Genomic DNA, 72,089 nt, shown 5'->3' on the forward strand with positions numbered 1-72,089 from the left:
GCAGCCCAACACATAACCATCTCACCACTAGGGACATATGTGCACACACACACACACACACACACACACACACTATTAAGAAAATGGCTCATACAATTCTAAGAGGAGATTAAATCTAGTCTAGTTTTGATCCATTGGTCAGATACTTAGATGGAGGTTCCTGCTGATTCACAGAAGCTGAAGAACCAGGAAGAAGGATGAGTGAGGACAAAGCAGGAAGACTGTTGGCTGGTCGACACAAAGAAGCTGAAGTTAGGAAGGTCAGGCTTGTGCCTGTAGAGTCCAGTGAGTCCTAGCATGGCAGGTAGGGGCAGGCTGCTGATGGCTCCCAGGGCTGGCAGTCAGTAAGTTGGGTCTTTAGCTCAGATCCAAAGAACAGGAGGTTGATAAGTCACATGCAGGAGTCAGATCCGAAAAGAATACAGGTAGCTTCCCCACATCATCAGCCTGTAGGGCTAACAGGCCACTCCCTTGAGGAAATATCCTCCAAATTGCATCAGTGCTGTGACCTGAGTAATGGAGCGTGAATCCCACCCTCATATCCCCACTGCTCACAGCTGATCCCATCAGAGACTTGATTACATGTCGGTAGGTCAAATCATGGAGGATTACCACCGAACCACTGAGAATCCGGGCCTAACCAAGCTGACACAAAACATAACTATTACTAGATCTACATGCAGCCGAGACTTTGATGAGACTGATGTTCAATTGTGTAACGTATGTTCAATTCAATGTACATAAAATAAAGTTATCATTGAAATATTTTGTCATTTTTAACAATTAATATAAAACTTGTCATGGTTTCACAGTGGTTATGTATCAGGTTACTAACTTCATGGTCAGCAGTTGAAAATCAATAGCAGCTGCAAAGGAGAAATAAATGGCTTTCTACTCCCTTAAAGAATTTTGGAATATAACACAACAGTTAAACTAGAAAAATCGTTTGAAGTCAACATAAATGGTTATACATTAGTCCATTAAAGGAATGCGTTGTCACTTAAATATTTCCACAAATTTACAAATGTAGAGAAAAAATAGCTTTTTAGGCTTTTGAGATTCTTTCACAAGTCAATATTACATGTTTAGAAATTACAAATGAGATAAAATAATAAAAGGGCTTCTCAAAAACAGAAGAAGAGAAAAATCTTAATTTTTCAGTTTCTTTTTATATTCTAGTATGGAAAGTTCAATTTTATGTTAAATTCTCTTCTCATATCCCCAGAAATCAGATCATGCCTTTGTTGATGCAATTTTTGAGCAAACTTTATGAATACAATGACATCATGATCTACACCACTAAGCACAGTGACCCAATTGCTATTATTCATACATGCTGATGGTTACTTTGTTATCTGGAATATTTCCCTGAAGACATTTCAAACCATTGTAAGTCTTATGTTTTTAAATCCAGCATGTCATTCTTTCTTTCTTTGCCACAAATCCAGCATTATCACTGGCAAAACATTGCATCAGTCACAATACAACCTAACAGACAGAAGCCATAATTTATAGAAAGAGTGAAACAGTGATAAAAAAGAACTCAAGTTTAGAATATATCAAAATCAAAAGAGTATAGGAGACAACAAAGATCAGTCATGTATATATACCTGAGAAAGTAGCATTTCAGTGGCAATTGCAAATGAATGGCATTTCAGTAGAATAGACAATAAAAGTAAATCTGCCTATTTTCAAACTCTAATTTGAGTATTTTCCTATCACTATTCTAAAACTTTGACACAAAAGTTCCTCACGTGTTCCTTTTATAATTCTGGTATTTTCTCAAGCTAAATTCCTCAGGTATCTATTTTGCTTTTGTGTCTTTATAAAGTTTTTATTTCTGTTTTATTTGATTTTCTTATTTATAAAGTTGAGGAAATAAAATCTTATTCATAATTTTCTAACTTTCATCAAATATATTAAAAAGTAATGTTTACATATTCTAAACAAACAAATCGTAAGAAATGCTTTAATTGTAAGCAAAATTATATGGTGAATTCAAGAAACAGTAATATAGTCTAAACAGTAATATAGTCTAAATTAGCCTGTGATGGGCAGCGCTGTAGAATATGGTAGCAGAAAAACAAGCATTTCAGATCATTTATCCCTGTACGCTGGATTTTTAATGTAACACTCTTTTACTTGTATTTCAAAGAAAAGGCTAACGTGAGTGTTTAAGATAAAATCAGGTATTTAATGTTGAAAAGGTTATTAAATTATTGAATTCTGAAAGATGAATTTGAAAGGACCAAGAAGGATGTCAAAAAATAGTAAAAGGCTGTGGATGATGGTGATTAGACAACAATATGTAAAAATGATGGATATTTATACAATACATAGTCTTAGGTTGTTTCATTTATGTGTGTATGTGAAGAATGAGGGATAAAATGAACGAATTAAAAATGAGATGTATTCTGTGGTGGTTACATAATCTCCTGTCAAATTGAGGGTATCATGGGTGAAGGGGTGGAGTTTAGTCTGTCAATAAGGTCACAGCTTGATGATCTCATTTGGAGGCGCTATGGAGATACATAGCTCATTGGAGGTGGGACAAAAGTTCATTCCCTGTGAGACATTACTGACAATGAGCCTGGTAGAGCTACACTGATACAGTCAGAGTCTTGGTGCTGGAGGAGCCACATAGAGACCCCTGCCAGAGCTGAGGTGCTTCTACTACCACTGGATCTACAATACTTTCCACTCACTGACCCGTGATCTTCCTGCATTTGGCATCATTGCATGTGTTTCATGAGTCTGAAGAGGAATTTATAGATTTATGTCAGACATATGGGCTAATATCAGATTTATGGACTTGATCTGAACTAGGCTGGGATGTTTTCAAAATAGTCAATTGTTCTTGTATATAAAGCTCTTTATTTCACCATTAAACACAGATATTATTTATTATGTCACATTAATTCTTAGAAAGACAATACATTTAATAATCTTTAAACCTTAATTTTAGATAGTTAAATATCTGAGTTGTGTGTAAAATGAGAGTAGAATAATATTTCCTTAATGCGATCTGAAGTCACAATCAGTTTACAAGGGGGGAGCTCCCAAAAAACAAAATTTTTGGAAGCTATGTATTTAAATTTTTTGAATCATTTTATTAGGGGCTCACACAACTCTTATCAAAATCCATACATATATCAATTGTGTAAAGCACATTTATATATTCATTGCCCTCATCATTCTCAATATATTTGCTCTCCACTTAAACCCCTGGCATCAGGTCCTCATTTTCCCCCTCCCTCCCTGATCACCCCTCCCTCATGAACCCTTGATAATTTATAAATTATTATTTTGTCATATCCTGCCCTGTCTGATGTCTCCTTCACCCACTTTTCTGCTGTTCATCCCTCAGGGAGGAGGTCACATGTACATCAATGTCCTTCTGCTACCTTAAAACTAAACCTATAAATATAGACACATAGATCTATTTCCCCATCCTCATATATAAATAAATTTGTATATATACATGTCTTTATCTAGAACTGTATAAATGTCCTTTGCCTCCCAGCTCTTTCCTCTATTTCCCTTGACTTTCCATTTTTCCCACTCTCATGCTCAGTCCCCACCAGGGTTTCAGCAATTCCTCTTTGTTACATTACCCTTGATCATTTCCTACCAGGCCTCCCATACCCTCCTCACGACTGATTTGGATCACTTGTTGTTCCCTTGTCCCTAGGTTTTTTAATGCTACTTCTTTTTCCCTCCGTCCCCCTCTCTCATGTCCTCTGGAACTGTCGGTCCCATTGCTTTCTTCCCCAAATTGTTCATCCAGCTTATTTTATTTAGACAGACCTGCGGAGATAATAACATGCACAAAAACAAGACAGAGCAAAACCAAGCAACAATACACAACAAAACAACAACAGCAAACCAATGACAAACAAACAAAACACAAGAAAGAAAAGCTTGTGGTTAGTTCAAGGATCATTTGTTGGCTTTTAGGAGTGTTTTCCAGTCCAGTCTGTTGGGGCACCACGTTCTGGCCCCAAAGTCCACCTTCAGCATTCCTTGGGGACCTCACCCTTCCATTCCCTTGCTGCTCTATTGCATCCCCTTAGTGTTTTGCTCAGTGTGGCGGGATCAGATAGGGTGCATTTCCCACACTGTGTCTCCGGTGTTGTCCTCTGTAGAGCTGTGGGTCAGTAAGGGGCATCATGTCTCAGTGGGGTTGGCCATGTGGTCCTCTCTGTGGACTGGCTGCTCTAATTGTCCTCAAGCCCTGGTGGACTTGAAATAAATTCTTGAAATAAATTCTTCTGCAGGTAGGGGCAGGTGTCCACTTAGTAGTTGGGACTGGGGCCGGCCCCCCAGACTTCTCCACTGGTTCCCTACTCCAAGCCGGCATGTTGCATTCACATCTCAGAGCACTGGGTGGAAGTCTGGGTTGAAGTCTAGTCCCTCTTTCCCTGTGGATTTATAAACAATACCCTCCCTTGGGTGGGTTTGTGCCCTGTTCCCCGCTACACATTTCTCTTTTTTATTAGTTTTTCCTTTCCCCACCTCCTCTTTAGCTGGGTACCATGTGTATCCCTGTATTTGATCTGGTCCCTGCCATATTACCTGGTCCTCACCCCAGGAATGCTTTTATTCACATGAGTATCTATGAATTTGTTTCTCTAGTTAACCCTGACTAACACAATCTTGTAATGGGTATTTTCTGACTCACGGGGTCATAAAATTGGACATGTACAGCAGTTTCTATCATTAATGGAAGTCGTACATATGAGATTCAGGCTATGAAGGATCTGAAGTTAGAAATAAGTTGCATGAGAAAATGGCCCAAAGACCCATGATCCTCACTTTTGTCATGCTATCTTCCTATTCCCAATGTGCACATGGCTTCATAGACAGCTCAATAAGATGGGTTACAGAGGAGGCTAAAACTCAGGCTTTTACAGATAACTTGACATAATATCCAGGTGCAACTCAAAAGTGGAGAGCACCCAGACTCCAGTGCCTTAGGGGGGTCTTCCTTAGAGACCGGAGTGAAAAGAAATGTTCAGAATAGGAAGAGATGTTGTGGTGTTCATAGGCATTCATTTTTCTTTGTTAGGAGAAATGGCCAGATGTGTGATTGTATACTATTTCATAGGTCATGGCCAACAGTTTATCCGAATTGTCAATGATGGTACATGATTGGAAAATTGATGACAAGGAGATGTGATAAAGAGCTGTATGGTTAAACCTCTTTTAATGGATCAAAAAGGTGAAGAAGTTTGTGTTTTATGTGAATGTTTACTAAAGAGTTTCCTCTGCAGAGATCGATTTATAACAGTCAAGTTGATAGAATGAAACTTTGGTGGAATGAAGACATACTCTTTACCCAACTGCTTCTGACATTAACTAAAGATATTAAATAAACATCATCTTTGTGACATGAGTGGAGGTTATACATGTGTTCAGAAGCACGTACATGCACTCAACAAGGATGACATGGCTACAGCCACTACTGAAAGCCCAATCAGAGACCAATACCGATTGTACAATATGGGAGCATATTTTACAGAGATCACCCAGCCATCTGATGGCAGACTGATTATATATAACTATTTCCACCATGAACAAGGCAGCGATCCCCTCTTACCTGAATGGACACATAGTCTTGATGTGGATTTTTCATCCCTAAATGCAATGATTCTGCCAATAATTCCACTTGTGGATTTACATTATGTCTTGTCTGCCAGCATGATATCCCAAACAGCATCACCTTAGATAAAGGGACTCATTTCAAAGCAAATGAAGTGTGGCAATGGGCCCAGACTCATGAAAAACACCTTGTCTTACGTATTCCTCAACATCATGAAGCAGTCGGCTTGACAGTGCCAGCTAGGTGGCTATGTTTTCTAGGAGGCTGTTTATTCTCTAAACCAGTGTTCATCATATGGGGCTCTTTGTCCAATAGCTAAGAATCACAGGTAAGGAAACAGAGGTGTAAATGGAAAGGGTACCATTCACTATTATTCCTAGTGACAGACATGTTCTTCTGGGTTTCTTTCCTTGTCATTCTGAGTTTATGTTCTGATGCTCTGGTGGTCTTTCCTAAGGAGGAATACTTTCATTTGGAGACAAAACCCTGATTTTATTGAACTGGAAGTTAAAAATGCCTCCTGATCACATTGGTAGTTTTATTCTTATAGATAAATAGAGAAATGGTGTTATTGAATTGAATGGTATGATTAATCCTGATTACCAAGGGGGAATTTCACAGATATTACATACTAGAAGTCTATAATGGAGAAAATATTTGGAACTCAGCCAATTCCTTAGGTCTACTCTTAGCACTACCATGTGCTGTGATGAAAATCAGTGGAAAATTACAGCTGCTCAAATGTGCCATGCCAACTAATGGCTAAGACATAACCAAGTAAGATGCTTGATTAGGGAAAGGAGATTATGGAATGGTATTTGGCAAAAGAAAATTGTAAATACCAGCTATAACCCTTTGATCAGTTGCAGAAACAAAACCGTTATTGTTATCAGTATTTATTCTTTATAAGTATGCATCAAATATTGGGTTTTTTCATTGCCTTACAGAATATTATAGACCTATTACTTAGTGCAATTTCAGTTGTATAGAAGTTAGTCATGTGTTAAGTGAAAGTATAATATATAATTATTTTTGTTTAGAGATTATGCATGGTTTAAAGATATGTATATAAGTTGATATGGGGTGAATGATAATAACTGAGATTTTGTTTCGTGGGTAAGTTCGTTGGGCCAGAATCTCAATGGTTTTGCAGATAAGACTTAGTAATCTCCTATGGTCATAATAACTCTATAATGGGATCTGCTTTGAGCAATCTGTCAATTGTAATAAAAAAAAAGGTGAGGATGCAGTACTCTTATTTAGATCACATCCCTGATCCAATTAAGTGAAGTGAAATGAGTTAGGAGAAGCTTCTAGTTTAATATCTGACTCTGGAAGTTAGAACTTACCCATCTTGAAAAACAGAGGAGAAATTTTCTTGATATAGATCTTTCTTTTATGTGATATATATATATATATATATGCATGCATACATACATATGTGTATGCCTATATACACAGACACACATTTGTAGGCATGTATGTGTGTACAGATAGATAAATATTTTACTTCTTTTGCTTCTCTAGAAAACCCAAAATAAGACAATGTCCTTTTCCAGGGATTGGCCCCTTCTGATGACATCTCCCCAGTACATGGGGTGTTGTCTTGCCATCATTTCTAAAGAGTTTACTTCTTCAGTTATAGACTTGATCTTTTATATGGTAGCAACCTATGGAATATTAAATATTATTATCTATAATCATAAATTGAATTAATCAATTTTGCTCTGCTATTCCTTATTCATTACTCAGCTTTAATGAGGTGGTTGAAATGGGTTGCCTTGAGTAAGGTGCATATTAACCATCATGGTGACATCTTCATTCATTGACTATATGGTTTGACTTTTAGACTACTGCATCCATTGGGTGTTGACATATTTCAAAATGAAATAAAATCTTTCCCAATTTTTTTCATTTTTGTTATATGTCATGATCTTATTATTTGTTCTGGTAGTGCATTGTTTTTGTTTTCTTTATTTTGAGATGCGATCCCTACAGAAATCTGTAGTTTTAACCCTCATCAGCAAGTGGTTCAAGGATCTTTGCCTTCAATACAAAAGGTTATGCCATCTGCATATTTAAAGTAGTGCATTAGAGTTCCTCTTATACTGATTCAGTACTCTTTTGCATGAAATACAGTTTCTTAGCATGCATATTTAGGGAGTTTAGTGGAATGATAAAACCATGATATATACATTTTTTTGTTTATAATCACATAGTAATCCCAAACAATGGCCTCTTGGTCTAGACAGTTTTCTCATGAATGCAATTAATTGTTCTGGAATTGAAATTATTTGCAATGTTATTAATAATTTGTTATGAATAGACTTATTCTAAATATTTCTGGTGTTGTTATTTGAAATAACCTCTTCAACTATTTTATTTCTTCCACTCACTTTAGCTTCTCTACATTGAAAAAAAATTTTCAGAATCTCTTTTGACATCCAATTTTTTCTTTTTCAAGTACTTTGTACAGCAATCTTTCACTTTTGTGTTAGGTCTGGTAGACCAGAGAAACCTGGACTTACATGTGTACAAGAGCTTTATATACCAGAGCAATTGTATATTGAGAAAACATCCCAGTCCAGATCAAGTCCATAAGTCCAACATTAGCCCATATGTTTAATACCAATCTATAAATTCCTCTTCAGACTCATGAAACACTTGCAAAGATGCCGAATGCAGGAAGATCACAGGTCAGTAGGTGGAAAGTCTGCATCTCAGGGCTGGCAGTGGTCTTTACATATCTCCTTTTGCTGCAGGGCTCTAGCAGAGCTCCATGTGTCTTGTTAGCAAGCATGCCTCAACAGAGAGAGAGTGTGTGTCCTGCCTCCAGGGAGCAATTTATTTCCATAATGCCTCCAAACAAGGTCATCAAACTATGACCTGATTGACAGGCTAGACTCCACCTCTTCACTCTTAAGTTTCAAATTGTGAACAGATTATATAACTACCATGGCTTTCTCCTAATATGATATATTTGATATCATTTCACAACTCATCTAGTCCTTGGTCATTAGTATTAGTAGCTGAATTTTCTAGAGGTAAAAAACAGTGATACTCTTATTTGTATAAGAAAGTACATTATATCAAGAAATAATTTAATATAAAGAAAGGGGTCCAGAGATGTCCAACTTAAGGTGCTAGCTGGAGAATGAAGCAGGATGGCAAAACAAGAAGCTGGGAGACCACAGGCTGATGGGAGAAACAGTTCATGGATTCAAGGACAGTAGGGACATTGTGGAATGCTACGGCTTCCGGAGTCAGCAGTCTGCATTGCCACTAACCCCAACAAGAGATGCAGAAACCAGACAAGCAGGAAGGTGAGGCCAGTTCTACTCAGTGTCTTTGTTACAAACAAATAATCCATACTTCAAAGGAGCTATCATCAGGCTGTGTCCTGATGAAGTTAGACTATACCTACCTTCAAATAGGTACATCAAAGTGACATAAAATAGAACTATCTCAGTATTCCATGCCTCACATCTTTTCTTGAGATGGTCTCTAACTTCAGGTGGAATACATTTAAAGTTGTACTTTCTCCTTTTGTTGACTAGTTTAACTTTCTTCATCTACAACTCAAAATTGTACATAAGCAATTGTTCTTCTGTTCTCTAATTGGTTGCTTCTTTTTCTGACTGATGATATAGGGCTGCTGCATATCTGTTTCATAGATAGAGTTAATAATGTTCCTGTATATTGATTGCAGCCTTTGAAGTTTATGTATAATCATTTATATTGTATTTGTCATGAATAAATTCCTTGTCTTGCAAAATTCTAACACATGATCTCCAATATTCTTTCTGTCACACACACACACACACACACACACACACACACACACACACACACACACCCCCCGAGCTAATTCCCAATGCTCTTCTTTGTTTTCAATGTTCAAAATCATCACCAATAACCAATGAATCCTGATTGCTAGTAAAATCTGTAACTAATTTTTGTATCAGTCAGTCATTGTGTAACCTCTAAAATTTAAATTTGTCCTACTGTAGTGGTTTACATGTTGCTTGAAAGTGGAAGATTTCTTCTATTATTTCTACTACCAGAATGTTCACACATTGTGGGCATATTTCAACAGACATTCCAGAATTAGACAGACTAGGAAGAAAAACAGGGAAATATACTTGTGGGCATATCATTTAAAGCTTACAACAAGGTTAGACATTGACGAAGGACATGTTTTCTTTCTCTATGTTGGAACAGAGGAAAGGGCCTTGTCTCCATTCCTTTGTTTCATCTTTTGTTCTCCGGTCCCTTTGTGAGCTTTATCCATTATTCCCATTTGTGCTTCCGTGACTCATCTGATTTTGTTATATCTAAAACATGATTGAGTTAAAACACAATCCACACCATAAAACTTCATTTATAGGAGGGGGCTCGGGGAGGGAGGGGGAAAATGAGGAGCTGATGCCAGGGGCTTAGGTGGAGAGTAAATGTTTTCAGAATGATGAGGGCAATGAATGTACAAATGTGCTTTGCACAATTGATGTATGTATGTATTTTGATGAGTTGCATGAGGTCCTATTACAATGATTTTTTAAAAATACTTCATTTATATAAGAGAATCCTATAACGAAAATGTTTAATGTTTCAGTGTCGGAACTAGGATTTACAACACACTATATAGGGGACTCAATTGAATTGACAACATCCCACCCTTTGGCCTTCCCCACAGCATATCTTCCCTACAGGCAGGCAAAAACGCATTCACCCTATCACAGCATTCCAAAAGTTTTGCCCCATTCCTGCATGGATTATAAATCCAAAACCACATCTTCTTAATCTAATCACCTTTATCAAGTATGATCTGGGTGTGCTACATTCTTTTCTCCTTTTTTGGGTGGTGTGGGTGTTCCATCTGGGGTACATTTTCTCTTCAAATGTTAGCCAGTGAAATCCAAAATATTAGTTACCTGTTTTTGATATACAGCGGTGGAAGAAACACAGAGATTTCCATGTTTTCTCTAAATAGGAGAAATTTGAAAAGAAATTAGGAGTCAAGGGAATCAAGCAGGTTCCAAATCCAGTAGAATAAATTTCAATGGCAGAAGAAATAAACTCAATCCTGTTCTCTAGAGCCATCTGAACACTGCTGCCACCCACCCTCCAGACTCTGGTTATTACCCATGATCTCTGGATTCTGAGTGGAGGCTTCAGCTCCACTCAGGGGTCTTGTCCTTTGGTTTTGTGTGGCATCATTATTTCAATGATAATTTGCCCAAACTAAGTCACCATTTAACCTCATTCCTCAGTCTTGGGTAAATCCATAATACTGGCACTTGGACATGGAGATCAGCCTCTTCAACATTGGATATTGATCCCATTCTCTTGATGTTGGACATGGAAACTCCACTCCTTCAAGCTTGAGCATCATTCCCATCCTTGTGACCTACATGATGTGCTGATATCGGAAATGCTCCCAGATTGGGGTTCCTTTCTTGAAGCACAACCAAATTTACAGTCAAGAAGTTCTATTGGCCTGTTCCTAAATGTATAATTCCAAGAAGCAAATGGTTTTCCTTCAGTTCTTCTTGTCTCTGTTTTATCCAGTTTAAATGATGGATATTTGTTGGATTGTCCAGAGAGACTAATCTAGTGATACTCATCTATACATAAGAGATCCATAGTAATTGTTGGAAATTTTGGTGGAAACATGGCAGGCCACCAACAGCTCTAAAGATCAGCTACAGAGTCCTAGTAAGTCAGAAGGTTAAGGGGCAGAAAGAGCAGCAGTTCCCAAAGTCCCTCGCTCTCATTGCAAAAGGTCAAACTCCCAAGAAGTTGTCATCAAGCTATCCCTTGATTGACAGGCTTGACTCCACCCCTAACGAGGAGTGCCTAGCTGAAATAAAAATCATCCAAATATCACCGTATTATTTGGTAGTTGAGTATATCTATCAGTCACAGGTTTAATCTCTTTATTTTAGATTGTGTTGTCACTCCATTGGTGTAGGCTCTAGGAAAAATCTCCTTAGTTTGAGCAGCAGTGTTTTCTATATGCTCAGGGTTTTTGTGTTTTATTTTTAAAAATAAGTATCTTTCTTTTGTATTTTACTATAGGCAGCAAGGAGAAATCAAAAGACACTTTTAAAGTCTTGTTTGGAAATTGCCTCAAATATTCAAGATCATCTATATACCATTCAAAAATATTTGGAAATAATTTTGACAAGTTTTATTTGTTATTGTGCACAAAGCATCACTTTCCCTCTTGTTTAGTCACAGGTTTTTTGTTGACTTTTAAATCCTCACCAGAAGCACATTTAAGGTTCACATTATGGTAATCTTCTCTTCATGGCAATAGCTCTACCTGTGTCTCCCAATTCTTCCTGGGGTCTCCTCAGAATCACCCATAATTCTATAAAGCATCTCTTCAAGGCAACTAGTGCATTACCATGAAGCATATAAAAATTCTTCCTTAATCAAAATGTATTTTATCAGGAGCTAGAGGTCTGGGAATCAGGGCAGCAGCTATGAAGAAAGACTGGCTTTATTTGACCTGTGAGAAGGTTCTTATCTTTTCATAGCTTGTTCCTTGGTTCCTCAGTGATCATCACATATCCTTCTCTTATATCTTCAAAGTGATTAGCTTAATACTTGTTATATAATAATGTTTTTCATTAATGTGGTAGGATCAAAAACCACACTCATTGCCTTTGTGTCTTTGTTGCCCATAATACACCCGGAGGCTTCTAAGACTGTAGCTGCTCACAGAGTAGAAAGACCAGTCTTTCTCCTGTGACGCTGCTCATGGTCTGGACAATAGGGATCTTGCCTAACGCGTAACCACTTTACCACCAAGGGCTCCTTCAACATAACAGAAGACAACTCAATATCCAAATTAATTGAAGCCATTAGTTCATATGTGCTTTAAGGCCAATTTATACGCTACATATTTTGAGATAATATAATTCATTCCACAAGTCTGAAACAGGGACTGCTTACATAATTGAAAACAATTATTTAAATATAGAGCTATTGCTTATATAGTACTCATTGTGTTGTTGGTTGTGCTGTCAGGTAAGCATTGAACTCTTAACCACTGATAACGAAGTTGGCAGTTCAAACTCACTAGCTCCTCCAAGGAAGGAAGATGAGGTGTCTATTTTTATAGTGATTTATAGCCTCTGAATTCTACTAGATGACTCACAATGAGTCAGAATTGACTGGATGGATGTGGGCTTTGGGTTTTATTTAAATATTCCAGGTGCTGCACTAAATGCTCCATTCTCTTTCAAACAGTCCACTAAGTCCACTAAATTATCACTTAATCATCACTGCAATCCATGCATTTTTATTATTATCATTCCCATTTTCATATAAGAAAAAGGAGCTGTAGATAATTTTTTTGGTCAGATTCACAAAATATAGTAGGAAGGGAAACTAGGAAGTATAGCTGAACATTTAGTCATTACCCCCTATGACTCAGAGACAACCAAGGAAGAAAAATGATAAGCATACTATTAGAAAAGCTGAGATGTACATTCAGGATGGGTGAGTCTAGAGAGACAGTAACTGGAGTAATAGTTTCCGGGGGGTATGGCTTAGGAGGCTGGGTGAAATGGGAAACTAATAATATTGAACACAGAAAGCAGAAAGTGTTCTTTTAAAATGCTGACATATGTGTTTTATGAGATATCTCAAGTTATAACTACAAATATCCTTGTCCAGAAATCCATATTGCTTCATTTTAATATAGCCATTTGTGCTTAGTATCTTTTCTTTTGACTTTTATCTGTATCTTAATATTTCATTAAAGTATTTCTTATAGGTTAAAAAAATCGATGAATAGGAAAAGTGTTGATTAGATGTGCCTATGATATCATGGGCTGGTGAAAATCATACAAATTAACTAGTGTCCAGTATGTAGAATTCAAACAAAAAGATGCACTATACTCAGAGGGTACTACAGTGAAGTGGGAAATGTAATGTTCTAAGAAACAATCGTGTAAAATGGTAACAGCAAATTGATACTTTGATTGGATGTATATGTTTCCACTTTACTTTTTTTCTGTTCAATCCCTGAGAAGCTACTATGAATCAAAGCATAAACACACTAAACAAACTGTGTTAATATATGAAGGAAAGATTAATGTTCAGTTAAGCTATAGCCTGAGAGATACTGAATTAGGATATACCTCTGAAGTTGCTAAACTTGGTAAAAATGCCATTTACTTATTAAAATTTCTATAGTTATGTAGTGAAAATTGGATAACTAATGTGGAATGTGAGCCTTTTGATCAAAGATCTTATGAGTGAATATTTCAAACAGGTTTGTACATTTCAAAGAAGTTGTATAATATTTGCTTTGCAGATCAAGAATACATTCGAATTAGGGCAAGTTTCTAATAATTGAAACAGTTGATGGATAATGAACGTGTTCCATAAAGGGGTGTTTTGATTCACAAAAGAAAAAGTCTATTTAAAAGAATAGAGTATTTTTATGCAGGAGTATTTTTAGGGAAATGTGATGCAAGAGAAGCTCTTGCCTTCTTTTCCCAAATACCTGACTTACATTATTTTTAGCCCTTTCAAAAGTTTATCTCTTAATTTCAATATTTGTCCAAATGCCCTATAGATATTATAATTAAATTATAAAATGCAGAACATATAAAAATTTTAAACCACTTTAAAATTTAATTGAAAAAATAGTTAATTGAGGTCATTTTAATAGGAAGTGACTACAGGAGGGCTTTTAAAATTATAAACATGGAGAATCAGAGACACTATTTACAAATGTACTTACACAATTGTTTTATAGGCTCGTCAACTTACAGAATAAAAATGCAACCTGACTTCGCCAAGTGAGCTTCTTTGTTTTTATTTCCTTTTTTATCTCGATGGACAATCTTATTTTAAAGGCAGATTTCAAAGTATTTCTATTTCCAGAGCCATATTTCATGAAGTGTTGCCTTCGCCATTTAAGACGGTGTTCCTTTAGTCTGAAGATTTCACACTGGTGTACACCATGAGCCAAATCCTTCAAAAGTTCTTAAAATTAGTCAGATTTGGGATTTGAATCATCCTCTGTAACAGACTATAAGCAGAAGAATCAGTAGAGTTGGGGATAAGGTCTTCAAACCTTGCAGCACTAGACTGAATTTTACAACAGATGAAAAAGTGGAAATATTTTTGAACCTGAGTCTTTTAACAGCAGAGATGGAACAACAAGAGAAGAGTAGCGTAAATGACCACCAGGAGATTAGTTATAAACACCAAGACTTGCGTGGGTGAACTTGCTGAAAACGTTTCTGGAGTCGTGTTCATTACTGGAGTGTAGGATTTTACAGGCAGGAATGGCGTCAGAAGCAGCAGCGCGATCCCAAGTTTCATCACCATTGCGATGGTCATGGCTGCTCAGTGTGTTGGCAGAGCAGAGTGTCTGCTCACAGCTTGAGTCAGGAGGCTGGGTCAATGCTAGTGCTGGCCAGCCTAGTGCATGCAATGAAGGAGGGGCCACCATATCACAATAGTCATGGTAACGGTTACCAGGTTACCCTGTGACCCAACAAGTCTCTTTAAGAAAAACATCTAAGGTTTATCTTTCAGGAAAATAAGGACTTCCGGACATGGGATATTTGCCGTTATAATTAGAGATACCTCATAAAACACATATGTCAACATTTTAAAAGAACATTTTCTGCTTTCTTGTGTTCAATATTATTAGTTTACCATTTCACCTAACCTCCTAAGCCATACCCCCAGGAAACTATTAATTCAGTTAGTGTTACTCTAGATTCAGCCATCCTGGATGTATATCTCAGATATTTTAATAGTTTTTAAAATCATTTTTCTTTTGAGTTTTGCTTATCATTGATCTTTCTTTGTTGAGTCTGCAATCAAAAGGGCTAATGACCCAAAAGTATCAATTTTTCTGCTATACTGCCTTGAACGCTTTCCTCCTCAACTTTGTGATCCTGGTCAAAGCCATTTTATCTCTATTTAACTCAACTTCTGCATATGAATAATGGGAAAGGTAATGGAAACATACATCCTTGTGGTGCTTAAGTTAAAATTTCATAGAATGCTTGAATATAGAAGAGTGGAGCACTTACTGCAGGAATTAGATATAGAAAAACCAAACCCAGTGCCATCATGTCAGCTCTGACATGCCGTGAGCCATCCAGCAGATTTCAGAGGCTATGAAACTTTGTACAAATAGCCTCTTATTCCTTCCTTGCAGAAGTGGGTGGGTTTGAACTGCCAGCTTAATTATCTATCAGTGGTTAGCAGTTTAATTCTAACCAGAAAGCTCCACCTGAAGCACAGTAAGTAATATATTAATATTGGGCTTATGTTTACATTATTGTTTTATCTTATGGAAATGGTTACTTTCTATATTCTTGCAGAAAGAATTATATTATCTCAAACTATGTACAGTATAATGAGGTTTTCAAGCATCGATTCATTGGAATTGGAGTTGTCTTTTGAGCTTGATTTTGATGTTTGTCAAATTAATAAAAAATATTGGTATAGAATATATATCAGGCTAATCAGTTTTTTATGTAATAGAAGGATATTAAGCAGCGAAGCCAGGTAGATACATGTGGAAAAATAATTCAATGTCATATGAAGATCACCAAAGAGCCAAGGAACAAGCTGGGGAAAAAAATATGGACCTTCTGATAGGCCAACTAACAAGAAAGTCTTTCTCTATATCTCTCTGAATTCAGATCTTTTGATTCCTGATAGGATGAATTTTGCTTAAAGAAGGAATATTAGTTGCTTAATGGTAAAGCACTAGTTCCTTAATGAAACTGTTGTTAGAATGTACTTCATCGGTGATTCTGATGAAACTTGGGGAAGAATTTGAATGCACAGTGAGAGCTATCACCATGAAAATAATATTACTATACATATGAACCATAAATGTACTGCTGGTGAGGCTTTAAGGGACATGATGCACATATGAGTAGGCACTGGAGGTAAAATTATGTTTTTTATACAGTAGCAAATAAAACTTGTCAGAATGATATTTTGGAATTATAACTTATAAGAGTTACCTTGAATATCTGAGGCAATTTCTAAACAAGATTTTAAAAGTGTCTTGTGGTTGGTTTCTCATTGCTACCTGCAGTAAAACACAGAAGAAAAGATATTCATTAAAACAACAACAACAACTGAGCAGATAGAAAAATCTGTTATATAAATTAAGGAGAAGAGATTTCCTAGAGTTTTCACCAGTGGAGTGGCAACACAATCTAAATTAAAGAGATGACGCCTATGGCTGATGGATATACCGTATATACTTGTGTATAAGTCGAGTTATTCAGCACAAAAGTGTTGAAAACCTGGGGTTCGGCTTATACACAGGTCAGTGATACTCCAGTGAGGTGTAACATCTCGCGGGTGATTACCATTCCTCCACTTTTCATTCAAATCCCGGCTGACACTGCACAGCTTTGTATGTTTGTTTACTCAAATCTAACCAATCAGAGCCGTCCTATGATGTGGACGGCTTCAATTCGCAGAAGCACCCATAGTGATTCACTAACGCTGGCAGCTGAACTGGTAAGAATTTGTCTGTGGCTGCACTCCATCTCTCCCCTCTGGTCTCTGTGTTAATTAACATCCTGCATTTCCCGCCCTAGGCAATAATTAGGTACCTCGGCTTATACTCGGGTCGGCTTATATTAGAGTATATACGGTACTCAACTTCAGAATAATACTGTGGTGTTTGATTTTTAAGTCAACTAGACACTCCTGGCTAGGAGTGGAGTCAAGGCTGTCATTCAAGTGATAGCTTGATGACAACTCCTTGGGAGTTTGACCTTTTGTCATGAGAGGAAGGGACTCTGGGCACTGTGCTCTTTCTGCTCCTTAACTTTCCTACTTACTAGAACTCTGCTGCTGCCCTTTAGAGCTGTTGGTGCCCTGCCATGTATCCAAGAGGCTCAAGTTTGTACACAAGAGACTCTGTACTCACTGTCTTGTGATCTTTCTGCTTCCTGGGTCAAACTTACAAATCATGGACGGTGGCTACTTGAGCTTGAAGAGGGACTTATGGATTAGTATCAAACATATGGACCTGAGTTGGACTAATCAGAAATGTCTTCTTGACATATAGTTATTTATTTATATAAATCTCTTTCTTATACATAGATGTGTGTTCCTAGATCTGTTTCTCTAGAAAATCCAACCTAACACAAATGCCTATCGGCTTCAACTGGAAAAAAAAAATCCTGAGTCAAGTTGAAGTGAAAGAAAGCCATTTGCCTCTTAGAATTGTACATGTAGGAAGCATGCCAATAGAACTTCTTGTTTGCAAATTTGGTTGTCCTATATGTTAAGTATTAAGGTAGCAGATGGACATTGGGCCTCTACTCAATTACTCCCTGAATGCAAGAACATTTTGTTCTAATAACCTGGCATTCTATGATGCTCACCTTCCTGACATGATCACTGAAGATCAAATGGTTGCATGAGCAAGAGTGGTGAAGAAAGTTGAAATTGTCTGGATATGAAAAGATATAGCATCTCGGGTCCTAAAGGCTTGAAGATAAACAAGCAGCCATCTATCTGGGAATCAACAAAGCCCAGAAGTAAGAAGCACACCAGCCTGTGTGATCACGTGGTGTCCACAGGATCAGATAGCAGGCATCAGAAAACCCCAAACAAAGTCCATCTGTAGACAATTGTACATACCCTCACAGAAGGGTCACAAGGAAGAGGAGAGTCAGCCAGGATGCAGTATAGCACCGACAAAAATACAACATTCCTTTATTTTTTAATGCTTCCTCACGATCACTATCATGTCGACTTCTACCTTAAAAACCCCTCTGGCATTCTGGGAAGATGGCGGACCAGGGGGGCTTCATACTCTGAGAGCTCTTATGAACAAAGCAGGTTGGGGCCTCGGCAATACAGGACCCGATATGTGGGACATCTCGGGTCACTAGGCTGCCGTCATCACGGCCACGACTAGATATAGCCCCACTCCATCCCCAGACTGGGATCCTGAGCCCTGAGTCGCTACCTGCCCTGTCGAGACACGTGCAGCAGTGGCGGGGTCCCTAACAGCAGCTGCCCACTCGTGGGACCCCACAAGGGGAGAAGCTTCCCTTTCCCGCGTTTCCCGTCTCCCCACCTCATGGCAGCGATCTGCCCTTGGGCCCGTGTCCCTCCCGCCATTTATCCAAGGCCCGGGTAACTGACCTGCAGGCCAGAGGGGGCTGCCTGGGTGACCCCCACGGGGACCATCCACTCCCATTGCTGCCTGTGACCTCTCCACCAGCACCCAATTTGCCTGGGCGTCCACCCTGTCAGCTTAGCGCCCACTCCACTCCCAGCCCAGGAACCTGCGCTGAGCACTTCCCGCCAGCGCCAGCTGCACCAGAACCGCAGCCTGCTTCTATCCCTGACACTGCGTTTCTGCCAGAGCCACTTCAGGCTGCCTGCGTGACCGCCGAGCCCTGTGCCCATGGCCCGGGGCGCTAAACCTGCCTGCTGCGAGCGCCCTTCTAACATGGACAGTGCCGGGCGCAACAGTGGGCGCCCCTGCCTCCTGAGAGCCCGAGCCACAGGGCTTTGCACTCCTGCCGAGCGGCGTTGCCCTCCGTGGTGCTCTGATGAGATTCCAGAGGCCGCCGCTCAAAGCTCTGAGCCTGGCACGACACATTCATTCCAGGGTAGAGGAAAAGCGCCATCGCCCGCTGTTTCCTGCCGGAGCTGCCCCTTTCCAATCTGGCTCGGACCACGTCACTGCAGAGCCTGTGATGCTCACAGGGCCTACAGCTTAAGTGATAAATGTCCAGCATGCTAGGGAGCCTAGGATATGGCTTTGTGGTCCCCGCCAGAGTCGTCTATGTGCACCAGCCGGCTCTCACCACCACAGGGTCCTAGGGGACCCCAGCGCCAGCCTCTAAGCCTGCCCGAGCTCTTCCCAGCCGGCATAGGAGGCAGGCGCTATGGCCAGTGCCTCTCAGCACCACTTGCGGAGCTAGCATTTTTCAGCCGGTGTAGGAGGTCAGACTCTGGGAGGACACTCCTGCTTGTGCAGCCTCTGCCCGCAGACCCAACTCTACATGCCTGCAGGGACCTGGGAGGGCTTGCTGGTCTAAAGATCAGCCGCCCCCCCCCCCAATAGTCCAGCGATGGAGCCCAGATCAGCACCACATCGATAGAAGTGAGGCCTCCCCTCCCTGACCTACGCCTTCTATTAGGCATCACTCTAGAGTTTGGAGGGAAAAGAAGTGGGGAAATTTTAAATATCTTTTGTCTCGCACAGAATTTTCTCTTTTCTTTCTTTTACTTTCTGTGTTGACTTTTCTCTCTTCTTTCTTCCTCCTTTTTCATTATTGCTAGTACTTCTCTTCTGCCCCTTTGCTATAGGTTTTCCTTCTATTTCTTTTTTCTTGTCATTGACTTCCACTATTATCACTTCGTTTCTCTCCTTTTTTATAGCCTCTCCTTCCTCTCTGTCATTTTTCCTCCCAAAATTTTGTTAAATATTATTTAAAAATTTTTTAACCTTTTAAATTCTTCTTTTTATTACTAAACCAAAAAAAAGGGCTGCTAAGTGTATTCTGTCAGACCAGGTCAAAGCAGCCTGGGGGCACTCACTGAAGCCCAGCCCCCACTCTGTTCGCTGAAACATCTCACCACTGAGAGTCACTAAGCCTTCAGGAAACTCTGCCTACACAGCAGTCTGATCCATCCTAAAAGTAGGTCATAGGCAGTCGCCTGAAAGAATCCTTAATAGTAACATAGATAAGGTCCTCCTGGCCTTCCAGAAGCATTAGGCCTATGAAAAGATTGAGGGACAATTAACAGACCACATCACTCCCAACAACAACAACAACAAAAAAAAACAGAGACAAAACATAGTAGCAAAGCTAAGAAACAGATACAGATCTGTCATAGAAGGAAATCTTCAGAAGTCTGCTCCCAGTAATACAAGAGCTGAGGGAAGCAATCCAGAATAAGGATGCAATGATAGAGGAGATGAAGTCCACACTACAGGGGATGAAGTCCACAATACAGGCGATAAAGTCCACCCACCAAAGGGAACTTCAGAGGAGGTAGCAGAAGCCACACACAAGGTGACAGAGTTTACGGTTAGGCTTTAGTAGTCAGAGAACTGTATCGGTGATTTGAGGACACTCAAACAGACCTAAGCAAACAAGAAAGACAGTCAGATAGGAAAATTAAAGAAACAGAAGACAGCCTGAGATCAATGCCAGATGCTATGAAGAGGAATAATATTTGAATAATCAGTCTACCAGAGCATAACACAACACATAAGTCGACAGCCAAGGTAGCAAAGGAATTTCTGGAAGAAAACTTTCCCACCTTAACAAGGGAAAACCAGGCACTCATACAGGAAGCAGAAAAGACACCAGCTAGACTAGATCTCAAGTAGAACATGCGATATATAATAGTAAAAATACTCAACTTAGGGGAAATAGAGAAAATATCATGAGCAGCAAGAGAAAGGAAGACAGTCACATACAAAGGAGCACAGGTAAGAATATGCAAAGACCTACCAGCAGATACCATGAAGAGAAGGAGAGAATGGACCAACATCTTCCAAAAGCTGAAAGAATAAAACACCTCCCCCAGAAGCCTGTACCCTGCCAAGTTATCCATTAAGATAGATGGTGAGATAAGGGTGTTCCAGGACAAGGAAAGACTCAAAGAATATGCTGCAAGACACCCGACCATGCGGAAGATACATGCTGACTCACTATGGCCAGAGGATCAACCTCCACAAAGTACAAACAGTAGACCACCATATAGCCCATCTCCATCTAGAAGCCAACATGCCAGTAACAAGTACCAGGTCAACAGGGTCTCGGATGGAAAACAGAACAAGATAGAAACTCTCCACTCAAACACAGCACACTGATATGAAGTGAGATAGGTAAAGATCCAAAAGACAAAACAGGGTATGACAACTATGAATCCACTGATAGTGATAACTCTGAATACCAATGTACTCAATTCTTACATTAAAAGAAAAAGGCTGGAGGACTGGTCGAGAAAACAATCCATCAATTTGTTGCCTGCAAGAGACACATCTTAAGCAAAAACACACAGACAAGAATATGCTAAGAATAAAGGGTTAGCAGAAAGTTTACCAATCGAATTATAACTCCAGAAAGGCAGGGTGGCTACATTAATCTCTGACAAAATGGACCTCAAGATCCAAACTATAAAATAGACAAAGAGGGACACTACATAATGCTCAAAGGTTCAGTAAACCAAGAAGCACTTAGCATATTGAATATTTACGCTCCTAAATTGGTGCAGCGAATTTTGTCAAACAAGCTATGAAAAAGATGAAAAAAGAAATCACGGACTCAACAATCATAGAAGACGACTTTAACACTCTGCTATCAGAGAAAAACAGATCACTGGGAAAGAAGCTCAGCAAAGTAGCCAGAGCTAAACAATGTAATTAGGCAACAGGGCCTGATAGACATCTATAGAGCTTTCCATCCAAACGCAAAGGATTTCACATTCTTTTCAAATCCACATGGATCTTTTTCAAGAATAGACCACATGCTGGGACACAAGTCCAGCGTGAGTAAATTCAAACATCTTTCTCAGATCCCCATGCCATAAAACTAGAGATTAATAAGAGGATGTTCAGAAAAGCATTAGTAACCAATTGGTGAATGAACAACGGTCTCCTGCAACATGAAGGGGCACAGGCCCAGATCAGAGAGGATATTAGGAAGTTTCTAGAAACTAACAAGAATGAGAATACAACGTATCAAAATGTATGGGACATTGAGAAGGCAGTTATCAGAGGTAGATTGAAATCATTAAATGCATATATGAAAAAAGAAGAGAGGCGTATGACAGATACTTTAACACAAAACCTCGAACAACCAGAACAACATCAGAACAACCCCTCCAATAGCAAGAGAAAAGAAATAATAAAAATTAGGGTGGAGTTAAACCAGTGGGAAGACAAGAGAACAATGCAAAAGATAAATGAAGCTAAAAGCTGGTTCTACGAAAGAATTGACAAAATTGACAGTCCTGTGGCAAAGCTTACCAAGGATAGAAAAGAGCAAATGTCAATAGCCAGGATGAGGGAAGAATCAGGGTCAATAAGAACAGACCCCAATGAGATTAAAAGGATAATCACAAAGTACTATGAAGGTCTGTATTCTAATGATTTCATGAACATGGAAGACATGGATAAATATTTGGAAAAACCGTCTCTCCTTAGATTATCTCAGACAGAGATTAAGAACTCAACTAACCCATAGTGAAAGAAGAAATAGAGAGGGTCATCAAAAACCTACCAACAAAAAAAGCCCCAGAGTTAGATTGTTTCACAACAGAATTCTACCAAGCATTCAGGGAAGAGTTGACACCGATCCTCCACAAAGTATTCCATAATATAGATAGAAGAGGATGGAAAACTCCCAAGCTCATTTTCCAAAGCCGGCATTACTTTGATACCCAAACAGGGCAAAGACCCCACAGGTATAGAGAATTATAGACCAATGTCTTTAATGAACATAGTTGCAAAAATCCTTAACAAAATATTGGCCAATAGAATACAAAAGTATATAAAACATATCATCCACCATGACCAGGTAGGATTCATCCCAGGTATGTAGGGATGGTTTAACATCCGAAAATCCATCAATATTATATATCACATCGAGAAGAAAAAGGATAAAAAACACATGAGAATATCCATAGATGCACAAAAAGCATTTGACAAGATCCACACTCATTACTAATCAAGACACTCATGAAGACAGGATTGGAAGGTAAGTTCCTCAAGCTGATACAAGCTATTTATGAAAGAAGAACGGCCAACATCATAGTCAATTTGAGAAAGCACCAGAGCAATCCCACTGAAAAAGGGTACAAGACAAGGATTCCCCCTGTCCCCACTTGTATTCAATCTCATTTTTGAGGTTCTGGCTAACAACATAAGACAGCGGAAGGACATCAAAGGGACCCGAATGGGCGAAGAGAAAGTAAAACTATGGCTATGTGCAGACAACATGATCCTGTACACTGAAATTCACAAAAGCTCCATGGCAGGAGTACCTTGAGAAAATGAAAATTGATCATCTGGTGAGCGAAAGGAACTGACCTACCAGAAGAAAGCTGAAGCAAAGGAAGGAGGAAGAACGGAACGGAGCACACCTGGGCCCACCAAGCTCAGAGGATGATAGCCCGACTCAAAGGGTCTAATGTACAGAGAGGACCATATAGCCGGCCCTACGGCGAGATGCAACATCCTGCACTGACCCATGGCCCTACATGGGACAGCACAAGAGATATAGTGGGGGATGTGCAACTGAGCTGACCCCACCACACTGAGGCAAAACACTGGGGGCATGCAATGGAGTAGCAGGGGAAGCACAACAAGGAGGTCCCGAGGGTGTATAAAGGATGGACTTTGGGGCCAGGACGTAGCACCCCATCAGATTCGTCCGGAAAACACTACTAAAGGTCTACAAACAGACCTTGAACTACTAACAGGCTTTTCTTGTTTGTTTGTTTTTTGCTGTCTTTTTTTGTTTGTTTTTTCCTCTTCTTTTAAATTTTGTATGTCAGTGGCTTTTTTGTTTGCTAGCTTGTTGGTGTTGCTGCCGTAGACACCATGTTCTTAGGTGCCACTTTAGTGCTGTCAAAGCCATCCACATTTTTATGCACATATTGCTATATCTGCAGGTCCACCTAGATAAGATAGGCTGGACAAACAATGTGAGAAGAAAATAACGGGACCAATAGTCCCGGAGGGACATGAGAGTGTGGGACGTAGGGGAAGGGAGGAGGTGTTGGCCAATGCAGGGACAAGGGAACAGCTAGTGGTCCAAAACCAGTGAAGGGAGGGGATAGGAGAACTGATAGGGAGTGACTAAGGGCAAGGTAACTGAGAGGAATTACTGAAACCAGAATGAAGGCTGAACATGGTAGTGGGACAGGAGGAAAGTGTAAGGAAATAGAGGAAAGGAGTAGGAGGCAAAGGGCATATATAGAAGCCTAGATACAGACATGTACATATGTAAATATAAGTATGATTATGGGGGAAATAGAACTATGTGCATATATTTATAGGTTTAGTAGTAGTGTAGCAGGTGGACATTGGGCCTCCTCATGCCCATTCCCTCAATAAAAGAGCACCTTGCTCAGCTAAATGGTCATTTCATGATACCCACCTTCCTGACTTAATCATTGAAGACAGACATGTGTATAAGCAAACGTGGTGAAGAGAGCTGATGGTGCCCGGCTATCAAAAGATACATGTAGCAATAATGAAACAAAACAAAAAGACAGCAAAAAACCCAAAAAAAACTCACCACCTTCCTCTAGTTCTTAAACGCTTCCTCCCGCCCCCCCAACTATCATGATGCAAATTCTACCTTGCAAACCTGGTTAGAAAAGAGGATGCACAGCAGTACAGATGGGATCTGGAAACACAGGGAATCTAAGACAGATGAACCCCTCAGGACCAACGGTGAGAATGGTGATACTGGGAGGGAAGGGGTTGTACAAAGCGGGAACCAATAACAGGGTTCTACATATAACTTCATCTCTGGGGGATGGGCAACAGGAAAATGGGTAAAGGGAGACCCCGGGCAGTGTAAGATAAGCTAAAATAATAATTTATAAATTATTGAGGGTTCATGAGGGAGGGGGAAGAGCGGAGGGCGGGGGATGGTAAAAAGGAAAATGAGGAGCTGATTCTAGGAACACAAGCGGAAAGCGAATTTTGAGAACGATGAGGGCAATGAATGTATAAGGGTGCTTTACTCAATTGATGTATGTATGGATTGTGATAAGAGCTTTATGAGCCCCAATAAAATGATTTTTTTTAAAAATCCATCTGTGTAGACCAGAGCATGTAAGTGGTACAGACAAGAGCTCTCAACACATGGAAACCAGAACAGATAAACCTATCAGGAGCAACAATGTGAGTACCAATACTATGATGGTTGGTAATCTCAATGACTGACATTTATCCCAACACCCCCCATCAAGGTCATGAACAACAGAAATCTGGGTGAAGGGAGACATGGATGATGTAAGATATGAAAATAATAATTTATAATTTATAAAAGTTTATGAGAGTGGGAGGGTGGAGGAGGGACAAAAAAAATGAGCTGATACCAAGGGCTCAGGTAGAAAGAAAATGTTTTCAAAAGGATGGTGGCAACATATGTACAAATGTGCTTGACACAATCATTGTATGGATTGTTATAAGAGCTGGAAGAGCCTGAAATAAAATGATATATTTAAAAAAAAAAAAGGACACCAACCTGGGAGCATTTCAGATGTCAGCACATCTATATTGAATACCAGAGTGCAGGGCTATCTTCATTTTAGAAGATGTAAGTGATTGCTGTGTTTTAAATGTTAGAAATTCACCTCCAATGTATCAAAGAGTTGAATATCTACCACGTTGGTTACAAAGAAGTCTCTACTGTGCACATAGGCCACAAGGATGTGACTGGTGCTCAAACCTAAAGGGGTGGGGCTCCCATGCCTTAGGTCAACAGAATAAGACCAGTATCCAAGGGGCTGGTCTTCATGTCCAAGGGCCCAAACTGAGGAATGATGGTCATTAATCTGGGCACTGAAAGTATGAGGGCACATAAAACCAAAGAACAATGCAACCAAAAGGAAGCCGGATAGTGAGGTGTGTGTTTTAAGCCAATCATTTTTGAGACATAACACAAACTGAGTAGCCATGGAAGCGCAAATGAGAATGAGAATGGAAGCTCACTAAGGAAGCAAAGAATAAAAGATGGAACAATGGAACACATACATGGACCTTCCCTTGGTGCCAGCCTAGAAAAGGGGGCCTCACTTAGAACCAATGTCTAACCTTATAATAAATATATATATAATATTTTTCAGAATAGATTTCCAGGTTTTTCTTCCTACTCTGTTTAATTCTAAAATATCTCCTGATATATATCCACCATGTGTGACCCTGCTGCTTTACAAATACTAGGTCTTCCACCATCACATTATTTGTAGATTTTATCAGTAATCAAGATTCTTTTGTAGTTATTGCTCATTAGAATGTGAATATAGGGACAAAGAAGAAAGTTGCTAATTTGTGTGTGTGTGTGTGTGCATGAGAGAGAGAAAGAGCAAGAGCTAGAGTGAGAGAGAGAGGAAATACAGGAGATCACATGATAAATTTAGCAAGACCAAAACTTATTCATGACAAACACAATGTTCCAACACTGTAAATAATTATTATACACAAGCTTCAAAGACTACAATATACAGGGACATCATTGACTCTATCTATGAAACAGATAATAGAGAAGCCTTATATCATCAGTGAGGAAAAGTCAAGCCAAGAACCAACTTTAGAACAGACCAACAATTGCAGATGAAAAAAATAAAGCCAGTCAACAATACAGGAAGTACAATCTTGAAAGTATTCCACCTGAATTTGTAGATCATCTCAGAATCTATGTGATGCACTTAATACTGAGATGGTAATATTTTATGTCAATTTCATAAAGCTATTTGAAGGTGGGAATAGAGTCCAATCTATCAATTAGGACATAACTTGGTGATATCTCCTTAGAGGTATGTTTTTAGAATAGCACGAAGGACCCTGTCCTCACACTCACTCAGGCCTTCCACCTTCCTGCTTGGCTAGTTTCTGCCTCTTAACCTGGGTTTATGTCTATGCAGAGTGCTGACTGGGGGTTATAGCCCCCTAATGTGTCCCTGCTGTCCTTGGATGCATGAACCTTTTCTCCAACCGGCTTGTGGTCTCCCAATTTCTTGTTTTGCCATCCTGCTTCATTCTCCAGCTAGCACCTTACCTGAAGACTTCAGTTGGACATCTCTGGGCCCCTTTTTTATATAAAATTATTTCTTGATATAATGTTCTTTCTTACACATATATGAGTGTCACTGGTTTTATTTCTCTATAAAAATTCAGCCTAACACTGATACTAATGACCAAAGACCAGGTGAGTTGTGAGATGACATCAAGGACTTCATATATGAAGAGAACAGAAGATTGTTATGTAGACAAAATACTTGAAGAAGAAAAAATTGGATGTCAAAAGAGTTTCTAGAATTTTTTCTTCAAGGTAGAGAAACTAAAGTGGATGCAAGAAATAAAATTAAAAGGACTGGAAAGATTATTTCAAATAACATCCCCAGAAATATATAAAATAATTCAACTCATTAAAAAGCATTAGTAGCATTGCAAATAATTGAAATTCCAGAACAATTAATTGTGCTCATGAGGAAATTGTATAGACCAAGAGATCGTTTTGGAGGATTAATATGCGATTGAAAATCAAGAAATGTATACGTCATGGTTCTCTCATTCCACTATACTCCCTCAATACACATGATAAGAAACTATGAAACTGTATTTTATTCAAAAGAATACTGAGTAACAGGAACATGCAGATGACAAAATAAAAGCAAAGCTCCCTGGAGCACTTGCTGATGAAGATAAAGAGCTTTCAGTGTGGATTATATCTTAATATAAAGAAAACAAAAAAATTCACAAGAACAATAAATATCATGACATAAAGAAAATGTAAAAATTGTAAAGATTTTATTTTACTTGGAAATGTACATCAACACCAATGAAAGCAACAGTCGAAAAGTCGAATTATATGGATAATCAATGAAGATGTCCCTTTGAGGACTAAGTTACACCTTATTCAAAACATCCCATTTTCAGTCACCTCCTTAAAGCTAAGCATTGAGTAAAGAATAGCAGAGATGAATTAGTGCATTTAAATCATAATGATAGATAAGAATATTGAATATGCCACAGGCTGTTGCAAGGCAAAAGAATAAATCTTTATTTGTAGAAGTCAACTCTTTTGAAATGATGATGACAAGAATTCATTCCATGTATTGTGTAGATTTCATCAGGAGGAGCCAATCCCTGGAAAAGGACATTGTCATAGGCTGGCTTCACTAGAGAAGCAAGAGTTAAAATATGTCACCTGCGTGTGTGCGTGCGTGTGTATGAAACCGAGGGAGAGTGAGAAAAAGAGCGGGATCTATAACAAAATCTATACCTATGTCAAGAAAATCTCTCACCCACTTTTCAAAACTAGTAGATTCTGAGTTCATCTAGGGGCAAATGTCGGGCTGGAAGTTTCTCTCAAGTTATTCCCTTTCACTTAATTGGATCAGGCTGTGATTTAAATAAGAGTGTAGCATCCTCATCTAATCATTTTGCAATTGACTAATTGCTCAGAGCAGATCCCATTATAGAGTTAATTTGATCAGAGGAGATTATTTGGTCTTAACTGCCGAACCATTGAGAATCCTAGCCAACTAAGGATACAAAACTCAACTGTTACATTTAATCCCTTATCAATTTATGCAGATCTCTTTAAACTACATATAATCTCTAAATTAAGATGATTATATAGTATACAGGAGCTTAATATTATACGGGTAACTTGTATACATCTGAAAATGTTCTATGCCCTAACCCATAATACTCTATAAGGAAATGGAAAAACAGTTTAGATACACGGAATTTAGATTAAAAGGAATAAATATGTGTAACAATTATAGTTCTTGTTTCTGCAACTGATTAAGGGGTTATAGCTGGTATTTACAACTACCTTCTTCCAAAACCCATTCGATAATCCCTTTACCTCATTGTTCATGGTTCTTTGCCTAATGTGGTGAACCAAATAGTCATTCCAGAAGGGTCTTGGCCATTAGTTATCACGGCACATTTTGGATGCTATAATTTCCATTGATATTAATTACTGGACATGGTAGTACTAAGTCATCCTAAGGAATCTTCTGGGTTCCAAAAACATATTAAGTATTTCTAATATGTAATACCAATGCAATTTCCCCATGGTAATCAGGATTACACCATTAATTCAATCACACCATTTTCTCTACCTGAAAGAATAAAGAGACCAAAAGGGTCAGGAGGTCTTCTTAACTTTAAGTTCAATAAAATCAGAATGAGAGTATTCCTCCTTTAGGAACTAAGACCTCCCAAGCTGCCAACCATAAATTAGAAGAAAAAAATCCAATAAAAAGCCAGAGAAGCACATAACTCTGTCACTAGGAATTATAATGAATGGCATGATTCCAATTTGCACTTCTGGTTCTTTACCTGTGAATCTTGGCTATTGGACAATCAGCCTCATATGATGAACACTGGCTTAGAGAATAAGCGGCCTCCTAAAAAGCATACCACCTAGCTGACACTGTAATGGTGCCCGTAGCAAGCCACTCCGCCATTTTGTCAAGTCAACTGCTTCATGATTCGGAGAATAATTTAAGTCTAATGAAATTTCATCAGTCTGGGCCCATTGCCACATTTCACTTGCTTGGAAGTGAGCTGCTTTATCTAAGGTAATGCTATTTGTGATATCATGCTGGCAATAAGACATTGTGCAAGTCCACCAATGGAATTATTGGCAGAAGAATTGCATGTATGGATGGAAAATCCATATTAAGACTACGTGTCCATTGTCGTGAGAATGAAATGCTGCCTTGTTCACGTGGAATTAGTCTTATGCCATCGGCTCGCCACCAGACTGCTGGGCGATCTCTGTGGGATATGTCCCCGTCTTGTGCAATCAAGGTCGGTCTCTGATTGGGCATTCATGAGTGGCAGCAAGCAGATAGCCCTGGTGAGTGAAAGTCCATTTTTGAGTCTATGCATAACCTCCACTCCTGCCCCAAAGGCAGTATTTTCTTAAGCTTGTTGGTTAATGACAGAGGTGGCTGGGGAAGAGGATGCCTGCTTTTAACAGAAGGTGTCCGTCTATCAGCTTGACTGTTACAAATCCTTCTCGGTGGGATAACACTTTAGTAAGAATTCACCTAAAGCACACATTTCTTGCCATTTATGACCCATTTAAAGAGGTTTATCTATATACCTTTCCATCACATCTCCTTTTCACCAATTTTCCAAACACATTCCTTCCCTGAGCAGCTAGAGAAACCTTTGGGGTTATAGCCCATGAAATAACATACAATCACACATCTGGCCATTTATCCTAACGAAGAAAATGGACAACTCTGAGTACCACATCAATTTCTGCCGAATGGGGTTATTTCCTTCCACTACTGTCTTTAAGGAAGGTCCCCCAAGGGCCCCGTGCTTTGGGTGCTCTCCTCTTTTGAGTTGCGCCTGCATGGTAGGTTGACTCATCTGTAAACCAAGCTTGGGTTTTCTCCTCCTCCGTAACCGTTCTATGAACTGTCTACGAGGCTGTGTGCCGACTGGGAGAAGGAAGATAATGTGACAAAAATGAGGACCATGCATATCAGGGCCATTTCCTCATGCAATTTACTTGTGGCTTCAGCTCCTCCCATAGCCTGAACTCATCAGCATACCACTTGTATCTAACGGTAGAGGCTGCTTTAAACGTCCAACGTTATGACTCTGTGGATCAGATAATACCCAGAATCTCAATCCCTAACTAAACTTTCTTCATTTAATAATGTAACTATGTCACAATCCTACACTGAGTGATCTCTATTGTGTATAATCCTTATGAATGTGTCAACAGAAGTTTTGTTCCCTAGTCACCAGGAGGAACATTTTCAAATAAGAAGAAATTGCTCCCGATGGTACAGAGCAATAACTGTTATGTTGATGTAAGCTTTGAATGAGGAGTGCATGGATGGTGAACTCCTGGGGCCACTTACTAAGGTTGCTGATTTAACAGAGTTTGCAAGGTTAGACCTTCATATATGTAATTGGAATTGGCCTTCCAGGCTCCATGTGGACTCATAAGTGGTTTAAAATGGAATATACAAACTTAAGTCATTATCTAGTATCTTTCTTAAAGAGGACATAATTTTGTTTTTATATGTTGGTGATTAACACTATTAATTTTTCCCATGAGAGAAAAGCTTCCAATTTAATCTTGTGAAGCACAGCATTCTTTTGAGTTGAAACAACTTAATGCCAGTGTTTTTGTTTGTTTGTTTTAATTTTTTGTTCTGAGCTTGCTATCTTTTGAGAAAACAAATCAAATATGTTTTGTTTAGTGGATCTACAGAGTGAGGACTCTTGACATTGGAGGGACCCCCTCCACATCTCTTACTGGTGTGATTCTATCAGACACCAAGTTTGATTAAACTGAGACATATAGTTTAATGAAGTAAATGTTAAAAAACAGATTCATATATGAAAATGAAATCAGAGGAAAACTGTTTATAGTGTTATAAATATTCCATCTCATATATGATGAAATTATACAGCAGCCAATATTTTGCTGCTGATTTTTCTTCTGCATATGTGTCTATGTTGGGAAAAAATATATCAGACCTAAATGAATACTTCCCAGACCTCTGGCTCATCCCCAAAAGGTGTGCTGCACTGCACCGATAAAGGAGTTCGTGCCAGGATCTGCACGGAATCACTCTCCATCTGCTGCCCAGAGGCTCTGCTCTGGGTAGCACTTGTTTATTGCCTTTTCCCCTCCGCCAGCATGAGCACCTGGATGCAGTTTAACTTAGTCACTAGGCTGCATTTTAGGCAGAAACCTGACAGGAAGGAAAAAATACATTGTGAGGAACTGCAAAGTATTTCACTTTTTCCTTTATGCGTGGCAGAGCCGCCATAAATATTTACTTCCTGAGAATTAGACCGCCAATATAAACCCAGGGCTTTTGTAGTTCTTGTCCGTGTAACAGCCCCTCTCTAGAACAAAGCCTCCTCATTTCATGATATTTACAGGATGTTGTTCATTTCTGTGCAGTTGAGAGTTGGGCAATAGTCTGGCTCCTCAATGACTGTTTGCAGATTCGACTGGGTCGATCATGACACTGACTGGGTGGTTTGAGTCCAGCTCAGCTATGAGTCAGACATGACTCGAGGGCAGTGGGTGTGCTTTTTATGTTTGTTTGTTTGCTTGAGCATGCTGTTCCTCCTTTATAGATGACCTCAAGTTTGGAAGAATTAACCTTCTGATGCAACTGCCTTCAGGATACATGTGCACAAAGCCTTTGATTTGTCTTGAACAATTTTTCTCTTGTTCAAATAATGATAATGATTCATCTAACCATCTAGAGTAGATGATCCTAAGGTGGTATATTAGCAAGATTAAATATTGAGTGAAGCTTTCACATACCAAGTAATTATTTTTGAGAAATACATATAAATTCTTTTTTAATTCCATAGTATTACATAATGCAATATCACATTTTCTAGTTTTATTGAAATAACATGTTGGAGACTGTAGGTTCAGTATTATATTTATCAATTATAGTTGTCTTTTAATCTTCTATTGCTCTTGTAATTTATTACCACAAGTAGTGATTTCAGACACACAGAATTATAGCTTTACAGTTCTTTAGGAGAGAAATCTGACTTGGGTCTCCCTGGGCTAAAATCCAGGCTTGGGTACTGCTATCTCCTTTTGAGGGTTGTAAGTCAGACTAGACTCAGAGGTTAGCCTTATCTTCTACAACTTCTGGCATCTCTGGACACCTCTTGCTCCATTTTTAAGACCGCTATCAGGCCAAGTTACTCTAATGTAACATGATCTGTCCTCTTCTGTATTGCTGATTCTTCTTTCAAGAACCCTGTGATTATGTTGAATCCATATGGACAAACCAGGATAATCTCTCTGTTTTAAGATCCATTGATTGCCAGTATTTAATCACCTTTTCTATTTCAATTCCTGTTTAACCTGTAAGTTAACATCATCTCAGGTTCCCAGGACCAGAATGTAGACCTCCTGGAAAGGGAGGCCTTATTCCGACAATCATAAGGTTTATGAGGTTGCTGGTTCTTCCTCAGACAAGTAAAAAAGGGCTTATAAAGCTTTCTGTGATCTCATAGAGTTTTTTTCTCACATGAGGGCATCCCATCTTTCTGGTACTGTGTTCTACACCTGCTGATCCACAGAGGCATGCACCCTCACTGGGGTTAATGAGCAATTCCCAAGCATGTACATATACTCCTCTGATGAGAGAGATTTCACCTTTGAACACTTATGGGAGCAGGTCTCAGCTCCTGCCAATGAATCATGGCAGAACCACGGCACCTTTCTAGCAGTGTTTGGTTGAGGAAACCCTCCCTGAGTTCACTCTTATTTTCTCATTTAAGTCACCAGCCTCTTATCTCATTTCCATCTGACTCCAAAAAATCCATCATTTAAAATCAACGACCAATGGTGGGGTGGGATAGGAGTGGGCGGGTATCCTTTGTGGTCTATGAACCTAAATTATTTGAAACGTTTAGTCATTGTTCTAGAAAGGAAATGTGTAAAAGGACCTTTTCCAATCCCTTTTTAATAAAGTGTCCATTATGTACATTCTCTCTTTACCCTTCCTTTTTGCCTTCTTTCCTCTACTGCCTTATTCTAGAAATAAAGAGGAGGGATGATATTCCAAGGTATATGCTTTATTTCTACTCCTTGTCTTACATTAATAGCAAAAGTACTTTAGAAACTAGGTCTCTACCTCCATGTGTAGTTCATTTATTGCAAGCTAATTGTTTTTCTTTCAGAGAATGCCACAGACATATAAGGTGCTTTGTTTTCTTTAGTAAACCATTTTTATGGATTGGCTCCACCTCCCCATATTTTTTAGATATAAGTCGTTGTGCTTTACATATGACCCTGTTTTGAAAAAAATTTTTATTATATTACGCTAATGAAGTCTTATTATATTATAATTATATTATATAATGGTGGTGCAGTGGTTAGGAGTTGGGCTGCAATCCATATGGTGGACAGTTTGAAACCCTCAGATGCACCACAGGGAAAAGACTGTGCATTCTACTACCATGCACAGTTAGTCTCAAAAACCCACATGGAGTCAACTTGATGACAGTAAGTTTGGCTTTGGTTATTAGATTATAAGCACACACACACACACACACACACACACACACACACACACTACTATTGAGTTAATTCTGATGCATAGCAAACCTATAGGACAGAGTGGAACTCTGCCTGTTGTTTTCTGAAGCACTAACTCAGCGATTCTCAACCTGTGGGTTGCGACCCCTTTGGGGGTCAAATTACCCTTTCACAGAGGTTATCTGATTCATAACAGTAGCAAAATTAAAGTTATAAGGTAGCAACAAAAATAATATTATGGTTGGGAGGTCACCACAACATGAGGAACTGTATTAAAGGGTGGTGGCATGAGGAAGGTTGAGAACCACTGCTCTCATGCTTTACGGGAGTAGAAAGCCTGTGTTTTCTCCCAGTGTCTCAAGTTGGTGGCTTTGTGGTTAGTAGTCCAACACATAAACACTATTTTACCAAAATTCCTCAGCACCACTCTTTTCTGAGTGGTGTTTTTATAAAACAAAGTCAAAATCCAGAGAGATACATTTATAATGGCAGTGTGTGTGTGTGTCTGTGTGTGTCCATAACAGTATCTGTCTACAAGTCAAGGCAAGGAATGCCCAAATTTACTAACAGGAAAAGACCCTCTTACAGAATTAATGCCCTTCTGGCATCGAAAATTGTGGATCAATAAATTTTGGTAATTAAAGTCACCAAGTTTGTGATGTTTTTAGTTACTATAACACTAGGGCACTAGAACATGGATTTTATATGATAAATATATAATAAAGGCAATATGTATAAAATAAAATATCTATATAAAATATATTTAAATATATACACAATAAAATATATATACTAAAATATTCTTGTTGGCATAATAAGGTTACACCATTGGGTAGCTAAGCATGAAGTTAGATATTCCAAACCAATAGCTATTCCAGAGAGAAAGATATTACAGTCTTGGAAACCCACAGAGACAGTTCTGCTATGTCCTATGAGTCAGAAAAAATTTGATGATAATGAGTTGATACATAGTAGGGGTACCACCAAAAAAATGGAATTGCAGAATGGAACTTTCATAGTACACATTTTTCCTGCTAGGCAAGCATTGAAAACTCACTCTGAGTTAATGTACACAGTGGTTGTCGCCTGAGAAATTTCTCTCAGGTCACAGTGAATTTTTTTCATAAAAGCAGTTTCGCTCAAACTTCATTTTTGTGATGGCCAACTTAAGAGAACAGGGTGCACCTGTGCAATTGTGCTTCCTGCTCAGGAAAAACGCTGCAGAAACTACTGTGATGTTGAACGCAGCGCCTGACAAGGGCAGTGATAGGGGAAAAACTAAAGTGCATGAGTAATTTTCTTGTTTCAACAAAGGTGAAATGTTGATTGATGACAAACCTCATTCTGGATGTCTGTCAATTCCCCGAATGGGTGAAAATGTTTACTCATAGCACATTTGGAGTTCATTTCACCAGGTCACATTGTTAATCAAGCTTTCTATTTAGAGGTTCTGAAAAGACTGCGTAACAGTGTGTGACAAAAAAGGCCTGATTTTTGGCAGATGGGGGATGGGTTTTGCCACCACTATGTACCTGCTCATGCAGTCATCTCAGTGCACCAGCTTTGGGCTAAAACAGCATGACTCTCTTGCCCCACATACCTTACTCACCTGACCTTGCTCTGTGCAACTTCTTTGTTTCCACAAATGAACAGAAACATAAAAGGACAGCAATATGACAACTTAAAAGAGGTGAAGAAAAAAAAAAACCCTGACAAGGTGCTGTCAACCACCCAAACAGATGAGTTTGAAAAATGTTTCCAAGAATGGAATTGCAGATTTTCCAAATATATTAAAAATAATGGAGAGTACATTGAAGATGATATGGTTGTTTTGTACAATAAATAAAAAGACATGGGTAGCCTGGGCACCAGGGCACTAACCCACACAGGGGGAGGGTATCGATTGTGTCTCCACAGGGAAACAGGGACCAGACTTCAACCCGGTGCTCCAACAATAATGCAACACACTGACATGAAGCAGGGAACTGATAGACTTGAGAGGCCAGCCCCATTACTAACTAAATGCGCCCCCCCCCCGCCCCAAAGAATTCATTTCAGAGGATAGCACTGAAGCTGTAGAGGGTCTTGTCTGATCAGAGAACACAGGAGCCAATGAGGGGGAAAAGGGAGGAACAAAATGAAGCACATCTGGCTCACCAAGCCCCGAGGACAAAGTTTCTGCTCAGAGCAGCAATGCACAGAGATGACCACAGGGCCAGCCTCACCATGGGACACAGTGCTCCTCATTGACCCATTGCACAATTGGGGACAACACTAAAGACACATGGCGGGAATTGTGCCCACCATGAGCTCACCACACTGAAGCCAGCCTCTGGGGGCATGCAGAAGAGCAGAGGGGGAGGCAGAGCAACGAAGTCCCCAGGAATAGATGTGGGCCAGGGCATGGTACCCCATAAAACATGACTGGAAAGCACTTGTGAAGGACAAGAAATAGACCCTGAACTATTTATAGGTTTTTTTGTGTTATTGTTGTTGCAGCTATTGTTTTACTTTCTATTGTGGCTTCATTGTACTCAGCCTTGTGATGGTACATAGCATGTATACCTGGAAGTGATGGCCGGGATAAACAAGCTGGAAGAGAGAACAACGGGATGACAGTTCTGGGAGGACATGGGAGAAGGGGAGGCAGTGGAAAGGAAATGGGTGTTAACAAACCCAGGGACAAGGAAACAACAAGTGATCCAAATTCAGTGGCAAGGAGGGTGTAAGCACACCAACCTGTCCAGACAAGATTGGTGAGGACAAAGCGGGTGAATCAGCAAAAGTGGTGATCATGCCCGGCTATCAAAATATATAGTGTCTAGGGTCTTAAAAGTTTGAAGATAAACAAGTGGCCATCTAGCTAAGAAACAACAAAGCCCACATGGAAGAAGCATACCAGCCTACCCTGACATGATCACTGAAGACAATGTGGGTGCATAATCAAATGCAGTGAAGAAAGTTGATGGTGCTCATCTCTCAAGTGGTATAGAATCTGGGGTCCTGTAGGTTTGAAGATAATCAAGGGGCCATCTAACTGAGAAACAACAAAGTCCACATGGAAGAAGCACACCAGTTTGTGAGATTACAAGGCGTCGAAGGGATCAGGTATCAGGCATCAAAGACCGAAAAAACCCAAAACATCAATACATTGTGAATGAGGGGAAGTGTGGAGTGGGGAACCAGGGCCCACCTGTGGGAAATTAGACATCCCCTTGCAGAAGGGCTGCGAGGAAGAGATGAGCCCATAAGGGTGAAGTGTAGCAATGATGAAACATACAATTTCCCTCTATTTCTTGGATTCTTCCTCCCCCCACCCCGCTATCATGATCCCACCCATTCTACCTTACAAATATGGCTGGACCAGAGGACATACACTGGGATAGACAGGAACTGGAAACACAGGGAAACCAGGACAGATGAACACCTCAGGACCAGTGGTGAGAGAGGTGATACCGGCAGGGTGGAGGGAAGGTGAGGTAGAAAGGGGGAACAGATTACAAGTATCTACATATAACCTCCTCCCTGGGGGACGGACAGCAGAGAAATGGGTGAAGGGAGACGTCGGGTGGTCTAAGATATGACAAAATAATAATAATTTATAAATTATCAAGGATTCATGGGTGAGGGGGAGTGGGGAGTGAGGGGGAAATGGGGAGCTGATATCAAGGTCTTAGTAGAAACAAATGGTTTGAGAATGATGATGGCAACAAATGGGCAAAAGTGCTTGACACAATGGATGTATGTATGAATTGTGATAAGATTTGTACAAGCCCCCAATAAAATGATTGGAAACAATAAATAGCTTTGAGGAAAAAAACCCAATTCTATTTGTTTTGTGGGGGCAGGTGGGGGAGGGGTGTTACACCTTCTATACATCTCTCTCTTGATCTTTCTCTTTATTAGCACTCAAGTCCACTTCCTGGGGCAGCTCCACATAAGCTATTGATACTGAGAGACTGGTGGAAGCTTGCATGTTCCCACCAGTCCTGGATGCATGCATCCCTGTACCCACTGACTGCACCCAACAGACTGTGAGCGTCATTCTCTCTGCTTCACCTTTCCACGTCATAGACCTGTAGGACCTTGACTGTCATCAGACCCACGGGCTTGAGTTGGACTGGGCTGGGATGCCTACTTGATATAAAATTAAGTCTTCATATAAAGTCCTTTCTTATACATATAGGAGTGTCATTGGTTTTATTTCTCTAGAGCAGTGGTCCTCAACCTTCCTAATGCCGTAACTCTTTAATAGAGTTCCTCATGTGGTAGTGGCCCCCAGTCATAAAATTATTTTCATTGCTACTTCATGACTGTAATTTTGCTACTGTTATGAATCAGGAAAATCCTGTGTAAGGGTTGCTCAACCCCCAAAGGGGTTGCGACTCACAGGTTAAGAACCCCCAAAGGGGCTGCTCGAGACTTTTTAGCCTACACACTAACCAATTAGAATGATAAAGTTCTCCTATCCAAATTTTTTTTTAAACAACCTTAAAAGAGAAATAAAGGGGAGAAGTCAAGAAGGGGGCAGGGGTAGAATGACAGCAGGCAGAGAGAATGAATAAGGAACAGAGGAGAAGAGAAAAAAGGAGAAGAGAGATGGGAGAAAAAAGATGGGGTGGGGGTAGAAAGGAAAGGAGGGAGAAAGTGGTCAAAGGAAAAGAGTCTATCTAAATTTAAATGATATTGTCATAAGAATATCTTTTCTTGAATAAAGCCCCACGTGCTTTTAAACAACAAATTCAAATCTTTGGGTTAAATATCACTGTGTCTAGCACACTCTAAAATAAGTTTAGAGAAGTAATATGGAACAGGAAAGTGAAATATGAAGAAGTGGCATCTAAATAAATTGATTAGGGCATTATTTAATGCAAGGTCTTGGGAATTGCTGTCAAACGGCACAAAGAAATCAGCCATTGAACTGTACATAAATTTAAAACTGACCAGAGATTCGATTTTAAGACACCAAAGATGCTTTTGGACGTGATTTGTTTTAGTATTGCTGAAGGATACAACAGTATTTATCACATATTAAATAATATAATGACTATTAAAAATTTATAGCTAAAACAAGTTACTTTTCTTTTTCCTTTCCAAATGATCTATAATTATTGTTGCAACAATTCAATCTGAAACATTCTACACTATATAATAAAAGACCAATTGATATTTTCATTGTTTCTCTGGGATTAAAGAAATATAGTGACCTAGCTTTCTATCGTCTGGGTATTGCAAACATTTTTAAATTATACCTTTTTGCAATGTCATTAAAAAATAAAGATTTTGCTCTGTGAAAATGCTGTTAGTATTATACTACTTTCTGAAAAGTAAAAAGGGTTGACAGCATTTTTTAAATGTCCCTTAACTGACAATATATGAAAAATAGTAAATTTTAAAGTTTTTATATAGAACACGAGAGAACAATATGATCCAATTTTTAAACTCTGATAGCTTGAATGCCAATCCTTTGTTCCCTCTTCAGAACAGCCACTTATACGTTTCACTATTGTGTGTCTGAACCTCCTAGAAAATAGCCGGGAATACAATATGCTCTCAAAATTTTGTTGAATTTGTGAATATATAATGTTTCAGTGTAGCTCCAAATTAATATGTCAGTAGCATATATTTTTCTTGACTATTGTGAACGAATATAATGTAGAGCGTTTACTTCTCAAAAATAGTATTATCCATTCATGATTTCATTTTATTTTTGTGAATAACTTAATTTATGCAAGGCTGCAGATTGAATAGTGCAACGATGCTGTCTTTGAAATTTTGAGGTGAAAATGTCTTCCCTTTCTGTTTGTGTTCATAAACAGAGGATTGGTCCAAAGGGGTAAAATTCCCTCATCATTACCAGTTAACACCACATTTGAGCAGATATCTTGCAATGATGATTTTGTGTCTAGAGTATCTGATGTACAGCCATGGTTCTCTGGGCACAGTTCCCAATTGAAAACCTGTTTCAAACTCTGTTTTGAGGTTTCTCACTTCCCTCAATCATTAATTATCAGGCTTTGAGCATGGTAAACTAGGCAATCTTGGATCTTCAAGATTTTACCGTCTATTGAGGAACAGAGAATGGTGTAAGGCTTATTGATGGCTGCCTTGAGCACATATGTTCAGGTGGGGTAGATTGAAGGAAATGATCTTGAGAAAATAGAAATGGAAACACACCTCAATGGAGGTCAGTCTCCGGGGCCAGTGAAATATGTATCAAATCTGTTTTACACAGCAAAACTTAGGTTGCTGGTTTTGATTGTTTTCAAAATCAAATAGTATATTTTAATGGGTCAATAAAGCAGTCATCTAGTTGTCATTGAATTAATTTGGATTCTCAGCATGCCAATTGCCCCATAGGGCTTTCAGGGACTGAAATTTCTAATGTATAAGTAGATGCCCAGTATTTTTGAGCTCCCTCAGAGTAGATTTGAACCTCCAATTGCTTAAGAATGCAGTTTTTCTAGTTTCCTTCACATCTTTCCAATATATGGCATGGTTCAAAATGAAGAGAGCAAAATACTATATTTTACCTTTGTGCTGGCAACTTCTTAAATTATGTTTTCTGAAGATGTCCTTTATTTTTTTAAAAAAAGATAGATTTTATTATGGAAAACATTTCCCTTTGCATTGATATTTTTGAATTGGAAACTGTGACTCTTTTCAGTTACAATTTCCTCGATTACTGTCTCTGCTTTCTACCCTGGAGCAATCTTCTCCTCGCCACCCTTCCTTTGTTGTTTTTCTGCCATGCATATATATTCCCTTTCTGAAATCTGCAACCTAATTGTTTCAGACACCTTGTCTGCCATATCCTAATTACCTCTGATAGATAAAATTTGTCCCTCACACTGTCTTATAGATGCAAGTCATCTGTATAAATAGCCTATGTTTTAGATTTCCTCTCTTCTATGTATTCTTTCTCTCACATTACAAACTTATCCTCATGTATTATCAGCTTCTCACTTATATTTCCTGCCTTATTCTAAATCATAGGTTCTCAAAATTTTGATGAACTGGCATAGTAGCTGCAACAATGAGCTCAATATAAGAACACTTTTGAGGGTGGTGCAGGGCTGCGTGCTGGTATGTACTGTTGTACATTGGGTTGCTATGACTTGCAACTGACTCAATGGACCCTAATAAAATTGACTTCCTTATCAAAAAAAAGAAAGAAATGGACTTAAATTTAATTTTCCTTCTTTTTATTATAAAACTGTATAATTGGATATTTGGCACCAAAATGTGAAATAAACGCTTATTTTTCTTAATACATTAATAATTATTAAATGTTTACATATAAAACTTGAATTAAATCATGATTTAAATACTCTTCAATGCTAAATAAATAATTTTCTATGCATTTTTGAAGTATATAATAAAATGGGGAGGCTTCTTGATTTGTTAAACCCCATACGTAGTGATTAACCTTTTGGAGTTTTATAAACAAATGCATAAATTGTCTTATAGTTCATCCAAGTCTTGTGAGCTGGTTATACTTTTTTATGCTATTTTTAATTTGTTTTTTAAATATTAGCGATTGGGAGTTCACACATATACCGTTATCATTTGGTAATTGAATCGTGTCAAGCAGTATTGTACAATTGCTACCACGATCAGTTTCCAAACAGTCTCTTCTTCCTGGACTCCTTGACATCATCTATCTTTTACCCCTTCCTCCCCACACCACTGTATCTCTGCCCCACTGGGTACCCTTATTCTACTTGCTGTCCCTATAGGTTAATCAATCCTAGGTTTCATATACTGAAAACATAGCACAAAATCGAGAGCATGATCCCCAATAACTTAGAACCTCTGAGATGAAATCTCATGTGAACAAACAAAAAGAGAATAAGACAAAACTACAGAAAATGTTGAAAAACAGAGCAGGTCCAGCATGCATCAGAGGGGGGAACAACGGGCACAATTTTAACTGTTCAAGTCAGGTTTCTCCCTTTTATCTTCTGTCATATCTCCAAAGCATTCTGTCTGGTAACCACTTTCCTGCCATCTCTCAATTTTGGACAGAGGGCGAGCATTGGAGGCCTTCTTCCTGTGTAGTTCCCACAAATGTTCCTTGGGTTCCTACATCACTCGTAGGCTTCTGGAAAGAGAATTCTCATAATTTAAGCTCTGAAATTAATCCCTCCTTCTGCCCTACATTTCAATGGGGAATCGCACCCCCCTCTCCCCCTTTTTTTGTACTCTAGCTCCTAATCCTGGATGAAATGTAGTTACTTATATTAAAGCTCCCTTGATCGTTTCAGCCTCATTTCCCCTTCGGAATATCCCATCAACAACTTGTTAGTGCCAATACACCACAGTTCAGCAGCATAGCTCTGTCACAAGACAGTGACCTAGAAACACTCATGACGATTTCTACAGTATTAAATAGCATTTGATGAGCCACAACAGTGACTCCTTATCTCTTACACAGACACACACACTCACATGTTCACACCACAAACACGAACATGTGCTCTGCACAAACTTTGCTGCCATTCTTCTGCGCTCCATTGTCTCTGTGTGATTATGGCTTAAATTGGGCACAGAGAAGACAGAGGTGAAAGCCCAGATTGTGGCACCTGCTGCATGTGAAGCAAAAATTCCACTGCCAATGTGTCAGTTTCATGTCATAATACCCCTGGAGGACAGAATGGAACTGCTTTTGAGGGATTCTGAGACGAAATCTTGATGAGTACAGATAGCGTCGTCATATTGGTTTAGGATTACACTGTTGTTGCTAGGAGTCTGGTGCCTAGCCTACTGTGCTGCATGGGGCCTTGGTGTTATTTCTGAAAGGGGAAGAGCAAAACCTGAAGAAATTCTGAAGCTTGTGAGATGAACATCCTTGGGGATGATATGACAGAACATAACGCCTATGTAACATGTGAGGATTAAGCAAAAGCAAAATGGAAATTTCCTATATACATATTTTATAACTCTTTACCTTGTAAAAGCAACATGGTATCACCAACTATAGCTGTAAGCATTCTTAGTCAAGTGAGACTATTATAACATTTCTGGAACCAAATGCTCAGCGTTCATTCTCTCTATCATAATAATTTTCATAAATGTGCCGCGAAGTGAGCACCTCATTTGGTTTTTGTAGTTAATGTTCTTGTTCATGAATAATGTGGAAAAAATGTGTTTTCTTCCAGACCTTTTATTTACATGAAACATGCTAAACCAGCAAAACCAAAAATATTACCGCCATTGAGTTGATGCCAACTCATGTTGACTCTATAGTCGAGGACAGAACTGCCTTTCAGAGTTTCCTAGGTTGTAAATATTAAGGAGTGGAAGGCCTCATTTTTTCTCTCACAGAACTGCTAGTGGTTTTGGACTCTTGATTTTGTGGTTAGAAGTCTGTGTTAAATAGGGTTCTCAAGAGAAACAAGCCAGGACCTAATAATTTTGAACACATTTATATATTGAGATAGATAACATACGAAATAAACAGCTAATTAATCTATAAATGGCTCAGTGCAACTCACTCCCATGAGACAGTTGTGAGACGCTGGCAGTTCCTCATGTCGGCTGCCGGGTAGTCCTCTGTAGAGCAATTCAGGCTATCCGGGCACAGGCAGCAAACAGCAAGGCAGGTCACCAACAGATGACAGGGTCCGACAGTCCCCAGCTCAAGAGATGTACCTTCCAGTAGCGTGGTGAAGCAGGTTTTGAAGGAACCTCAAGTGACAACGACAGTGTCCACAGGTTAGGTGCCCCACAGGTAGTGTAGCTTGCAAATGGAGGCACAGAACAAGCAAGGCAGTCACACACTGGTCCAATGATCAAAGAACAGGAGAGACGGAGGCAAAGCTTGCTGAGCCATTTATCTCTCCGCCCATCAACTAATCTCACATGTGTTCATTGGCCATGTTGGCACAACAAACTTACCTATCACAAAGCCCAACAGGTAACCACTACAGTATAGGGTCTCTTGGAAGCATGCTAGGAATTACTGTGCTATCCATGGATAAATAATAAAAGATAACAATGCTTTAAAGTTTATATTCAAGTGTGGAAATAATATTAGCTTGTTGTAAATTAGAGAGCAGCATGTTTTTTGCACAGAACGATATACAAAATTTTTGTTCCATATGCTTTTCCTGTATAAATTTTTAGCAGCAGCAACAAAATTTTAAAAAAAATAAGTGAAACTGATTTAGGTTACCATTTTCCTGAACTAATTCAATAATAATAAAAGCATAGAAATTAAGGAAAGACATTTCAAATCTAAATTTCAACACCAATATTAAATTAAATATGTATGTAAGATTCTTACTTGAAAGTTCTGGATGGACCCTTTTTAAACTATTATTCTAATCATAAAAAAATCAGTAGTAATCCTTATATCAAGTTCTGTGCTAAACAAATGTGGTAGCTATCTAATCGGTTGTTAATTTAAGGATTAAGAGTGTAGGGGTGGAGTCTAGGCTGTCAATCTGGAGACAGCCAATGAAACTTCTTGTGTGGGCATGGCCTTCTCCTGAGAATTCTGGGCAATCTGGTACTTCCTCCTTGGAGGCTGAAGACACCTCTCTCTCTCTGCTACTCCTTGGGAGACATTGCAGGAGACAAGCCACATGGACCCAACTAGACCTCGGAAGCCACAGAGAGGTTCCTGGCTGCACCAAGATGCTTACAAAGCCACTGGACCCAAAGACTTTCTACCCACTGGCTTGTGATCATCCTGCATTTGGCTTCATTGCAGGTGTTTCATGAGTCTGAAGAGGACTTTATAGATTGGTATTGGACAAATGGGCTAATATAAGACTTATGCCTTGAACTTGACGGGGTTGGGATGTTTTCTCAATGTTCAATTCTTCTTTTATATAAACCTCTCCCTTATATACATATGCATGTTTATGAATTTGTTTCTCTAGTCTACCCAGACTAACACAACAAAGATTATAGAAAGCAACTATTTTTATTGGAAAACAGTGCAGAAATATAATTGGCACAGGTTTTGTAACTTTAGGCCTTAAAATGAATCATGTCTTCTTCTCTCACTTTGCATAGATGATAAATACCGATTTTGGTTTAAGAATTTTGTTGGCTATGTCCTGAGAACATTATATAAATTACCTTATCTTAAGTAACTAATTATATATTGTGGAATTAAGAAAGCTACATTGATTCAATATATTTATATTTAGGTATTATACTTATGATCTAATAGTTCTGAATCATAGTATTTTTTCTATTGCAATTTTTCTTATTTAATTTTTTCTGATATTTGAGTATTATTTGGTCCTTCTTAGATACAAATACATATTTGATAGGATTGCCGTACATGAGACAGGGAGCTATAAGTGAGATCATTCATAGATGTGAGACCTTAAAAGTTATCCAAAACAAAAAGGTAATATGATCATATATCCAATTTTCCAAGAACAGATCCTGATTTATAACTCTTGTATAATCAATTACATAAATTTGTAGAGAAAATTATATAGTTGTTCATTTAATAAAATGAAGAACATGTATTCACTGAACCAAGGAGACATGTTGTAGTATTATTTTCTAGAATTTGGGAAAAGAAAAGAAATCCAAGTAAGAAATAAATACCTTAAATGAGCAATTTTGGAGCTGTGTTTACACTGCTCTAGAATTCTTGGTGACTTTATTAAACTACTAGTCAGATAACCCCAGAAGAGACGATGCCTTTGAATTATGGTGCTGGCCAAGAATATTGAAAGTACCAAGTACTTCCAGAAGAATAAAGAAATCTGTCTTGGAAGAGGTACAGTCAGAATCCTTCTTAGAAGCTGGGTGGTTAAACATTGTCTCATATATTTTGAACATGGATTCTGGAGGGATTAGTCCCTGGGGGAACAACAAACAAACAAACCCCATCAAGCCTACAGAAGGTCCGCAACAAAGAGGAAGACCTTCGATAAGAAGGATGGACACCATGGCTACAACAATGGGTTCAAAAGTAGCAAAGATTAGGAGGATGTGCCCTTCTGGGGCACGTGAAGTTGCTGTGAGTGGAAACTGACTAGAGAGCTCCTAACAAGAACATTGAAGTTAAATGTTGGTACTTACCCACCCAGTGTCAGTCTGGAATACATTTATCTTCTAGAAGCATTATAATCAAGAATTCCTATGCAATTCATTACTCTTTAACACATAGGATCACCATGAGTTAGGATCTGGCAGGTGGAAATTAGCTTAGGATACTTAGCAGTAGCAAAGCAGAATACACTTCAGGCATGTTTCTATGACATACAGTGTTAGGGATCTCATTGGAACACAATAAAGAAAATATCACTAAATATAAGCATGCAATAAACATACATGTCACATAAAATTATACATATGAGGTAAATTATACTCAGCTAGAAAAACAAACAGAAAGAGCTTAAGATAATTGAACAGTCAGTGGGGATGGTAGAAATAGCTAATTGCCTCCTACTCTATTCATTTTCTTAGTTTTATTTTAATAAAAGTGCCATCCTATCATATAAGCAACCACTTGTAGTTAGGAAACTGGTTATCATTCTAGAAACTACATTACTGGGATCCACACATTTGGTGTGACCAATAGCATATGAATGTGTGTACTCTGTACATCTTCCATATATTCTTGAAAAGAAATTGTTTATCCCACATCACTTCTTGTCTATTTCAACAAGTCAGAAAATGGATGGAGCTGAAGGGCTAATGAGAAAGAATTGTTCCTGTTAGGCATGATAACAAGGGAAGATCCTAATGAGTTTTAGAGAACAGTTAAGCACATACTGTGGTAGATACATAATCTGGTGTCAATTTGAGGAATCAGAGTGAAGGGGTGGGGTCTAGCCTGTCAATCAGGTAGTAGCTTGATGACCTCATTTGGAGATGCTAAAGAGATAAATAGCTCATTGGAGGTGGGACACATGCTCACTCCGAGAGACATCCCTGTGGAGAAGACACATGGAGAGAGGCTGATGAATTCAGATCTCTGGAGCCAGAGAAGCCATGTGGAGACCCCTGCCAGAACTGAGATGCTTACAATGCCACTGGATCCACAAGACTTCCCACCCACTGGCTTGTGATCATCCTGTATCTGGTGTCATTGCATGTGTTTCGTGAGTCTGAAGAGGATTTTATAGAGTGGTATTGGAAATATGAGCTAACATCGGACTTATGGACTTGATCTGGACTAGACTGGTATGTTTTCCCAATATTCAACTGCTCTTGTATATAAAGCTCTTTCTTATACACATATGATGTCTATGAATTTGTTTCTCTAGTCTACCCGGACTAATACAAGACGTATATCCCCAAACACTCTTGTGTACAGAGCTGCCTGCCCTCCCTCTTGACCTTTCTTGAAAGTAATAAATATAATGTCATACTGTTAGAGTAACTGTAGATTAGTTTCATTTACTTATTTAATATATTTTAACATTTTATTGGGATGTCTTACAGATATTTTTACAATCCATAGTTCTTTTAGATCAAGCATAATATTTATTCAATTACTTGCCTCATCATTTTCAATACATTTTGTTTTCTTCTTGAACTCCTTGATATCAGTGGCCTTTTATCACTCCTCGCCCTCCAACCTACCACCCCTTAGAGCTCTTGGTGCATTATATGTTTATTTACCTTTACTTACACCATCCCATGTATCTATGCTCCTTAAATTCTGATGTCCGTTCCCTTCAAGTGGGGTTATACAGTCATCATAGCTATCTGTTTCTCTTTCCTCCCTTTCATGCCCCCCTCTTCCTCTCTCCTCAAGAAGTCAATAGGAGGTATATGTAGATCCCTGTATGTTGTTCTTAGTTGACTTTGTGTTTTGTAAGATTCATGTCAATTTTATATCTGCACTTTTATTTTGAGTATGTTTCAGGTCACTGCTGGGACTATCACTGGGACTATCGCATAATTTCTTCCAGCCCAAGTGATCATCTTGTAGCACTAGATCAGGCAAATTTTTATGGGGTTTTCATAGTGAATTTTGAGAATCAAATCTCTAGGCTTTACTTTCTAGTCTGTCCATATCTGAGAACTCTGCCAGAGCCTGCCCACCATGGGTGAATTTACTGCTATTTGAAATTCTGGCAAGGTATTTTCCAGCATCATCGTAATGCACAGTGTACCACAGCGTGACACATTTTTGTTATCATGGTGTGTTACTGAGTAGATTCTGACTCATGGTCATCTTATAGAATGGAACTTCCCAGTAGGGTTGCCTCTGCTGACATTGCCATAAGAGGGGATTGTCAGGCCTTTTCTCCCCTTGAGTAGATGGTGAGGTTGAAACCCTGACTTTTAATTGGCAACTGTATGTGTAACCATTGTATCAGTAGACCTCCGTTTAGCAAATATAGTGGCTCTAAATAATTGTCTTTATGATTCAAGCAGATAGGAGGAAGCTTCCATAAATTAATAGAAAATAGAATGAAGGGATTATAGAGTTGTTTTTCATGAATTTTTTGGTCCTTCACATAAATCTTTAGCCCAGATCTTTTTCTTAATCCACAAACTGTATAACTTTATTTAGTAAACTCATGCCAGTTTCTGGGTGAATTTTAACATTGCTTACTGTCTTAGCAATGACAATTTCATATTTTACATTTGGTTAGTTCAGATATGTTTTAAAAAGTTATTTTTTCCTCTTTTTCTTATAATCCATAGGCCATCTACTAGCTTTTTCTCTGCCTTATCAAATATATGTAATTATTTTCATAGTTTTTTTACTATCAGTTACAGACCTGCATAAATTTCAAATTCACAAGAACCACCTACAATTGCTATAACCATTTTCTACTACTTTTTCTATCTTTCACTACTATAGTAAATAAATTAGTATATTTTAAGTGATTTCTATTGTTCTTATCTTTGTAAGATTTTGTTTAGTTACGTTTATTTAATTTTTCTATTGTGTCAGTATCTATAACTCTAAATAGTAAATAATAGTTTAAGTTTTCAATTGTATGCTTGAACTATTATAAAGGCAAATATTATAAAGGCAAATATTATAAAGGCAAATATTATAAAGGCAAATATTGAATGCAGGAATATAATTTATATTCTCTAAGAGAGAAAAAAGTTATACTCTGAAAAAGCAGGAAATTTAATATATTGTGTATAAATATAAAAAAGCAAAATAGAACAAAGTCTATTCATTTGAAGTTTTGCTTTCAGGAAAATGGGTAAAATATGGTAAAATGGAAGAGTTAAAATTATTAGAATTAAATATATTCACCAGGTGATTATAATATTAAAAAAGTTATTACAATGTTCTTAGCAACAAACTCCATTAAGTGACAAGAAACACTGTAAAGCATTTAAAATAGTATTATGTAATAAGAAAGTAATCATTGAAAATGATAATAATGTACACATGAAGATATTCCTTAAAGAAGCCTCTATTATTCAGTAATCTATATTTTTCTTCATAAACTTCAATGTCATTTTTTCCAGTATTTTAAAATTCCATGGAAGGTTGTGGGAATATTTTTATTTTTTCATGTTTCATTTGTCAATTTGATTATATGATTTGCCACAATAATTTAGCTATTAATGCTCCATAGTTTGTTTCAATATCTTGCCCTTGCTGTTCCTTTTTCAGATTTCTTTTAGCTATAATTAAAAAAATTTTTCATAGAAACCTTTCAACCAGGAAAATACTGTGCTGTTTTCTTGCAATCATGCTAAATCATTATGAATATACTAGAGAAAATTTTCATCATTTAGTGCATAATCAATCTTATTCAAGAACGTAATGTTTCCAATCTTTCATGTCATATCATTTTGTAAATATAGAAATGTAATTTTGTTCACATAGACTTCACTTATATCTGATAAATATTAAAGCATTTCTATTTAGTATTATCGTTGCAACAGTATGCATTTTAAAATATATATTTTTACATATGGAAGTTTAAAAATAAACAGCCAATGGTTTAATTTTATATTTTTAATAATCTTGTGACAACTGTGTAGTTTTCTGGATATGTAAATATTACTAGACCCAAACCTTTTTTGCTAAGCTGAGGTTCATTCTGATTTCATAATATTTGATTTAGAAAAAAGAATCATGAAAGATACTAAAGCCTGGGGAAACATTCTTTTTAAATATTGTAGTGTGGAATTCTTTTGAATATTAATATAATCATAAAGAAATAAAAATTTAATACCTTAAACTACACAAACTTAAGTATTTTTCAAAACAAAACTATTGCAAGTAATAATGATTGGCCTTTTGAGGAAATAAGGCAACTTATATCACATAAATTATGCTAATTTCCAAATCTATTAACCAACCAATAATACTCTTTTTCCCACCTAAAAAGAACAGCATAAAACTATAAACAAATAACCACCAGAAAAGTGATTTAGAAATATTTCTTGACATATGTTGAGAGAGGTCAATACCACTTCATATTATATGAAATCAATGAAAAATTTTAATATGCTATCATTAATATTTAAGCAAGAGATTGACAAAGATGGAGAAGTTTGATAACAATTTTCTTTGATAAATTTATGGGGAAACATTATCCTCAGATATTTAATTATTATTGAGAAAAGAAAATAGCACTATTTACATGAAGGCTATCTTGGAAAATCTATCCAAATTGTAAATCTACATTCCTTTGTTCTGAAATTCTACTGTAAGACTTCATATATTTTATATTCATAATAGTATTGGTTGTTGCCATTGTTAAATATTATCTAGTGGATTTTGACACATACATCATATAGGATACATTTCAACTGTCTCATATGAATTAATGTAGTTTGCAACCTTTTTAGAAAGAATTAAGAGTTTCACTGCTAACAGAAAGTTTGGTGAACTGAACTCTCTAACCAAAGAATTCCAATGCAACAGTCCCATCCTGTCATATACGGTTGCTATCTACTAGAAATCAAGTAGATGGCAGAATGTTTGGGTTTAATTTTTATGAAAGCAGACTATCAAGTTTTTGTGATTGAGTTGCTGAACGAGTCCAACTGCCAGTCAACATTGTGGTTGCATCTAAGTGCTTAATTATTATTACACCACCAAGACTCAAATTGTTGCTGTGTAGATTCCTTTAAGTTGGATCCAACTCAAAACAACCCTGTAGACAACAGAATGAAACCATTTCCATCCTGAGCCTTCTTCACAATTATTGTTATGCACAAATCTATTGCTGCAGGTCTTCCACTTTTTTACTGTCCTTCTACTTCACCAAGCATGGTGTCCTCTCTTCTAGCAGAGTACCTAAGACAGTTTCCCCCATCCTTGCCTATGGGGAGCATGCTGGCTGTACTTCTTCCCAAGCAGCTATGTTTGTTCTTTGGCAACCCATGGCCATTCCAATATTATTCCCCAGCATCATAATTCAAATGCATAGATTTATTCATTTTTTGGTCTTCCTTTTTTAATGTCCAACTTTCACATGCAAATGGGTCAATTGAAAATGTCATGCCTTCGGTCAGGTGCAACTTAGTCTTAAAGAAACATCCTTGGTTTACAACACTCTAACAAGGTCTTATGCAGAAAGTTTACCCAATGAAATTAGTCATTTGATCTTTTGATTGACATTTTCACAAGCATTGAGTATGGATTCCAATAAGATAAAATACTTGGCAACTTCAAACTTTTCTTTGATTCTCATGATATTACCTATTGGCCTAGTTGTATTTTTATTTTAATTACCCTTTATACTTGAGTATAAGATGTCTGGCATATCATCTGAGGCACCTAATTTTACCACAAAACTGCATTAAATTGTGCAGAAAAACTCGGCTTATACACGAGTATGTAGAGTACACTGAGTTGTAATCCGTACTAAAGGCTGCGATACTTTATCTTATTCTTCAGCAAGTACTTCAAGATCACCTCACTTTCAGCAAGCAAGGTTGTGTCATGTGCATATCGAAGGTTGTTAATAAGGGTTCTTCCAATCCTGATCCTGTGTTTTTCTTTATAGATTACTTACTTATTAGATTATTAGCTCAGCGTACCTATCAAATATATATGGTGAAAGGCTACAACCCTGAATGACATCTTTACTGATTGGAAACTATGCAGTATGCCCTGGTTCAGGAATTCCTTTCTCTAATTGTAGCATTTCATCCTCTTTCCAGTTTAAAGCCCTCTATGTATCACGGGGCGTGGAGTGCAGGCCCGATGCCCATCTGTAGACAATTGAACATCCCCTCACAGAGCGCTACCAGGGAACAGTGCTTCCTCCCCCCTGCTATCATGTCCTCAATTCTACCTTACAAATCAGATTGGACCAGAGCATGCACACTGCTACAGATAAGAGCCCGCAACACAGGGAATCCAGGATAGATAAACCTGTCACGGTCCACAAAGAGTGTAGAGATACCAGGAGGATTAGGTGAGGGTGATGGGGCAGAGGGGGTATCGATCACAAGGATCAATTTAGAACCCCTCCCGAGTGGATGAATAACAAAAAATGGGTGAGGGGTGATGGAGGATGATGTAAGATATGGAAAACATAATTTATAACTTATCAAGGGTTCATGGGGGGCAGGGAAGAAATGGAGAGCTGATATTAGGGGCTCAAGTGGGAAGAGAATGCTTTGAAAATGATGATGGTGATGTATGTGTAAATGTGCCTGACACATTGGAGGAATGTATGGATTATGATAAGAGATGTAAGAGACCCCAATAAAAGTATTAATAAATAAAGAGTTCAGGTTGTACTGTGTGGTGCGTACTTGGCTATGAGGCATAAGGACAGAGGTCCAAACACACCAACTTCTCTACTGGAGAAAGATCTCTCTGTCAGCTCCTAAAGACTTGTCATCGCAGAAACCCTCTGTGGTAGCTCTATTTTGTTCGACAGCATTGACGTAAGGCAGACTTAACTTGAATACAGTGATTTTCAAATCACTGCAAGGACTACAGCTTTTAAATAACTACAGTGATAAACAGGACGGTATCAGGAAGAAATAATTTTCATCATGCAAATTTTCCCCAAAGATATTTTTCCAGAAATGTTTTCTAGATTTCTTATCCTGAGCAATGTCCAGTCTGTGGCATTGAGACTGACAACTTAAGGTTTGCATCTTTCACTTTTGTCAATCATTAAATGAAAGCCACACATTTTATCAGGAAACTATTTACTTCACTATTCATCTGTCAGTTTGTTGTACCGTGACAGTTTATATGTTTCTGTGATGCTGAAATTTATGCCACAGAATTTCAAGATCAAAAGCACACTCAACAAGTACAAGTTTCAGAAGAACTTTTTGAGAAAAACAGACTAGGAAGAAGGAACAAGTGGACCATATTTTAAATGATAACCACTAAGAACTTTATGACTATCAGTAGAACATAGATATAATGCTGGAAGATGAACTCTTATGTTGAAAGACACTCAAAGTGGGCCTGGGAAGAGCCGCGTCATCAAAGTTGATCCATTTTGCCCATAATCACACGGATGGAAAAACCTTGTTAGGACCTTCATTTGCTAGAGGCAAGACTCCGAATGGAAGAAAAAAAAAAAGAAAACAGCTGTAAGCATCCATTAATAGCCAGAATGTGGATGGCACGAAGTACGGCTACAGACAACCAAAAGTCAACAAAACTGAAATGGAATACATAATATAAACACCCTGGGTTTAGTGAGATGACATGGACTAGTATTAACCATTTTCATCAATTCACCATATGTTTTAACATACAAAAAATGACAAATTGAAGATGAATGTGGTAACATTTATTAAAAAATGTTTAATCTTGAAATCTTATACTTTCTATGATAGAATGAAAGCCATATGCCTACAAAGATTAATTAATGCAAATACTATTCAAACTTACCCACCAACAACTAAAGATAATAATTTAGAAACTGAAGAATTCTACCTACTTCTTTAGTTTGAAATCTTTAAAATATGCAATCTAAGTGCATTGCTCATTATTATTGATTAGTATATAAATATTTACAACAAAGAAAACGCAGTTGAAAAGTATTACCTTAGTGATAGGAGTGTAAGTAGCACAATATCATTTTTTAACACCACAAATTATTCACTGCAAATACCTTTTTTAACAATGTAAATGACAATGATACATGAGGACCTAATGAGTTAGGATACATGAGAATATAGTTGCCTATGTATGTGGGAAGAAATGATGGAGGTCAATATCATTGGTCAAACAAGGTCAGGTGTTGATGTGGAACAGATGATCAATTTTGAATATGGAAGGTAAGACGGAAACTGAAGTAAATTAAAACAAGTTCAAAAAAGTCAAAATATGACCACAAATATAGCCCACCTGAATGTAGAGATCATCTCATTAAGATATTTGATGTCTTAATAATGACCAAAGACTGGAGTTTTGGGATGACATCAAGAACATCATACAGGAAGAAACCAAAAGGCCATTAAAAAGCAAGAAAGACATAAAAAGCCAAAAATGCCAGAAGATACTCTGAAACTCATTCTTGAACATAAGTAGTTGGAGGACTCCAAAATGATGAAGAGCTAAACTCAACTAAATGAATTCATTTTAGATGAAACCACCATCAACACTCATGAAACAGCAGTAAAGAAATCAAACAATGAATTTCACTGGGAAAATTGGTGCACAAGACATGTTCAAAGTGTTAACGAGCAAAGATGTCACTGTGAGGACTAAGCTGTCGATGTTTTAATCATTTCTTATGTGTGGAAGTTGTACAAAGAATAGAGAAGACAGAAGAACAGGTGGATTTGAATTATGGCACTGGGGAGATGTAGAGTACCATGGATTACACATTGGGTTGCTAAGCACAAGGTCGGCAGTTCAAAGTCACCAATCACACAGTGGAAGATGAGACTTTCTACTCATAAAAATTTACAGCCAAATTGACTGCATGACAGTGAGTTTGGTGTTTTAGTTTTTGGAGCGCCAGACAACAGCCAGAAAGCTCCTTACAAGCAAGGATGGCAAGAGTTTATCTCATGTACTTTACAGAAGAGACCAGTCCTTGAGCAAGGGCAAAAAACTACCATCCCACCTGGTATAGGTTGAAGAAAAGAGAAGACACTCAATGAGATGGATTGATACAGTGGCTACAACAATGGGCTCAAATATAACAAAGCTTTTGAATATTGCTTAAGATTGAGAAATCTATTATTTTGCCGTACATACTGTCATTATAAATTGGGACCTGTTTATCAGTACCTAAAAAAAACAGTAAGAGGCAAAAAGAATATTTCAAAGACCATCTCAAGAAGACACAGTAGAGTATTATAATAAAAGTACAAAGATCTTAAGTTAAAAAAGACATATAGAAAAAAACATACTCAGCATTTTAGGGCAACATATTGAGAATAAGTGGATTAAGTTGTTGAAAACAAGAATGGTTGTCTTAAATGTAAACGCTTATATAATCCACAATAAAAATAGTTTATTGAACCATTTTATACACCCATACAAAAGTGCAAAACATGCTCAGCATTTCTCAAGCAGAAAGAACTGAAGAAAAAAATCATACTTAAAGAGCAGTATTGAAGGATTCTACAAGTAAAACATAAGAAGCCATTCTGGTACTGTGGGAAAAATGTTGGGGTGCCAACCACAAGGTCAGTAGTACAAATCCACCATTTGATTCTCGGGAGAGAATGGGTAAAGTTTCCGCCATTTCAGAAGATATCTCATGGTGGTATTGAAGGAAGAAGTCCACACTGCACTGAAGGCACTGGTACAAACAAAACAGACAAACAAAAAATACAAGGGGTCAGGAATTCACACGATAAAAATCATAGTGTTTCAATAAACTGGTGTAATTACGTTTTGCCTTGTCAGAAACTTACCTTGCTAACTGACTGGAAGAGATCCATATTTGTACCCATTCCAAAGAAAGAGGAATGAACCGAATGCAGAAATTGTCTAACAATATCATTAATATCACATGCAAGTAAAATTTGCTGAAGATAATGGAAAACAATGGCTGCAACAGAGCATCAAGAGAAATATACCAACAGACAATGGTATGAAGAGAGGGCAACATTGGCAGCCTGATATCTCCTTGGGAAAATTTTTAAGTGGATGTTTATTGAAATCTAAATCATAAGAATCTCTCCATATATCATTAGAAAAAGATCAAGTATAAAAGACCTGAGAAATAAGAAGGAATTATTAAAAGAGCAGACAAGCAACTGCATTGGTTTAAAAGGATTCAAGTGAAAACAAGTTATGTTTTTCAAAATTATATAGATTTGGCCTTTTATCAAGAGTTAATTGTCAATAAAACAAAAAGAGTTAATTGTCAGTTTCAATGGTCTAAAAATGTTATTAAGTATAGTCTTATTTTTTTAAATTGATAAACTGAGCAATAATTCCTGAGGTGCTGTGCTAGGTCAGATTAAGTAGAGAAACAAATCCAGAGACACTCACATATGTGTAAGAAAGAGCTGTATATCAAGAAGTAATTATATATCAAGGAAACATCCCAGCCCAGTTCAATTTAAGTTCATCAGTTCAATACTAGTCAGTAAGTCCTTCTTCAGACTCATGAAGTCACAAGCAATGATGAAGAATTCGGGAATATCACAGGTCAATAAGTGCAAAGTCCTGTGGATCCAATTGCAGTGGATGCTTCTCTGTGGATCTTGACGGTCCCAATGTATCTCATCAGCAAGAAGGTGAAGGTAGAGAGAGAGTTGGAACTTCCCAGGACCCTCCTTATGAGGTCACCCCACAAGGAGGTATCATCAGATTGTGACCTGATTGACAGGTTGAATACCACACTTCACTATTATATATCTTCAAGCTGACATGAAACTGTGTAACTACTATAGTGTTAAATAGGAACAAAAAATGTAATTTAAAATAAGAATATTCATTTTAACTTGCACTGATTAGAAAACAGTATATTATTTCCATAAAGTAGCACTAGATAGGAATCATTTGAAGTACAATGTTCTAGTTTAAGACTACAACCACCCATGCCTATTGTCCTATGGGCATTTCAGAGTGTATTTCTGCATTCTCATTACCACTAAAACATAATAAATAAGAGAACAAGTCCAGAACAGAAAAAATATTTATATAATTTTTTAAAGTAACCAAATACGATTAAAAGAGTCAAGCAAAACAGAATAAAAATATACTAAAATGTACAACACCAAAGGATTTTAATTCATTGAATCACTTATTTTTCTCTAAATTTGAAATAACTCAGTTACTGGAAATAGTACTTTTTGAGGGGATACTAAAAATGCAGCACTGTTTAACAACTCTTTTGCCAATGTTGTGTCTTGTGTGGCTCCACAGGAACAATTGCTGCATATAAGGAGTACTTTTTCAGCAATGTTACTGGTAATCCTTAGGTGTTAAATTATAATAACCATATTCATTTGGAAACAAAGAAACTTGGAGGAGAGTCTAGTGATTCAGATCTAATTATGAATTATCTGTTTATTTGAGTTATGTGGTGATCTCTCATTAGATTAGAACAACATAATGACAAAGACATATTTGCCAGATTTTTATTAAAATATTAGATATGATTATATAGTTTGTTGTTCTATTTCAAAATGTATTATTTTAAGACATAATGCCCTGCGTAAGTTAAACCCATCACATTTAATTTTGAGAGTAGTAAATTATCTGGTAAAGGCTTTAGGAATGGAACTCACGGTACTTGCAATGCACATATCTCCTCATATTGCAATGTCACATCAGGAGAAGAACAGTACTGAAAGTGAGAAGCAGAAATTAAATGAATAAATCAGCCCAAAGTCTCTTTAAAGCTGTTTATAAAAGAAAACAAGTCAAGACATTGTAACTGCAGTTATTCAAGGGTTTTGTATTTGTTTGTTTTTTTCATTTTTGTGACTCTAACAGAAATCTTTCTATTGTTAAATTTATCATTAAAGAGAAAAATAACATCAATGTTATAAATGGAACTGAATGTGATTTTACACTGGGTCACTGGCTTTATATAATTCATATTATTATAGTATTTCATTCGGTATTTTTGCTATAGTTGAAATGTATTTTTATGTTTTCTATTATTTAGACAATGCATTAATACTTGGAAAGCTGAATCCTAGACCTGTTTCTTTTTATCAGACTCTGTCCTCTAACTTATTATCCCTTTCCTGCCTCAAAGTAGAATGAATGAATGGCTTTACTTATTTTTAACAAATCACAGTATCATATCTTAGCAATTGCTTGAAAATATAATTATTTATTTGATTTGCTCTTGTGTGACCTATTTTACAGACCCCTTTCAAAATTTAATGCTCTGTAGCGATCCTTGAGTTTGTCAATCACTGTCAATGTTAATAATTTAGACTCACCTTATATGGGCATAGGGCTACACATAGTAGAAATGGTAAATATGGAAGTTTAAGAAGAAAGACAATATAATATTTGGAGAAACTTCATCAATGTAAAGTAGTAAAGGATTGTGTTCATGTGTAAGAGAAAGATAGAGTGAGAAAGAGAATGGCAAGAGGAGAAAAGTTGGGACAAATTGTTTATTCTTTTGAGGTTCATGAACTAAAAAGAACAATACTTCAGTGAACTCACACTTTTTAAAACCTCCATTTACTCTGATTATTTACCTTTAATTCTTCAAAGAATGGTTACAAACATTCATTGAATCACAGGTCCTTTGAAAATTGGATGAAGGATATTTGATTTAGCTAAAATTTTAGTATAAATATTTAGGTAAGTTAAATCATGAAGAGGCCATTTTTAGATGTTGTTAGAGCCAGCTCCAATTTATACACCCGGTGTACCACAGAATGCAACACTGCTGAGTCCCACACAGTCCCAGGGTTTGAGATAGTCAGTGTATTGTGCCAACCTGGCCAGTAAGCACATGTGGGATTGATTGAAGGGCGGAGAAATAAATGGCTCAGTGAGCCTCACCTTTCTTGTTCTCCGGTCTCTCACTTTCTGATGGGCGGACCAGGCTGCAGCTGACTTAGTCAGTTCCCTGCTTCAGCTGGCAAGGGTCACTCCCTGTAAAACATCCGTGAGGAGAAGCCAAATGGACCTACTCCAATACAGTCCTGGGTGCTGGAGCACCCATGTGGAGAACCCTGCCAGCACTGAGATGCTTACACATTCACTGACTCGGCTTTCCTCCTGTAGTAGGCATCATTGCGTCTGTTTTGTGAGGTGGAGGAGGACTTTGTGGATTGGTGTCAGACATATGGATTAATGGACTTGTGGGCTTGGGCAGCACTGGGTTGGGATGTCTTCTTGATATGCACTTAACCTTTATATAAAACTCTCTCTTATGCATGAGTTTCTGTGAATTTGTTTCTCTAAGTACCCAGACTAACACAGGGTTGTGATGTTGGAGATACCATTGCAGCCACTGTGTCAATCCATCTTTCTCTTTTTCATGAAGCATGATGTCTTTTTCCATGCGTCTCTCTTAATAATAGGTCTAACTTATTCACAACGCAGTCTTATTATCACATCTTTTAAGGAACATTCTGGATGTACTTCCTCCAAGGAGATTTTATTTGTTCCTTGGGCAATCCATGGTGCTTCAATATTCTTTGCTAAAACCAGATTTTAAATGTATTGATTTTGTTTTTCTTTTGTTTTTCCTTATTGAATGTCCAACGTTCCAATGCATATGAGCCGATTGAAAATGCTTGGATAATGAGCACCTTAATTCACACTTGCCTTTCAACACTTTAAAGTGGTCGTGTGCAGCTGCTTCACCCAATTAAATGTATCACTTGATCTCTGGACTGCTGTGTCTAGGAATTTTAACTGTGGATCCAAGCAACATGAATTCCTTGACAATGTCAATCTTTTTTCCATTTATGCTGATGTATCTGTTGGTTTAGTTGTGAGAAATTTTGTTTTCTTTATACTAAGTTTTAATCCATATTGAAGGCTGTAGTCTTTGATGTTCATTAGTAATTGCTTCAAGTCTCACTTTTATTAGACAAGTTTGTGTCATTTGTATACTGGAGATTATTAATAAGCCTTCCTTCAACTATGAAGCCTTGCCAAATTCTTCTTCATATAATGCAGCATTTCTCATTATTTTATCAGCAACAGATTGAATAAGTATGGTGAGAGAATACAAACCTGATCCACACCTTTCCTGATTTTAAATGATGCAGCATTCCCTGGTTCTGTTTGTATAATACCTTTCAAACTACATACAAATTCCATAGCACACAATTAAGAATTACAGAATTCTCATTCTTCTCAATGATATCCCTAGTTTGTTATGATCCCCCCAGTGGAATGCTTTGCACAATGAATAAAACACAAGTAAACATCTTTCTGGTATTGTCTGCTTTAAACCAAGATTCATCGGACACTATCAACGATATCCTTTGTTCCACATCCCCTTCTGAATCCAGCCTGAATTTCTGGAAGCTTCCTATAAATGTACTGCTGAAACTATTTTTGGATGATATTCAGAAAACATGTTACTTTCATGTTACATCAATAATACTGTTTTAAAACTTGCACATTCTACTAGTTAACATTTGGGCCAAGATCCATCTGACATCAGCAGTGGTATCCTCTGTTCCATATCCTCTTCTGTATCTGGATTGAACTTCTGGAAGTTCCCTGTCAATATACTATTGGTGGATGGTCTTAAACAAAATTCTCCATGCATGAGATATCAAGGATAGCATTTTATAGTTTGAGCATTCTGTTGGGTCACCTTTTCTTGGAATGGTCACAAATATGGATCCCTTCCTGACAGTTCGTCAGGTAGCTGTATTCCAAATTTCCAGCCATAGAAAAATGAGTGCTTTCAGGGATTCTTCTGATTTTTTGAATCATTTCAACTTGTATTCCATCAATTCCTTGAACCTTCTTTTTGGCTAATGTATTTAAAGCAATTTGAACTCCTTCCATCAGACCATTGGTTCTTACTCATATGCTACCCCTGAAATGGTGCAATGTTGACTAGTATTTTTTGGTACAGTGACTCTGTGTATTCTTCCCATCTTCTCTTGATTATTCCTGCATCAGTCAATATTTTACCCACACAATCTTTCAAAACTGCAACTGGAGGCTAAAATTTTTTTATTGAGTGTTTTTCAGTTATAGACATCAAGTATAAGGGGAGAATACAATTTTATAGGAATTTTCAGGTTATGTCTCTGAGACATAAGAGAAGAAAGACATTTTTAATGCTACCTACACTATGACACGAAGACAGTATAAAGGGGTTTAGCACAGAGTTTATTGGCCAAACTTCATTGAGGAGTGACATCTTTGGGGAGGAGTAGTGAGATGAAAGGAAATTGATTCAGGAAGGAGGAAAACAAATTTAATTGTTCATTTCCAAATTGACCATATCTTTGACATGCTACTTCTTCTGTCTCAAATCAAATGTCTTAACAGAGGCCATCAGGATGGTCCATGAGACAGGAATGTAAGAAGAAAGATGGTTCCTCGTTACTTCTAGGTGTGCATTCTGAATACCTGTTGAGTCTTGCTACTTCTCATGTCTGATTAGTGAAAGAAGTCATAAATCCGGATGCAAAAAATGAAAGGCAGATGTGTGTAACATGTTAAACTGTAAAATGTTTCCTATAAGCAAGGAGAAAGAGGAGAAGAAGTGATACCAAGCACTCCTGAGCTGGTTTCAAGGGTTGTAGCAGCAACTACTGCAAAAACTCATGTGCAACCTCCTCTGCTTGAGTGATTCTGACCAACTTGGTGACAAGCATGCAGACCCGATACAGATACACTGCATCGACCTCACCTGGTGAATGCTACCTGAGGTCAATTTTGAAAAATCACTAGGTGTTGCCAAACAGACAATGGGACGCATACATGCAACCATAAGCAGCAACGTTAGTAAGATGTAGAAAGGTATACAATGGGCTATATTATTTTAGACTATTCACACATTTTTCACAATTGTGTCCCAGATGGACTTTCATAATATTTTCTGAATTTATTTATTCAGATTTAAGCTTTCCCCTTCCTATTCAAGGATACAAATCTGGTTGTGTCATTTCACACTTCAAAAACACTGCACTAATGTGCTATGTACTTAGGATAAAATTTCCATTATGTCCTGCAGATTCAGGATTTTTCTGGTATCTAATTACATGTCCTCTTAGTCCCAGCTTAATTGTCTCTTTTATGCTCTCCTGTGCAAAAAAAATTTCCCAGTCATGTTTCTTCAGCGCTTAGCACAATATCTATGCAAGTGTCCATAAAGTAAATGAATAAGTGAATCAGATATTCCCCCTCAGAGGTTCCATTGATAAGGAAAGTCAAGGTGCCAAGGGTTAAATAGAACTATATCATTTGAAAACATTTTTTTCCCTTTGGGGATATAAAGGGAGGACTTTAGAAAGCTGCTTGAGCATTAAAACAAAACAAAATCTTCTGCCATAAACTTGATTCCCAACACTTGGTGACCTTTTATGGGACAGACTGTAAATCTTCATGGGAGAAGGCAACCTCATCAGTCTTCCACAGAGCACAGGGTGCGTTTGAAATATGGACATTTTGATTAGCAGTCCATAAACCTACAGTGCCATCAGGATTCCTTGATAGTATTAGCACCTTAATATACAAGTGTATATTTTCCAGAATGTTATTTGAGTAGGAGGCATTCATGAAGAAAATTTATTAATATTGTTTTGGAGTTGTGAAAATCTGTTAGTATGGGGGAGAGGAAGGGGAGTGAGTCCAGCCCAAGGACACAATTGCATTGTGGGAAATGCTGGAGCTAAGACTGGGGCTTCGCATTAGCCTCTTTTATTCTTCTTGCATATTTGTTTACATGACAAGCTATTCTCCATTCTATCCTGTCCATTTGTTGTGATCACATATGAGTTTATGATTAGATATTCCAATTATAATTTCTATTCTACTATATTTAATATTATATATGATATTACATTTACCTCCTTGTTAATTCAATTCCAATTGTGTGTGGCTTATAAGACATCAAAACTACTGCCTTTTATTTCACTTGTAACTTTTCCCTGCTGTTGTTTTTTTAGTCTACATTTTTTAATGTCAAAGTAGTATCCTTTAGAATATTTCCTTCTACAGTCTGTTTGTCCTTGTGAATCAATCAGTGGGCAGCCTACTAAATATGTGCCTCACAGTCCTCTACAGACATGTGCTATTCTTTTATTTCTATGTGCCATGTTGTTGTTTTTTCCCTGAGATCATAAGCAATAACCTGAAAGAAAAGAACATGTTCTTTGATGTTTTCCCAAAGGCAATTTCTTCCATCATCTACTATTCTTTTTAATCACAGTCATCAACTTTGAGTAAATACCTAGTGATCTCTAAAATAAAGGACTTTTTGTCTATTTTTCTATTACTCCGCAAAAATACATTTATATTATGCCAATAATATGCCATGGTATTTTCAATCATTGCTAGGGGGCATTTTCATTTGCCTCATATGCATGTGGAAGTTGGACATTGAATAAGAAAGACTGAAGAAGAATCAATGTATTTAAGTTATGGGCTAAGTAAGGAATATTGATGGCCAGAACAAACAAATCTGTCTCAGAAGAAATACAACTTGAGTGCTCGTTGGAAGCAAGAATGGAGAGATGTTGCCTCACACATTTGGCCAATTTAGCGGGAGAGACCCATCCGTGGTAAAGAGTATCATGTATGATAAAGTAGAGGGGTACAAAGTAGAGGAAGCCCTGCAGTACATCCAGCAGATAAGTGGATGGAGGGGATGCAGTAATGGGCTTAGACATAGCAACAGTAGTAAGGATGGCACCGTACTGGGCAGTGCTTTCTCTGTTCCACAGAGTCACTATGAGCCAGAACTGACTGAACTAAACCTGATAACCCTGACAACAACAACACAGAGAGAGAGCCTAGATATTCAAACAAGCTAGAAATAGGTAACTGATTCTCTTGTGTGAGCCCCCAAAGATGGACAGTAATAATAATAATAATGTAATGATAATAATTGAAATAATGTTTCTCTTCAAATGCTGGTCTAAGCACTTTATAGTTATTTCAGATCTTCAAATTCACTGATGATATAAATTTATACTCCATGTGATATCATGCATATATGAATAATATAATGTTGTCTTTGTAAATTTATATTAAAGCCATACTCTTAAGAAAAATAAGCATATTTTAATGCCCAATATGTAACTCCATCTCCAGGTAGAAACCATATCATCTTAATATAAATTAATGAGCATTTATATACTAATTAATCCTTACCTGATAGTTTATTCATCATTAACACTTTATTTTTGTAGTTGATCTTGGTACAAAGAGAGATATTTTAAAACATTTTAAATATATTTCAGAAAAATAGTTTTTCAGGTTGGGTTTCCAAAGGAGGGTCTGATTGTAGCCTTGTTGATGTAGCACATTGTTTGGGAGACTTCACTGGTTGAATGCACAACAGATTGAGTCCCATTATGCAAATGAATATGAGCATAAGAAGGGAAAAATGTGTAAATATACTAATGATTTGTATAGGATACAAATATTATATTTTCTGTGATTTTATATGATTTGTAATTGTTCTTTTGATTTTTTACTTATTAGAAAAGTCAGATAAGAAACTATTGTCATAATCATTATCATTATCATTCAGCTTCTATAAAATAACCTTAAAATACACCAGTTTGTTTGTTGTTTGTTGTTGTTAATGCCATCTAAAGTTACGAAAGAAAATAATATTTTACATTGAAAAAAACAATGGATTTTGAAATATCTCATTTCAAGACACAATTCAAAAGGAATATTGTGTTATTGCTAAAGCATTTTTCAATAGCAGTTGGTTTGATAGTTGTTTTTACAATGTTTCCCGAAAACAAAGTAATAAGGTTTAAAAACATTATGTATCATCCATAAAAATGTAAAATTCCATAAAGAAGAAGTCTTTCTAGTATTAATAATGCCAAGACACTGTTAGGGATATTCCTCAGGTTGCTTTTCTCTTAACCGTGTACTTTGTCTTGTAGTACGGCAGACACATGCAATTTTCTCATAGGTATCTTTGGAATGTTTACACAAATAAGCTTAGGTATTTGACTTTCCCAGGAAACTGCCATATTATAAAACTTGAGAAATTTCCAAATATTTTAAAGTAAAAAAATGGCAATTTTTGGTTAAAAAATAAACTTTCGTTGGCATAGTGGGCTAGGCACTAAACTGCTAATTGTGGTGATACTTTATTTTCTAGGAGTATCAGATTAGTCCTAAGGAATCGGAGATTGAAGAAGTCCCAAGTGTCCAACTCTTTCAAGATACCATTGACTCCACTCTCCCCTCGCTTTTCTCTTGAGTATGTATTTCCGCATGCTAGAGCACTTGGTGATTTGCTGTACCAACCCACAGAAACTCACAAAACTGGGAGGGAGTGGTTCATATGGGGGGAAGTGATGTTCAGCCCCAGTTTTGAAGGTTAGGCATGATGAACCAAATGCAAGGTCCAAAGTCAGAAGCCAAAAATGGCCCAAATCCACTGAAACAGTTTTTGCTTCTGCCAGGAAAATAGAAGTCTGGCTTTCTAGGTGAGGGCTGTAATTTTTTTTTGGTATATCCTTCCCCAGCCCCCACCCTCCCACACACAAAGTGCGAGCTCATCAAGAAAAAAAAGAGGGGGGGAGCGGGGAGGGAAGTGTATAAAAAAAGAGGACCTGATGCAAAGGGCTTAAGTGGAGAGCAAATGCTTTGAGAATGATTGGGGCAGGGAATGTGCGGATGTGCTTTATACAATTGATGTATGTATATGTATGGATTGAGATAAGAGTTGTATGAGCCCCTAATGTTTTTTTAAAAAAGAGTGTATTCTTGTTCACATCCATTACTAAAGTGAGGTCTTAAAGACTCCTTCATGGAAATAAAGGACACGGCTTGGTTCACCTTTCTCAAGTTCAATCCCTCCATGTCAATCCCTCCTTGCTCCTGTGCATCAGCATAGCAGAAAATTCTCTCCAAAGTGACACTATAACCAGAAGTGTATAAAGTCCAGAAACACATCATATAAGTACCCATGGCTAGAGGGACCACAGTAATTGAACATAGCTCACTAACCGCAAATCAGAGATCAAACCCACCTGACTCTCTTGTGGAGAACCTGAGACTTCTAATCCCAGAAAGATGTAAACTCTTAGAAATGCAAAGGGCAGTTCTCCCCTGTAGACCTGTTATGAGTCTGAATCAATGCCATGGCAGTGAGTGAGATTTTTGTTGTTGTTGTTTAGTTTTATGAAATAGGTTTATTAGTTGCTTGCCCCTGCAAAACTCTCCCAAGTAAAGCTCATTTAAGTTTCCAGCTCATGCTAGAGTTACACATTATGAGAATATAGGGTAGAGTAGTAAGACTAGTCCATAAGAACAAAAATATCATTTTGAGAATTTCACATTTGAATTTCAAAAACATTTCAAGAATAGATTTGATGCCATGGATATTAATGACAGAAGAACTGAAACACTGTGGGTGACACCAAAGATGCTATATATCATATGCAAAGAAAGCTAAGGTTCATCTTAAAATACAGGAAAGAAAGTAGAGATCAAACTGGATATCAGAATAGATACAGAAACTTTCCCTGAATGTAAATGTAAATTTGCTAAAACAATGGAAGAAATGGTGAAGAGCCAAACAGAGTCTTTCCAAGGGCAGCATAAGAAGACAAAAGTATTATAATAAAATGAGGGAAAAAGCTATGTTGCAATACTTAAAAGGAAGAACATGCTGAGCATATCTCAGGTTGAAATAATTGAAGAAAAATTCAATTCTCCAGCTGCTATCATGAAATATTCTATGAACAAAATTCCTGAATGATGCAGGAAGCATCCAAACAAGTCACTGTACTAAAAATAACTGGTTGACATTCAACCACTTCAAGAGATAGCATATGACCTAGAATAGATAGTGCTGATGGAAGAAGCCTAAGGTGCATTGAAAGCTGTAGCAAAAAAGCCTCCAAAAGTGGAAGCAATGCCATTAGAAATGTTTGAAAAAGCTGATGAAGACCTGGAATCACTGATTCCTCTTGGCAAGGAATTTGGAAGATGACTGGAAAAGGTCCACATTTGTCGTCATTCTGAATAAAGGTGACCAAAAAGAATGGTCAACTTCTTGAGAAGTATTATTAACAGCATATGCAAGTAAAATATTCTGAAATGTCATTTAATACCAACTGCATCAGTACTTCTACAGGAGCTGCCAGAAGTTTAAACCTGATATGAGAAGATATGGCACACCTGTTATCATTGGTGATTTATGAAAGCTGAAAACGGAGAACTGAAACTGAAAACTGAAAGCAGAGGACACCAAAAAGATGCTGACTTGTGTTTTGTGTTTGTGCAAAGACTTTTGACAGTGTGATTCATAATAAACTATGGATAACATTGAGTAGAATGGGGATTCCTGAGAATTTTCTTATTCTCATGAAGAATCTCTACATGAACTAAAAAGTAGTGATTTGAACAGAACAAGGAAATGCTGTGTGGTTTAAACTGGCTAAGCATGTATCAGGGTTGGATCCTTTCACATACTTATTCATTTTTTCTGCTAAACAAATTTGAGATTAGACTATGTGCAGAAGAATGTGACATAAGTGTCAGAGGAAGGTTCATGAACAATCTGTGATATGCAGATGATAAATCTTTGCTATATAATCAAAGGACTTGAAGCATTTTTTGATAAAAATTAAAGACCACAGTAAGTAAATGTAAAGAAAACTAAAAGCCTCACAACTGGACTGTTAGATAATAAGTATAAACAGAAACATATTGAAGTTGTCAAGGATTTCATTTTGCTTGGATACACACAATGCTTATGGAGTCAGCAGACAATAAATGAAACAACCTACTACTATATTGGGGAAATTGGCAGCAGAAGACCTCGGGGAAGTGTTCAAGAACAAGGATGTGATTTTAGCCCTGCCGCAGGCCATGGCATTTTCAATCACCTTACATGCATGAAGGTTAGACAATGAATAGGGAACTAGCAGAAGAGGTGCTGCATTGGAATTGCGGTGATGACAGGAGCAATGAACGCACTGTAGATTGCCAGAATGACATGTACATCTGTTTGGGAAGAAATATGGTGGGAACCTAGAATGGCAAGGCTTACGCTCACACACCCAGGACATTTTATCAGGAGAAATCAGTCTCTAGCGAAGGATTTGAAGGGGTCCCCCAAATAAGCAGCAGACCCTGGATGAGACGGTTTGACACAGTAGTTGCTACAATGGGCTCGGACAAGCAACAATTGGGGGCTAATGTGGGACCAGGAGCTGTCTACTCTGCTGTACATTGGGTCACTTTAAGTTGAACTAACTCAACGGCATCTAACAAGGAGAATTACTAGAGAACTTCCAATGTTGTAAATTTACCTTCTGCCATATTATTAGTGGGTCATAACGACAACGTTTTGGCTAGCAGCTGTGACTTAATTTATGCACCCAGAGGGTTTAACGAAAATATATCTCTAAATCCCAAATCCACTACTCTCAAGTATATTCCAACTTATTTTGACCCTATATTGGGTTTCTGACCACTGCAAATCTTTACAGGAACATATACCTCATATTTTTCTGTGGACCAGTGGTTCTCAACCTTCCTCATGCCGCAACCCTTGAATACAGTTCCTCATGTTGTGGTGAACCAACCATAAAATTATTTTTGTTACTACTTCTTAACTGCAACTTTGCTACTGTCATGAATTGGGGGCAACCCCTGTTAAAGGGGCATTCAAACCGCCCCCCCCCACAAAAAAAAAAAGAAATGTTGACAGACTAGTGGGTTTGAAATTCTGTCTAACCTGAAAGCAGCATTTGAATTCCATCAATGGCATTATGCTAACTCTTAAATACATTATAATGTCCCCCCAAAACAAACTCCCTGCCATCATATCAATGCTGATTCATAGTGACCCTTCAGAGCAAGGTGGAACTGCCCCTGTGAATTTCAAAGAATGTAACTTTTGGCATGGAGTAGAAAGCTCCACCTTCCTCCAATGGAGCTGTTGGTGATTTCCAACTCCAGACCTGGAGGTTATAGCCCAACACCACCACAATAGCTCCTGGCAACCTCTAAAGACAGGGATGAGGAAATTGATGGATTCTACCAACCTCTTCAGTCTGAAATTGAACAAACATGCAAGTCAATCAAGATGTGATGATAAAAATGACAACTGGACTGTGAAGTCTGGAGACAAGGGAAAGGAACAATAGTTGGAAATGCCACCTTGTGATAGAAATGAATACGGTGGGCACATGGCAGAATTTTGCAAGACTGGTGACTTCTTCATCTCCACTACTTTTTCCCTCCAATAACCTAGACAGCATGAACCTCCTCTGATGAAATTTACAGGAATCAAATTGATTGCATCTGATGAGGTTCTCTAAGGATTCACTCTCTACGCCATGAAATCGGAAGAGATCTATCAGGCCAAGCGACTGGAAAGATGCAAAGAAAAGTGTCCAATAGAGCGGGAGAATTATCCAATAATGTAATTAATATTACATGCAGATATTATTTTGTTGAAATCATTCAAAAATACTTGCAGTTATATTGAAAGTTTCTAGAAATTCAAGCTGGATTAACCGCAGGAAGTGGAAAGAGGGACATCTTTGATGGTATCAGCTGAATTTTGACTCAAATGAGAGAGAAGCATAAAGGTGTTTATTTTGTTTTTATTGACTATGCAAAGGCATCAGGCTTTGGGGATCATAACAAACCATGGGCAGCACTTAAATGAATGGAGTTTCCAGAACAATTCCTTGTTCTTATGTAGAATCTTTACATGTACCTAAAAGCAGTTAGTTGCTTGAAAAGAACAAGGCTACATTGTGTGGCTTAAAATCGTGAAATGTGTGCATCATAGTTGTATTGACTCACTGTAATTTTTCAGTCTTTATGCTAAGCAGCTAATCTGAGAAGCTGGATTACATGAAGAGGAATGTGGCATCTGGATTGTAGAAAGTCTCATTAACAACCTGTGATGTGCTGATGACACATCCTTGCTTGCTGAAAATGAAGACAACTTGAAACCCTGGCTGATGAAGTTCAAAGATTACAGCCTTCAGTATGGATTGAAAATCAAAGTAAAGAACTCTAAAGCCTCTCAACTGAAGCAATAGGACAATATCATGATAAAAGGAGAAAAGATGGAAATGTCAGACTTTCATCTGCTTTGGATCCACAATCAATCCTTATAGAAATAGCAGTCAAGATATCAAATGACATATTTCATGTAACAGCACTTTTGCGCGGACTACTTTAAAGTGTCCAGAATATCCCTTTAAGGACTAGTGTTTCCTTGACTCATGGTATGATATTTTTGATAGCCTCATATGCATATGGATGCTGAACTCTGAATAAAGAAATTTGTGGAAGAATCAATGCATTTGAATTATATTGATGATGAAATATATTGAAAATATCTTGGATTCCCAGCAGAACAAACAGAGTCCTCCTTGAAAGGAAGATGGCAAGAATTTATCTGATGTATTTTAGACATCATTCTTAGTAGCGAGTGTATGAAAAAAGAAAAATCTTTGACAAAATGGATTGATTAAATGGCAACACCAATGAACTCCAACATGACAATTGTATGGTGCAAAGACCAAACACTGCTTTCTTCTGTTGTAGAAACAGTCTCTAGGAGTTAGAACCTACCGCATGAAACCTAACAACAAAAAATTCATCTCTATTTGATTTGTTTTAACCATGAGTTTTTGCATTGCCTCCAGAACTACACATCAAATCTTCTAGATAATATTTGTTGCAATTAAAAATTTTCATCTCTAAATTTTAGTTTCTTAGCAGCCATGTAAATGCCTAGCACTTAAAAGTTGATCTCTACGGAAATACATCAGTGACAATATTTACAAATATAATCATAAATTTAACTATATTATGGTTCAAAATTAAGCAATACTTGTTCAATTGAATTCAATCATCCACATAGAAAATGTAAATATTTAGAAGAAAATATTGCTTAACTTTAAGCCACTGAATTTTGTGTTGGAGTATACCATATAAGGAACTTAACTTTCTATATTCTATATGGAATAAGAATTTATGATTATTTGTGTAGATTATGTCTTTATCATTTGAAAACAAATGGCTTTATTATTTAAATCACTAAAATAACCTGATATATTTACAAAGAATTTTCATAGTATCAAAGGCCAAAATGAAAGGCCTAACTCAATAGGGTAATTTTATTATTACCTACAAATTCTGTATCCTAGGTACCAGGGGGTGGAGAATATTTAATACTTGCCTGGTTCTAACCTGGTATTTGATTCATATAAGAACTTGTCCTTTAATTATGTATCTCTAGACATAACTCTTTTACTTTCAAAGAATGCACAAAATAAAATGTCTATCTTTTGCAACAATGCATTATCATAGAGCAGTAAAATATCAGGTGCTACCAAGTCCTTCCTAATGGTCACTGCATGTATTGCATGGCTTTTTGTTTGTTTTTTCATTCTCTGTAATCTTTTGAAAGTAGATCACCATCAGAACTTTCTTCTGAGTCACCTTTTAGTGAATTCAAGCCTCCTAACTTGATGCACATCTTTTCTGATTTTAAATCATGCAGTAGTCCCCAGTTCTGTTCGCACAACTGTCCCTTGATCCATTCCAGGTTTTCTATGAGCACAATTAAGTGTTATAGAATTCTCATTTTTCTCAAGGCACTCCATAGTTTGTTACGGTCCACACAGCCAAATTCATTTAGATGGATAGTAAAGCAAAATAAATAACTTTCTGGTAACTCTGCTGTCAGCAAGAT

The sequence above is a fragment of the Tenrec ecaudatus genome, chromosome 14, assembly GCF_050624435.1.
Source record: "Tenrec ecaudatus isolate mTenEca1 chromosome 14, mTenEca1.hap1, whole genome shotgun sequence".
NCBI lineage: Eukaryota > Metazoa > Chordata > Mammalia > Afrosoricida > Tenrecidae > Tenrec > Tenrec ecaudatus.